The 72,089-nt window shown below is 41.7% G+C and overlaps 1 protein-coding gene across 1 annotated transcript; it reads left to right on the top strand.

The window, feature by feature from the left end:
- Nucleotides 1-13,040: 13,040 nt before the first annotated feature.
- On the top strand, nucleotides 13,041-55,213 carry LOC112246027 (protein shisa-9B). The gene is made up of 4 exons (XM_024414289.2): nucleotides 13,041-13,951; nucleotides 17,779-17,894; nucleotides 37,657-37,815; nucleotides 51,077-55,213. Exons 1-4 carry the CDS (start codon nucleotides 13,431-13,433, stop codon nucleotides 51,493-51,495), a joined length of 1,215 nt encoding a protein of 404 aa, XP_024270057.2. The 5' UTR covers nucleotides 13,041-13,430; the 3' UTR covers nucleotides 51,496-55,213.
- The last annotated feature ends 16,876 nt before the right edge of the window (nucleotides 55,214-72,089 follow it).

The raw sequence follows: 72,089 nt of genomic DNA, 5'->3' as shown, positions 1-72,089 counted from the left end.
CATCTTCTTCTTCATCTGAAGATGATGCATCGTGCTCTGGGTTGTATTCTTCCCCATCTTCTTCTTCATCTGAAGATGATGCATCGTGCTCTGGGTTGTATTCTTCCCCATCTTCTTCTTCATCTGAAGATGATGCATCGTGCTCTGGGTTGTATTATTCCCCATCTTCTTCTTCATCTGAAGATGATGCATCGTGCTCTGGGTTGTATTATTCCCCATCTACTTCTTCATCTGAAGATGATGTATCGTGCTCTGGGTTGTATTATTCCCCATCTTCTTCTTCATCTGAAGATGATGCATCGTGCTCTGGGTTGTATTCTTCCCCATCTTCTTCTTCATCTGAAGGTGATGCATCATGCTCTGGGTTTTATTCTTCCCCATCTTATTCATCTGAAGGTGATGCATCATGCTCTGGGTTGTATTCTTCCCCATCTTCTTCTTCTTCTTCATCTGAAGGTGATGCATCGTGCTCTGGGTTGTATATTCTTCTTCATCTAAAGATGATGCATCATGCTCTGGGTTGTATTCTTCTCCATCTGAAGACGATGCATCGTGCTCTGGGTTGTATTCTTCTCCATCTGAAGATGATGCATCATGCTCTGGGTTGTATTCTTCTCCATCTGAAGACGATGCATCGTGCTCTGGGTTGTATTCTTCTCCATCTGAAGATGATGCATCATGCTCTGGGTTGTATTCTTCTCCATCTGAAGACGATGCATCGTGCTCTGGGTTGTATTCTTCTCCATCTGAAGATGATGCATCATGCTCTGGGTTGTATTCTTCTCCATCTGAAGACGATGCATCGTGCTCTGGGTTGTATTCTTCTCCATCTGAAGATGATGCATCATGCTCTGGGTTGTATTCTTCCCCATCTTCTTCTTCATCTGAAGATGATGCATCGTGCTCTGGGTTGTATTCTTCCCCATCTTCTTCTTCATCTGAAGATGATGCATCGTGCTCTGGGTTGTATTCTTCCCCATCTTCTTCTTCATCTGAAGATGATGCATCGTGCTCTGGGTTGTATTCTTCTCCATCTGAAGATGATGCATCGTGCTCTGGGTTGTATTCTTCTCCATCTTCTTCTTCTTCATCTGAAGATGATGCATCATGCTCTGGGTTGTATTCTTCCCCATCTTCTTCTTCATCTGAAGATGATGCATCGTGCTCTGGGTTGTATTCTTCTTTATCTGAAGGTGATGCATCATGCTCTGGGTTGTATTCTTCTCCATCTGAAGATGATGCATCGTGCTCTGGGTTGTATTCTTCTCCATCTTCTTCTTCTTCATCTGAAGATGATGCATCATGCTCTGGGTTGTATTCTTTTCCATCTTCTTCTTCTTCATCTGACGATGATGCATCGTGCTCTGGGTTGTATTATCCCCATCTTCTTCTTCATCTGAAGATGATGCATCGTGCTCTGGGTTGTATTCTTCCCCATCTTCTTCTTCATCTGAAGATGATGCATCGTGCTCTGGGTTGTATTCTTCCCCATCTTCTTCTTCATCTGAAGATGATGCATCGTGCTCTGGGTTGTATTCTTCTTCATCTGAAGGTGATGCATCATGCTCTGGGTTGTGTTCTTCTCCATCTGAAGATGATGCATCGTGCTCTGGGTTGTATTCTTCTCCATCTTCTTCTTCTTCATCTGAAGATGATGCATCATGCTCTGGGTTGTATTCTTCTCCATCTGAAGATGATGCATCGTGCTCTGGGTTGTATTATTCCCCATCTTCATCTTCATCTGAAGATGATGCATCATGCTCTGGGTTGTATTCTTCTCCATCTGAAGATGATGCATCGTGCTCTGGGTTGTATTCTTCTCCATCTTCTTCTTCATCTGAAGATGATGCATCATGCTCTGGGTTGTATTCTTCTCCACCTGAAGACGATGCATCGTGCTCTGGGTTGTATTCTTCTCCATCTGAAGATGATGCATCGTGCTCTGGGTTGTATTCTTCTCCATCTTCTTCTTCTTCATCTGAAGATGATGCATCATGCTCTGGGTTGTATTCTTCTCCATCTGAAGACGATGCATCGTGCTCTGGGTTGTATACTTCTCCATCTGAAGATGATGCATCGTGCTCTGGGTTGTATTCTTCTTCATCTGAAGATGATGCATCGTGCTCTGGGTTGTATTCTTCTCCATCTGAAGATGATGCATCGTGCTCTGGGTTGTATTATTCCCCATCTTCTTCTTCATCTGAAGATGATGCATCGTGCTCTGGGTTGTATTATCCCCCATCTTCTTCTTCATCTGAAGATGATGCATCGTGCTCTGGGTTGTATTATTCCCCATCTTCTTCTTCATCTGAAGATGATGCATCGTGCTCTGGGTTGTATTATTCCCCATCTTCTTCTTCATCTGAAGATGATGCATCGTGCTCTGGGTTGTATTCTTCCCCATCTTCTTCTTCATCTGAAGATGATGCATCGTGCTCTGGGTTGTATTCTTCCCCATCTTCTTCTTCATCTGAAGATGATGCATCGTGCTCTGGGTTGTATTCTTCCCCATCTTCTTCTTCATCTGAAGATGATGCATCGTGCTCTGGGTTGTATTCTTCTCCATCTGAAGATGATGCATCGTGCTCTGGGTTGTATTCTTCTCCATCTGAAGATGATGCATCGTGCTCTGGGTTGTATTCTTCTCCATCTTCTTCTTCTTCATCTGAAGATGATGCATCATGCTCTGGGTTGTATTCTTTTCCATCTTCTTCTTCTTCATCTGAAGATGATGCATCGTGCTCTGGGTTGTATTATTCCCCATCTTCTTCTTCATCTGAAGATGATGCATCGTGCTCTGGGTTGTATTCTTCCCCATCTTCTTCTTCATCTGAAGATGATGCATCGTGCTCTGGGTTGTATTCTTCCCCATCTTCTTCTTCATCTGAAGATGATGCATCGTGCTCTGGGTTGTATTCTTCTTCATCTGAAGGTGATGCATCATGCTCTGGGTTGTGTTCTTCTCCATCTGAAGATGATGCATCGTGCTCTGGGTTGTATTCTTCTCCATCTTCTTCTTCTTCATCTGAAGATGATGCATCATGCTCTGGGTTGTATTCTTCTCCATCTGAAGATGATGCATCGTGCTCTGGGTTGTATTATTCCCCATCTTCATCTTCATCTGAAGATGATGCATCATGCTCTGGGTTGTATTCTTCTCCATCTGAAGATGATGCATCGTGCTCTGGGTTGTATTCTTCTCCATCTTCTTCTTCATCTGAAGATGATGCATCATGCTCTGGGTTGTATTCTTCTCCACCTGAAGACGATGCATCGTGCTCTGGGTTGTATTCTTCTCCATCTGAAGATGATGCATCGTGCTCTGGGTTGTATTCTTCTCCATCTTCTTCTTCTTCATCTGAAGATGATGCATCATGCTCTGGGTTGTATTCTTCTCCATCTGAAGACGATGCATCGTGCTCTGGGTTGTATACTTCTCCATCTGAAGATGATGCATCGTGCTCTGGGTTGTATTCTTCTTCATCTGAAGATGATGCATCGTGCTCTGGGTTGTATTCTTCTCCATCTGAAGATGATGCATCGTGCTCTGGGTTGTATTATTCCCCATCTTCTTCTTCATCTGAAGATGATGCATCGTGCTCTGGGTTGTATTATCCCCCATCTTCTTCTTCATCTGAAGATGATGCATCGTGCTCTGGGTTGTATTATTCCCCATCTTCTTCTTCATCTGAAGATGATGCATCGTGCTCTGGGTTGTATTATTCCCCATCTTCTTCTTCATCTGAAGATGATGCATCGTGCTCTGGGTTGTATTCTTCCCCATCTTCTTCTTCATCTGAAGATGATGCATCGTGCTCTGGGTTGTATTCTTCCCCATCTTCTTCTTCATCTGAAGATGATGCATCGTGCTCTGGGTTGTATTCTTCCCCATCTTCTTCTTCATCTGAAGATGATGCATCGTGCTCTGGGTTGTATTCTTCTCCATCTGAAGATGATGCATCGTGCTCTGGGTTGTATTCTTCTCCATCTGAAGATGATGCATCGTGCTCTGGGTTGTATTCTTCTCCATCTTCTTCTTCTTCATCTGAAGATGATGCATCATGCTCTGGGTTGTATTCTTTTCCATCTTCTTCTTCTTCATCTGAAGATGATGCATCGTGCTCTGGGTTGTATTATTCCCCATCTTCTTCTTCATCTGAAGATGATGCATCGTGCTCTGGGTTGTATTCTTCCCCATCTTCTTCTTCATCTGAAGATGATGCATCGTGCTCTGGGTTGTATTCTTCCCCATCTTCTTCTTCATCTGAAGATGATGCATCGTGCTCTGGGTTGTATTCTTCTTCATCTGAAGGTGATGCATCATGCTCTGGGTTGTGTTCTTCTCCATCTGAAGATGATGCATCGTGCTCTGGGTTGTATTCTTCTCCATCTTCTTCTTCTTCATCTGAAGATGATGCATCATGCTCTGGGTTGTATTCTTCTCCATCTGAAGATGATGCATCGTGCTCTGGGTTGTATTATTGCCCATCTTCATCTTCATCTGAAGATGATGCATCATGCTCTGGGTTGTATTCTTCTCCATCTGAAGATGATGCATCGTGCTCTGGGTTGTATTCTTCTCCATCTTCTTCTTCATCTGAAGATGATGCATCATGCTCTGGGTTGTATTCTTCTCCACCTGAAGACGATGCATCGTGCTCTGGGTTGTATTCTTCTCCATCTGAAGATGATGCATCGTGCTCTGGGTTGTATTCTTCTCCATCTTCTTCTTCTTCATCTGAAGATGATGCATCATGCTCTGGGTTGTATTCTTCTCCATCTGAAGACGATGCATCGTGCTCTGGGTTGTATACTTCTCCATCTGAAGATGATGCATCGTGCTCTGGGTTGTATTCTTCTTCATCTGAAGATGATGCATCGTGCTCTGGGTTGTATTCTTCTCCATCTGAAGATGATGCATCGTGCTCTGGGTTGTATTATTCCCCATCTTCTTCTTCATCTGAAGATGATGCATCGTGCTCTGGGTTGTATTATCCCCCATCTTCTTCTTCATCTGAAGATGATGCATCGTGCTCTGGGTTGTATTATTCCCCATCTTCTTCTTCATCTGAAGATGATGCATCGTGCTCTGGGTTGTATTCTTCCCCATCTTCTTCTTCATCTGAAGATGATGCATCGTGCTCTGGGTTGTATTCTTCCCCATCTTCTTCTTCATCTGAAGATGATGCATCGTGCTCTGGGTTGTATTCTTCCCCATCTTCTTCTTCATCTGAAGATGATGCATCGTGCTCTGGGTTGTATTCTTCTCCATCTGAAGATGATGCATCGTGCTCTGGGTTGTATTCTTCTCCATCTGAAGATGATGCATCGTGCTCTGGGTTGTATTCTTCTCCATCTTCTTCTTCTTCATCTGAAGATGATGCATCATGCTCTGGGTTGTATTCTTTTCCATCTTCTTCTTCTTCATCTGAAGATGATGCATCGTGCTCTGGGTTGTATTATTCCCCATCTTCTTCTTCATCTGAAGATGATGCATCGTGCTCTGGGTTGTATTCTTCCCCATCTTCTTCTTCATCTGAAGATGATGCATCGTGCTCTGGGTTGTATTCTTCCCCATCTTCTTCTTCATCTGAAGATGATGCATCGTGCTCTGGGTTGTATTCTTCTTCATCTGAAGGTGATGCATCATGCTCTGGGTTGTGTTCTTCTCCATCTGAAGATGATGCATCGTGCTCTGGGTTGTATTCTTCTCCATCTTCTTCTTCTTCATCTGAAGATGATGCATCATGCTCTGGGTTGTATTCTTCTCCATCTGAAGATGATGCATCGTGCTCTGGGTTGTATTATTCCCCATCTTCATCTTCATCTGAAGATGATGCATCATGCTCTGGGTTGTATTCTTCTCCATCTGAAGATGATGCATCGTGCTCTGGGTTGTATTCTTCTCCATCTTCTTCTTCATCTGAAGATGATGCATCATGCTCTGGGTTGTATTCTTCTCCACCTGAAGACGATGCATCGTGCTCTGGGTTGTATTCTTCTCCATCTGAAGATGATGCATCATGCTCTGGGTTGTATTCTTTTCCATCTTCTTCTTCTTCATCTGAAGATGATGCATCGTGCTCTGGGTTGTATTATTCCCCATCTTCTTCTTCATCTGAAGATGATGCATCGTGCTCTGGGTTGTATTCTTCCCCATCTTCTTCTTCATCTGAAGATGATGCATCGTGCTCTGGGTTGTATTCTTCCCCATCTTCTTCTTCATCTGAAGATGATGCATCGTGCTCTGGGTTGTATTCTTCTTCATCTGAAGGTGATGCATCATGCTCTGGGTTGTGTTCTTCTCCATCTGAAGATGATGCATCGTGCTCTGGGTTGTATTCTTCTCCATCTTCTTCTTCTTCATCTGAAGATGATGCATCATGCTCTGGGTTGTATTCTTCTCCATCTGAAGATGATGCATCGTGCTCTGGGTTGTATTATTGCCCATCTTCATCTTCATCTGAAGATGATGCATCATGCTCTGGGTTGTATTCTTCTCCATCTGAAGATGATGCATCGTGCTCTGGGTTGTATTCTTCTCCATCTTCTTCTTCATCTGAAGATGATGCATCATGCTCTGGGTTGTATTCTTCTCCACCTGAAGACGATGCATCGTGCTCTGGGTTGTATTCTTCTCCATCTGAAGATGATGCATCGTGCTCTGGGTTGTATTCTTCTCCATCTTCTTCTTCTTCATCTGAAGATGATGCATCATGCTCTGGGTTGTATTCTTCTCCATCTGAAGACGATGCATCGTGCTCTGGGTTGTATACTTCTCCATCTGAAGATGATGCATCGTGCTCTGGGTTGTATTCTTCTTCATCTGAAGATGATGCATCGTGCTCTGGGTTGTATTCTTCTCCATCTGAAGATGATGCATCGTGCTCTGGGTTGTATTATTCCCCATCTTCTTCTTCATCTGAAGATGATGCATCGTGCTCTGGGTTGTATTATCCCCCATCTTCTTCTTCATCTGAAGATGATGCATCGTGCTCTGGGTTGTATTATTCCCCATCTTCTTCTTCATCTGAAGATGATGCATCGTGCTCTGGGTTGTATTCTTCCCCATCTTCTTCTTCATCTGAAGATGATGCATCGTGCTCTGGGTTGTATTCTTCCCCATCTTCTTCTTCATCTGAAGATGATGCATCGTGCTCTGGGTTGTATTCTTCCCCATCTTCTTCTTCATCTGAAGATGATGCATCGTGCTCTGGGTTGTATTCTTCTCCATCTGAAGATGATGCATCGTGCTCTGGGTTGTATTCTTCTCCATCTGAAGATGATGCATCGTGCTCTGGGTTGTATTCTTCTCCATCTTCTTCTTCTTCATCTGAAGATGATGCATCATGCTCTGGGTTGTATTCTTTTCCATCTTCTTCTTCTTCATCTGAAGATGATGCATCGTGCTCTGGGTTGTATTATTCCCCATCTTCTTCTTCATCTGAAGATGATGCATCGTGCTCTGGGTTGTATTCTTCCCCATCTTCTTCTTCATCTGAAGATGATGCATCGTGCTCTGGGTTGTATTCTTCCCCATCTTCTTCTTCATCTGAAGATGATGCATCGTGCTCTGGGTTGTATTCTTCTTCATCTGAAGGTGATGCATCATGCTCTGGGTTGTGTTCTTCTCCATCTGAAGATGATGCATCGTGCTCTGGGTTGTATTCTTCTCCATCTTCTTCTTCTTCATCTGAAGATGATGCATCATGCTCTGGGTTGTATTCTTCTCCATCTGAAGATGATGCATCGTGCTCTGGGTTGTATTATTCCCCATCTTCATCTTCATCTGAAGATGATGCATCATGCTCTGGGTTGTATTCTTCTCCATCTGAAGATGATGCATCGTGCTCTGGGTTGTATTCTTCTCCATCTTCTTCTTCATCTGAAGATGATGCATCATGCTCTGGGTTGTATTCTTCTCCACCTGAAGACGATGCATCGTGCTCTGGGTTGTATTCTTCTCCATCTGAAGATGATGCATCGTGCTCTGGGTTGTATTCTTCTCCATCTTCTTCTTCTTCATCTGAAGATGATGCATCATGCTCTGGGTTGTATTCTTCTCCATCTGAAGACGATGCATCGTGCTCTGGGTTGTATACTTCTCCATCTGAAGATGATGCATCGTGCTCTGGGTTGTATTCTTCTTCATCTGAAGATGATGCATCGTGCTCTGGGTTGTATTCTTCTCCATCTGAAGATGATGCATCGTGCTCTGGGTTGTATTATTCCCCATCTTCTTCTTCATCTGAAGATGATGCATCGTGCTCTGGGTTGTATTATCCCCCATCTTCTTCTTCATCTGAAGATGATGCATCGTGCTCTGGGTTGTATTATTCCCCATCTTCTTCTTCATCTGAAGATGATGCATCGTGCTCTGGGTTGTATTATTCCCCATCTTCTTCTTCATCTGAAGATGATGCATCGTGCTCTGGGTTGTATTCTTCCCCATCTTCTTCTTCATCTGAAGATGATGCATCGTGCTCTGGGTTGTATTCTTCCCCATCTTCTTCTTCATCTGAAGATGATGCATCGTGCTCTGGGTTGTATTCTTCCCCATCTTCTTCTTCATCTGAAGATGATGCATCGTGCTCTGGGTTGTATTCTTCTCCATCTGAAGATGATGCATCGTGCTCTGGGTTGTATTCTTCTCCATCTTCTTCTTCTTCATCTGAAGATGATGCATCATGCTCTGGGTTGTATTCTTCCCCATCTTCTTCTTCATCTGAAGATGATGCATCGTGCTCTGGGTTGTATTCTTCTTTATCTGAAGGTGATGCATCATGCTCTGGGTTGTATTCTTCTCCATCTGAAGATGATGCATCGTGCTCTGGGTTGTATTCTTCTCCATCTTCTTCTTCTTCATCTGAAGATGATGCATCATGCTCTGGGTTGTATTCTTTTCCATCTTCTTCTTCTTCATCTGAAGATGATGCATTGTGCTCTGGGTTGTATTATCCCCATCTTCTTCTTCATCTGAAGATGATGCATCGTGCTCTGGGTTGTATTCTTCCCCATCTTCTTCTTCATCTGAAGATGATGCATCATGCTCTGGGTTGTATTCTTCCCCATCTTCTTCTTCATCTGAAGATGATGCATCGTGCTCTGGGTTGTATTCTTCTTCATCTGAAGGTGATGCATCATGCTCTGGGTTGTGTTCTTCTCCATCTGAAGATGATGCATCGTGCTCTGGGTTGTATTCTTCTCCATCTTCTTCTTCTTCATCTGAAGATGATGCATCATGCTCTGGGTTGTATTCTTCTCCATCTGAAGATGATGCATCGTGCTCTGGGTTGTATTATTCCCCATCTTCATCTTCATCTGAAGATGATGCATCATGCTCTGGGTTGTATTCTTCTCCATCTGAAGATGATGCATCGTGCTCTGGGTTGTATTCTTCTCCATCTTCTTCTTCATCTGAAGATGATGCATCATGCTCTGGGTTGTATTCTTCTCCACCTGAAGACGATGCATCGTGCTCTGGGTTGTATTCTTCTCCATCTGAAGATGATGCATCGTGCTCTGGGTTGTATTCTTCTCCATCTTCTTCTTCTTCATCTGAAGATGATGCATCATGCTCTGGGTTGTATTCTTCTCCATCTGAAGACGATGCATCGTGCTCTGGGTTGTATACTTCTCCATCTGAAGATGATGCATCGTGCTCTGGGTTGTATTCTTCTTCATCTGAAGATGATGCATCGTGCTCTGGGTTGTATTCTTCTCCATCTGAAGATGATGCATCGTGCTCTGGGTTGTATTATCCCCCATCTTCTTCTTCATCTGAAGATGATGCATCGTGCTCTGGGTTGTATTATTCCCCATCTTCTTCTTCATCTGAAGATGATGCATCGTGCTCTGGGTTGTATTATTCCCCATCTTCTTCTTCATCTGAAGATGATGCATCGTGCTCTGGGTTGTATTATCCCCATCTTCTTCTTCATCTGAAGATGATGCATCGTGCTCTGGGTTGTATTCTTCCCCATCTTCTTCTTCATCTGAAGATGATGCATCGTGCTCTGGGTTGTATTCTTCCCCATCTTCTTCTTCATCTGAAGATGATGCATCGTGCTCTGGGTTGTATTCTTCTTCATCTGAAGGTGATGCATCATGCTCTGGGTTGTGTTCTTCTCCATCTGAAGATGATGCATCGTGCTCTGGGTTGTATTCTTCTCCATCTTCTTCTTCTTCATCTGAAGATGATGCATCATGCTCTGGGTTGTATTCTTCTCCATCTGAAGATGATGCATCGTGCTCTGGGTTGTATTCTTCTCCATCTTCTTCTTCATCTGAAGATGATGCATCATGCTCTGGGTTGTATTCTTCTCCACCTGAAGACGATGCATCGTGCTCTGGGTTGTATTCTTCTCCATCTGAAGATGATGCATCGTGCTCTGGGTTGTATTCTTCTCCATCTTCTTCTTCTTCATCTGAAGATGATGCATCATGCTCTGGGTTGTATTCTTCTCCATCTGAAGACGATGCATCGTGCTCTGGGTTGTATACTTCTCCATCTGAAGATGATGCATCGTGCTCTGGGTTGTATTCTTCTTCATCTGAAGATGATGCATCGTGCTCTGGGTTGTATTCTTCTCCATCTGAAGATGATGCATCGTGCTCTGGGTTGTATTATCCCCATCTTCTTCTTCATCTGAAGATGATGCATCGTGCTCTGGGTTGTATTATTCCCCATCTTCTTCTTCATCTGAAGATGATGCATCGTGCTCTGGGTTGTATTATTCCCCATCTTCTTCTTCATCTGAAGATGATGCATCGTGCTCTGGGTTGTATTCTTCCCCATCTTCTTCTTCATCTGAAGATGATGCATCGTGCTCTGGGTTGTATTCTTCCCCATCTTCTTCTTCATCTGAAGATGATGCATCATGCTCTGGGTTGTATTCTTCCCCATCTTCTTCTTCATCTGAAGATGATGCATCGTCCTCTGGGTTGTATTATTCCCCATCTTCTTCTTCATCTGAAGGTGATGCATCATGCTCTGGGTTGTATTCTTCCCCATCTTCTTCTTCATCTGAAGATGATGCATCGTGCTCTGGGTTGTATTCTTCTCCATCTTCTTCTTCTTCATCTGAAGATGATGCATCATGCTCTGGGTTGTATTCTTCTCCATCTTCTTCTTCATATACCTCCTCCTCCTCTTCTAAATCATTGTTCTCTTGTTCCTCCTGGACATCTGAAAAAATCAGATATATGACCTGTTGGCCACTGAAACGTGCACTCATGGCTTCAGCAGAGAGAACTGGGGGGGCTTACATCTGCAGCACCTTTATCGACCCCCCATTAGTAAACAATGATTTCAAGAAATGCTTATTTTGTCTGAAATTTTGTTTAGTTTGTCTGAAAATATTTTTACTTTGTCCGTGAACTTCAGTCATGTGTGGGGTCGTGGAGGGGAGATGCTGTGTGTGTGTGTGTGTGTGTGTGTGTGTGTGTGTGTGTGTGTGTGGTTTTTGTGGTGTGTAAATGGTTTTAGAACTGCCAGGTCAAAAATGACCCTAAGACAATCTTTGTACCCAGGGTTGTGTACAGCTTTCATGGAAATATGGACAAAGACGATGTTTCACTTTTTCTAATGTTGGGGTCACTCTAGGAAGATTCATCCAATTTTCAGTTGAAAAAAAATTATTTAGGGGGTTTTCTCTGCTGTTATACATAGTGGCGGGCCATTGTTTACCCTTAAGAAGGGTTAATCAAACCAGACCGTACCATTTTCTTTATTTTTTTCATTTAAGGATAGCCAGGGGCACACTCCAACACTCAGACATAATTTATAAATGAAGCTTGTGTTTAGTGAGTCTGCCGAATTAGAGGCAGTTCTCTTAATAAATCTGTGAATTTGACCATTTTCCTGTCCTGCTGAGCGTGCAAAATGTAATAAATACTTTTGGGTGTCAGGGAAAATGTTTGAAGTAAAAAGTGCATTATTTTCTTTAGGAATGAAATTAAGTAAAAGTAAAAGTTGTCAAAAAATATAAATAGTAAAGTAAAGTACAGATACCAGCAAAAACTACTTAAGTATTTCAAGTATTTTTACTTAAGTACTTTACACCACTGGATTTTGGAATTCTGAATGTATTGTATCTCCCCTGATTGTACCACACACAAAATAGTATGATCATGCAATTATTTATTTTGGACTTTTACTGTGAGTGTTGAAACCTCTGAAGCACTTTAATGTTGAGAACATCTCCCTAGTCTAAAACTCCTATTGGATTCCAATCAAATAAAAACTATTGGAACCAGTCCAAATGGACCCCTATAGGATTCTATAGGAATACAATTCTATAGGATAGGTTCTAAAATCTGATAGGAATTACTTTTGGATTGTAATAGGATTTTTCTATTGGAAACCTTTAGAATTTTTTGACTAGGGAGTTGTTCTCAATAATCAAGTCTTACAGAAATAATGATACGTACCACACCCTTTTGTGTGGTACAATCAAGGGATATACATTCAAATTCCAAAATGTACAGGTATACAAATCAAATGCATTAGTCAGACGAATTGTATTGATTATGCATATTTTATCACCTCAAATGACAATACAGTTACAGCACTACAATGACAAAGGTCACAACAATACCAATCACACCTTGTTTGCTTGGGCTATATCCTTTTTTCATAGTTGTGGCCTATTGAACAATACATAATGATACAAATAAGGTGCAATATATCAGCCACAAATAGCAGTCAAATACAACATGCATGAAATCACATTTGACTTGACAGACAACAACAGCAGCATTGCGACTCTATCATTTAAATGCACCCTGCGACTTCTTAGGCATATAAATAAATAAATATTCGGACAGTATTGTATTGTCTGAATACAGTATATATTTTTCTGTAGCCTGCAGTAGGCTACTATGAAAAAAAGGAAATCTGAGCATGAGCATGTTGTTCTGTATATAAACAACAGATTGCATACATCAGATCTCTCTCTTTCTGCCTGTCTCTCTCCCACCTACCACAAGTGTCTCCACCTCCTTTTCCTTCCCCACTCTCCCACTCTCTCGGTAATTGGTTCGGTAATATTCCTACTGCCTGGAGTGAACTACCAATAAGGACTCCGACTGTCAACGGAGGATGTCTGTGGCGCAGCGCAGAGAAATTGTCTAAACCTATTCAAGATACCTGTAGCAACTGTAAAAGTGTTGTTGTCGCATCGGTGTAAAGATCTCATCATTTTTTTGTTGTTGCAATTGGAACAGATATAACATTTACACACATTCCCATACAACATCACCGTGCGCTGATGGACAATTACGCGCAGAAGTTGCGGTGCGTAATCATGATAATCATCGCGGATGGCTGTTTTTCATGTTCTTGGATTATGCGTACACGCTTGTTATGATACCTGGTCATCGCCTTTCCTTCGTCTACAGTGGAGAAGAAAATTAACAAAGGGACGCACATGATGAGAAGCGCGGGGTTGTTGCTTGGCTACTTTTTGGTGAAAGTTCTTGTATGCGACGCGGAGGGGGAGCCAGGGCAGAAGCTGGACGGCTTTATTATGGTACCAACGGGTACCAACGAGTCAAAATTGAACGGAAAAAATAGCGTTTCGGAGAGTCCGCATACAGAGGACAGGTGCCGGGGTTATTACGATGTGATGGGCCAGTGGGATCCGCCGTTTGTGTGCCAGACCGGCAGTTACCTGTACTGCTGCGGGACCTGTGGCTTCAGATTCTGCTGTGAGTTTACAAGCTCGCGGCTGGACCAGACCACCTGCAAAAACTATGACACCCCGCCGTGGATGATGACAGGCAGACCCCCGCCTAAGAAAAAAGACCCCACTCACGACCCCACAAAGGATAAAACAAACTTAATTGTGTATATAATATGTGGAGTTGTTGCCATAATGGCCCTCGTTGGGATTTTCACAAAACTTGGACTTGAAAAGGCGCACCGTCCACACAGAGAAAACATGTCAAGGTGTGTGTACAGTAAACAACATCAGCAGTCACTGTGCGCAATGCAGTAACAACTTTGGATAGCCTAAATGAATGCAGGAATGTAACTTTTATTTGGGTGTCAGAAGTTTCTTTAAAATATTTAGATGCATTAAAGATGCTGTTTTGTTAAAATAGGTGATAACCCACTGGACACAGACGTCAGTTCAACTTCAAGTTTCGATTTACAATTTGGTTGAAATCAACAACAAAAATCTAAAAAACATTTCGGTGAAAAGTTGGGTGAAATAAATACGAAATTTCCTTACCTTGATGACTTTTTTCAAATCCAGTCATTTTTCCCCACATCACATAGATTTGTTGGTTGAAATCGAATCAAATCAAATTGTATTGGTCACATACACATGGAAACAACATTGATTCATGATCCATTCAGTTTTTGCCTAGTGGGAAGTGTTAAAATATAGAATAAATATACATGATCAGTCAGTTCTTCTGACCACAATTTGATTGGCAATCATAGGCAATACCTGTGCAGCCTACTATATTTTATTTGTGAGTGACTGTGAATACCTGTCCAATTGTGCTGATGTCTTGAGATTCCATCAAAATGCCATACTTTTCATTCTGAATGATTGAGAACTCTATACTGAATAATAATGAGCTCACTATGTCCTGGTAAAACCAGATGTGTTGTAGGTAATATTGTGTGATGAGCCATGCTCACTACGTCCTGGTAAAACCAGATGTGTTGTAGGTAATAGTGTGTGATGAGCATTGCTCACTGCGTCCTGGTAAAACCAGATGTGTTGTAGGTAATAGTGTGTGATGAGCCATGCTCACTACGTCCTGGTAAAACCAGATGTGTTGTAGGTAATATTGTGTGATGAGCCATGCTCCCTACGTCCTGGTAAAACCAGATGTGTTGTAGGTAATAGTGTGTGATGAGCATTGCTCACTGCGTCCTGGTAAAACCAGATGTGTTGTAGGTAATAGTGTGTGATGAGCCATGCTCACTACGTCCTGGTAAAACCAGATGTGTTGTAGGTAATAGTGTGTGATGAGCCATGCTCACTACGTCCTGGTAAAACCAGATGTGTTGTAGGTAATATTGTGTGATGAGCCATGCTCACTACGTCCTGGTAAAACCAGATGTGTTGTAGGTAATAGTGTGTGATGAGCATTGCTCACTGCGTCCTGGTAAAACCAGATGTGTTGTAGGTAATAGTGTGTGATGAGCATTGCTCACTGCGTCCTGGTAAAACCAGATGTGTTGTAGGTAGTAGTGTGTGATAAGCCATGCTCACTATGTCCTGGTAAAACCAGATGTGTTGTAGGTAATATTGTGTGATGAGCCATGCTCACTACATCCTGGTAAAACCAGATGTGTTGTAGGTAATAGTGTGTGATGAGCATTGCTCACTGCGTCCTGGTAAAACCAGATGTGTTGTAGGTAGTAGTGTGTGATGAGCCATGCTCACTACGTCCTGGTAAAACCAGATGTGTTGTAGGTAATAGTGTGTGATGAGCCATGCTCACTACGTCCTGGTAAAACCAGATGTGTTGTAGGTAGTAGTGTGTGATGAGCCATGCTCACTACGTCTTGGTAAAACCAGATGTGTTGTAGGTAATAGTGTGTGATGAGCCATGCTCACTACGGCCTGGTAAAACCAGATGTGTTGTAGGTAATAGTGTGTGATGAGCATTGCTCACTGTGTCCTGGTAAAACCAGATGTGTTGTAGGCAGTAGTGTGTGATGAGCCATGCTCACTACGTCCTGGTAAAACCAGATGTGTTGTAGGTAATAGTGTGTGATGAGCCATGCTCCCTACGTCCTGGTAAAACCAGATGTGTTGTAGGTAATAGTGTGTGATGAGCATTGCTCACTGCGTCCTGGTAAAACCAGATGTGTTGTAGGTAATAGTGTGTGATGAGCCATGCTCACTACGTCCTGGTAAAACCAGATGTGTTGTAGGTAATAGTGTGTGATGAGCCATGCTCACTACGTCCTGGTAAAACCAGATGTGTTGTAGGTAATATTGTGTGATGAGCCATGCTCACTACGTCCTGGTAAAACCAGATGTGTTGTAGGTAATAGTGTGTGATGAGCCATGCTCACTACGTCCTGGTAAAACCAGATGTGTTGTAGGTAATATTGTGTGATGAGCCATGCTCACTATGTCCTGGTAAAACCAGATGTGTTGTAGGTAATAGTGTGTGATGAGCCATGCTCACTACGTCCTGGTAAAACCAGATGTGTTGTAGGTAATAGTGTGTGATGAGCATTGCTCACTGCGTCCTGGTAAAACCAGATGTGTTGTAGGTAATAGTGTGTGATGAGCATTGCTCACTGTGTCCTGGTAAAACCAGATGTGTTTTAGGCAGTAGTGTGTGATGAGCCATGCTCACTACGTCCTGGTAAAACCAGATGTGTTGTAGGTAATAGTGTGTGATGAGCCATGCTCACTACGTCCTGGTAAAACCAGATGTGTTGTAGGTAATAGTGTGTGATGAGCCATGCTCACTACGTCCTGGTAAAACCAGATGTGTTGTAGGCAGTAGTGTGTGATGAGCCATGCTCACTACGTCCTGGTAAAACCAGATGTGTTGTAGGTAATAGTGTGTGATGAGCCATGCTCACTACGTCCTGGTAAAACCAGATGTGTTGTAGGTAATAGTGTGTGATGAGCCATGCTCACTACGTCCTGGTAAAACCAGATGTGTTGTAGGTAATAGTGTGTGATGAGCCATGCTCACTACGTCCTGGTAAAACCAGATGTGTTGTAGGCAGTAGTGTGTGATGAGCCATGCTCACTACGTCCTGGTAAAACCAGATGTGTTGTAGGCAGTAGTGTGTGATGAGCCATGCTCACTACGTCCTGGTAAAACCAGATGTGTTGTAGGTAATAGTGTGTGATGAGCCATGCTCTCATCTCCCTTGATGTCATCTACCAACATGGTGCCATTAAAAGCCACTTTTTTACTCCATTACACCTGCAATTGTTTTTAATTATCTCACTGTCCTAGATTTCAGCATTTTAATTAGCTTCATTGTTCTTTTTTGGGGGAAGCGAACTTAAGTAAATTTTTTTCAATGTTGTTTCCATGTCATTTCAACAAAAAGATTCCATGTGATGACCTTTAATTTCACGTTGAACTTACATTAATTGACAACTCAACCAAAAGTAAATCAAAATTAGACGTTGAACTGACGTCTGTGCTCAGTGGGCTGCCTTTGTCTCAATATGCCTTGTGATCCCTATTGTGATTTGTCATATTTCTCAACTATAGTATCAATGCATAAAGGAAGGTGATCCCACTAACTCAATATAATCAAATCAAATCAAATCAAATTGTATTTGTCACATACACATGGTTAGCAGATGTTAATGCGAGTGTAGCGAAATGCTTGTGCTTCTAGTTCCGACAATGCAGTAATAACGAGCAAGTAATCTAACTAACAATTCCAAAAAAAACTACTGTCATACACAGTGTAAGGAGATAAAGAATATGTACATAAGGATATATGAATGAGTGATGGTACAGAGCAGCATAGGCAAGATACAGTAGATAGCATAAATGGTACTGTGCATATCAATGAAAACCCTTTGAGCATATGATAATTGGTCATTGGTAGTTCCTCTACAAGCATGAGAGTAATTGATTTGATTTAATCTACATTATTCAAACATTAAGACCTGTAAGGATTTCCGATAAATATCAGATACATATTGAGGTTTACAGCGTTTGAGCTGCTGTAATTTTTCTAGTTTTCGTAGCTATTTTGATTTCCATGTCATGCTTTATTATTGAGTGAACCAGCTGATTGAGGTGTTTGTGTTTTGTCAGGGCTCTAGCCCAGGTGATGCGCCAGCCTGGTCCAGGAGAACACTCAGAAGACATTGGAGTGCATGGACAGCACTATGACAACATGCAAGCCAACAGGGTACCTGCGAACAGTCTCCGTAAGTCGGCCTCTTCCATCCAGTGTCTCATTTCATAGAGAATAGCCACTATAACAATAGTTTGATACACATTGGAAAGTACAACTAATGGTAAGATGCATAGTGTATTATGTGTAGCTCTGCAATGAATTGGGTATGGTCATGATTGAGATACAGAGATGGTATAAACAGGATGCCATCTGCTGAAGCCTGAGGGTCTGACTGCTGTGATCAGACAAATCATGCACAGTCTTTACCTCAGTACACACACACACACACACACAATGTTTCAAACAGCCACCACCAGTAAACCTTATCACGCAAGAGAACGTTGACATTTTTATTTTCATCAATTCTATGCTGGAGTCCTATTGGAGTGCCCAACAGTCTCCGATTGGTCTTTGTGGTTGTAGTGAGGCAGCTGTGAAATTCAAAAGGCTTTCTTCACCACCACCCTTTGCCTTCCTGGCTCGCCTGATTTAGCTGCTCCAGATAAGAGAGTTGTGAAAGAAGTCCATTTTGGAGAGTCCTGTGAGCTGCTGAAGCAATTACTCACAGCCTCAGTAATCATTTAACACACTGGGATAATTATCATCATCATCCGCCGCTGACTAACAGTAGTATAAGTCTTGCGCTGCTCTCCATCTCTTACAACTGGCTCTTTCTTTCTCATCCCTCTCTTTTTAGTCTCTCCCAAACAGGCAGGCACACATCTATACACAGACCCGCAAGAATTCACTCACTCACCCAATCACTCACTCACTCACTCACTCACTCACTCACTCACTCACTCACTCACTCACTCACTCACTCACTCACTCACTCACTCACTCACTCACTCACTCACACACACACACACACACACACACACACACACACACACACACACACACACACACACATGGATGATGCCGGATGTATTATTTTATTATGGATTGCATGTCTCAGGCTGCCAGTTGCAATCACAAAGGCTAGGCTTTAGTCACTAATGGCAATGGACAGACTTTTCCCCATTTGCTTGTTTGGAAGTGATTGTAATGCATGCCGTCTGTTGTTGGAGAGAAGTAAAATGACATGTTTACTTGTGGTAGTGCATTTTTCATGCTGAAAAGGAGTGTCAATGTATGACATGAAAAACAAGCTGTTTGTTTGTGTGAGACAGAGAAATTGGACTTGGAGAGAATGATAATGGAAATACTAGTTTTATGTTCACGTCATAAGCATATGGCAGCAGTGTGTTTTTTGTTTGTTGTCAAAAACTGAAGTGGATGAGGCAGCTCTGGGTCAAGAGCCTCCACTTAGATTCTTGAGTGTAGCTGAATGTAGTTTCCACTGATAATTGAAGCTTGTAGCTTGTATTCACGTGAAGAGCTGGCATATTTCTCTCCCATCCCTTGGGTAGGAATTACCAAAGGGATTGGAGACCCAGTTCTGCAATCAGGTGGGCTGCATGGACACACATTGGCATTGTCTCTCCTCACAGTATTGGGAAGGATCCATACGTTTTCACACAATAGCACTGTGGATTGGAGAGGGTAGATGAGTGGAGAGGTGGGTTCTGGGTAATCTCTTCCTTTGTCAGTGGCCCTCCCACCTCCTCCTAGCTCAACACTATATCTCTTAGTCCATCACAACAAGTTAAAGCAACAAGGACCTCTTCAATCTCCACTGTGTTGGCACACAAAAGGGATGTGTAATTTAGTGTGACAGAGCTTTTCAGGTGTCCTTAGAAGGCCAGGGATTGGGTGAAAGCAGTGTGTGATTCCACTAGAATTCAACACACTGTTTTTTTATTGGTTTGGCATAATGTGGGCATTATGGAATCAGAAGGAGCAGTTGATCACTATTAAGGTGTGCGCTGTATTGGAACAGAGGTAGTGTTGTTTAGTTATGCTAACTGGGACCCTTATTCAATAAAGTGGGATGACAGCACAGGTTTCTTTGAGCAGCTATTCACACTCGTTCCCACACTGACTGTTCTCTTGTAAAAAGTCTCACAGGCAGAGCAGTGTCTTGCTGTTTCATGAGAAGATGTGATGGGTTATTGTATCAGTGTGAATAGCCTCACCCAGTGAGCTCCCTGTTGAAGATGTGGAGTGGCGCAGGGAGGTGTGTGAGGGGAGACACCCAGGTGTTGTGCTGTTAAAGAGCTGACCCCATCTCCATGCAGGCTGAGCGGTAATAACCCAGAGAGTGGGGTGTGTGACTGTGCTGGGAGCAGGGCCATTTCATAGAGCACTGGGACTAAAAAAAACTTTACATTACTGAGGTTCTCCAGTCTGAAATACCATTAAAGTGCTTAAAGTCGCGAGTGCTGAGTCTGACTGGTGGCAGGCACATACTCTCAGGCAGCAACACAGTGTGTGATTGTTTTGAATGAGGTAACCCACTGTGTGCAGCTTAGTAGACAGACATCAAGTCAGGAAATTGACAGAGCCTTTTATGGTAGCATGGTATCTCAGCAAGACTAGTAAGAAACCTCATTCACTAGACTAGAGAGCATAATCAGGGTTACCATAGTGGGGTAAAAAAAAATAAAAGATACAATCAGAACAAGGGAGATAATTTAATTTAAATAGATTTTCAAATTTGCCTCATACAGCAGCAATACAATCGGAATGGAATAAAACCCTTCGGGCTGAAGCGCCTGAAGAATGTTATTCTGGTAAATGAATCTCATTATCACACATGTAAAGCAAGCACACTGCGCTAGCCGAAGCTCTCACTTAGACAGGCTATTCCACTGGATGTGAATTATGCAGGGTATCTAATCTAGTCTGAGGCTTATGTCCATACAGTGGGGCAAAAAAGTATTTAGTCAGCCACCAATTGTGCAAGTTCTCCCACTTAAAGATGATAGAGGCCTGTAATTTTCATCATAGGTACACTTCAACTATGACAGATAAAATGAGAAAAAAAATCCAGAAAATCACATTGTAGGATTTTTAATGAATTTATTTGCAAATTATGGTGGGAAAAAAGTATATGGTCAATAACAAAAGTTTATCTCAATACTTTGTTATATACCCTTTGTTGGCAATGACAGAGGTCAAACATTTTCTGTAAGTCTTCACAAGGTTTTCACACACTGTTGCTGGTATTTTGGCCCATTCCTCCATGCAGATCTCCTCTAGAGCAGTGATGTTTTGGGGCTGTTGCTGGGCAACACGGACTTTCAACTCCCTCCAAAGATGTTCTATGGGGTTGAGATCTGGAGACTGGCTAGGCCACTCCAGGACCTTGAAATGCTTCTTACGAAGCCACTCCTTTGTTGCCCGGGCGGTGTGTTTGGGATCATTGTCATGCTGAAAGACCCAGCCACGTTTCATCTTCAATGCCCTTGCTGATGGAAGGAGGTTTTCACTCAAAATCTCACGATACATGGCCCCATTCATTCTTTCCTTTACACGGATCAGTCGTCCTGGTCCCTTTGCAGAAGAACAGCCCCAAAGCATGATGTTTCCACCCCATGCTTCACAGTAGGTATGGTGTTCTTTGGATGCAACTCAGCATTCTTTGTCCTCCAAACACGACGAGTTGAGTTTTTACCAAAAAGTTCAATTTTGGTTTCACCTGATCATATGACATTCTCCCAATCTTCTGCTGGATCATCCAAATGCTCTCTAGCAAACTTCAGACGGGCCTGGACATGTACTGGCTTAAGCAGGGGGACACGTCTGGCACTGCAGGATTTGAGTCCCTGGTGGCGTAGTGTGTTACTGATGGTAGGCTTTGTTACTTTGGTCCCAGCTCTCTGCAGGTCATTCACTAGGTCCCCCCGTGTGTCTTTTATACTGATAACAAGTTCAAACAGGTGCCATTAATACAGGTAACGAGTGGAGGACAGAGGAGCCTCTTAAAGAAGAAGTTACAGGTCTGTGAGAGCCAGAAATCTTGCTTGTTTGTAGGTGGCCAAATACTTATTTTCCACCATAATTTGCAAATAAATTCATTAAAAATCCTACAATGTGATTTTCTGGATTTTTTCCCCTCATTTTGTCTGTCATAGTTGAAGTGTACCTATGATGAAAATTACAGGCCTCTCTCATCTTTTTAAGTGGGAGAACTTGCACAATTGGTGGCTGACTAAATACTTATTTGCCCCACGGTATATGTGACACCCCATGGCATGCATTGACTACCAAAGAGAACTGTCTGTGTGTGAACTGTGTCTTGTGAGATAGTAGCGCTCTGAAGAGGTGGCAGCACAAGTAATTAGGTTAATGTGAGGCTGCATGTGTTTGAGTAACATCTCCTCCTGGATTTTCAATCTGATGTTATATTACACAGAACACTTGCTGCATTGAGGATTCAATTGAAAGAGACTCATTAGCATGGTGAAAGGCTTACTTGTGTCAATATCAAGGTATCATTAAAAATAATAGTTTTTTTCCTTGGCCTTTTTATCTGCATATTGTGCTTTTTTGTAATTGTACAATATGATTTTAAGCAACCCACTGGGCAAAAACGGGTTGATTCAACGTTGTTTCCAAGTCATTTCAACCCCAAAATTAAAATGTAATGACATTGAATCAACATGGAAAACTGATTGGATTTGCAAAAAGTCATCAACGTAAGGGAATTTAGTATTTTTTTCACTTAACTTTGAACCTAAATCCAATATCAGGAGGACATTTTTGGTTGATTTCATGTTGAATTCAAGTTATTTCGATAACTAACCTAGACAAAATTAGACGTTGCACTGATGTCTGTGCCCAGTGGGTAAGCTTTCTCCCATTGTTATGGCCGTAGACTTCAAGTTCATTAAAGTAATGAGGCCTTTGTTTCAAAGACAAATTTTGAAACCTTCATTAACCCTCGTCAGACCTTTAATTGATTATGAAAGAGCTGTGTTATAATTAGATCATGGCTATTCATTTTTTTCGAAGGGCTTTGACATTCACAATACAAAGTCCACTCTTTTATACAAGAAGAGACAGTGGTTTCCGGTGCTTCAGATCATTCATGCTATACAGTGCTTTCAGAAAGTATTCATGTCTCTTGACATATTCCACATTTTGTTGTGTTCCAGCCTAAATTCAAAATTGATTAAATAGATTTTTTCTCACCCATACAATACCCCATAATGACAAACTGAAAACATGTTTTTAGACATTGTTGCAAATTGTATTTCAAGTAAAATACAGAAATATCTAATTTACATACAGCTGAAGTCGGAGGTTTACATACACTTAGGTTGGAGTCATTAAAACTAGTTTTTCAACCACTCCACAAATTTCTTGTTAACAAGCTATAGTTTTGGTCGGTTAGGACATCTACATCTAATTGTTCCAACAATTGTTTACAGAAATATTATTTAACTTATAACTAACTGTATCACAATTCAAGTGGGTCAGAAGTTTATATACACTAAGTTGACTGTGCCTTTAAACAACTTGGAAAATTCCAGAAAATGAATTCATAGCTTTAGAAGCTTCTGATAGGCTAATTTACATAATTTGAGTCAATTGGAGGTGTACATGTGGATGTATTTCAAGGCCTACCTTCAAACTCAGTGTCTCTTTGCTTGACATCATGAAAAAGTCAAAAGAAATCAGCCAAGACCTCAGAAACAAAATTGTAGACCTCCACAAGTCTGGTTCATCCTTGGGAGCAATTTCCAAATGCCTGAAGGTACCACATTCATCTGTACAAACAATAGTACGCAAGTATAAACACTATGGGACCATGCAGCCCTCATACCGCTCAGGAAGGAGACGTGTTCTGTCTCCTAGAGATGAACATACTTTGGTTTGAAAAGTGTATATCGATCCCAGAACAACAGCAAAGGACCTTATGAAGATGCTGGAGGAAACAGGTACAAAAGTATCTATATCCACAGTAAAACGAGTCCTATATCGACATAACCTGAAAGGCCGTTCAGCAAGGAAAAAGCCACTGCTCCAAAACCGCCATAAAAAAGCCAGACTACGGTTTGCAACTGCACATGGGTACAAAGATCATGCTTTTTGGAGAAATGTCCTCTGGTCTGATGAAACAAAAATAGAACTGTTTGGCCATAATGACCATCTTTATGTTTCGAGGAAAAAGGGGGAGGCTTGCAGCGCGAAGAACACCATCCCAACCGTGAAGCATGGGGGTGGCAGCATCATGTTGTGGGGGTGCTTTGCTGCAGGAGGGATTGGTGCACTTCACAAAATAGATGGCATCATGAGATAGGAACATTATGTGGATGTATTGAAGCAACATCTCAAGACATCAGTCAGAAAGTTAAAGCTTGGTCACAAATGGGTCTTCCAAATGGACAATGACCCCAAGCATATTTCCAAAGTTGTGGCAAAATGGCTTAAGGACAACAAAGTCAAGATATTGGACATTTGTGGGCAGAACTGAAAAAGTGTGTGCGAGCAAGGAGGCCTACAAATCTGACTCAGTTACACCAGCTCTGTCAGGAGGAATGGGCCAAAATTCACCCAACTTATTGTGGGAAGCTTGAGGAAGGCTACCCAAAACGTTTGACCCAAGTTAAACAATTTAAAGGCAATGCTAACAAATACTAATTGAGTGTATGCAAACTTCTGACCCACTGGGAATGTGATCAAATAAATAAAAGCTTAAATAAATCATTCTCTCTACTATTATTCTGACATTTCACATTCTTAAAATAAAGTGGTGATCCGAACTGACTAGGATTAAATGTCAGGAATTGTGAAAAACTGAGTTTAAATGTATTTGTCTAAGGTGTATGTGTAACGCTTGTCTTCGTCCTCCTCAGACGAGGAGTAAGAAATGTCAGACCAATGCGCAGCATGGTAGGTGTCCATATATTATTTAATACTGAACACTTGAACAAAAACAATAAAACGACAAACACGAACAGTCTTGAACGTTGAAGTAAAACACAGAACAGAAAATAATCACCCACGAAACACAAGTGGGAAAGGCTACCTAAGTATGATTCTCAATCAGAGACAACTAACGACACCTGCCTCTGATTGAGAACCATACCAGGCCAAACACAAAACACAACATAGAAAAGGGAACATAGACAACCCACCCAACTCACGCCCTGACCATACTAAAACAAAAGAACTAAGGTCAGAACGTGACAGTATGTTAACTTCCAACTTCAACTGTAGGTATTCACACCCCTGACACAATATATTTTGGAATTACCTTTGGCAGCGATTGCAGCTGTCAGTCTTTCTGGGTCAGTCTCTAAGAACTTTGCACACCAGGATTGTACAATATTTGCACATTATTATTTTTAATATTCTTCAAGCTCTGTCGAGTTGGTTGTTGATCATGGCTAGACTGCAATTTTCAAGTCTTGCCATAGATTTTCAAGCCGATTAAAGTCAAAACTGTAACTAGGCCTCTAAGGAACATTCAATGTCATATTGGTAAGTAACTCCAGTGTATATTTGGCCTTGTGTTTTAGGTTATTGTCTTGCTGAAAGGTGAATTTGTCTCCCAGTGTCTTTTGGAAAGCAGACTGAACCAGGTTTTCCTCTAGGACTTTGCCTGTGCTTAGTTCAATTCCATTTATTTATTTTTATCTCAAAAACTCCATTGTCTTTACCGATTACAAGCATACCCATAACATAATGCAGCCTTCACCATGCTTGAAAATATGAAGAGTGGTACTCAGTGATGTGTTGGATTTCCCCCAAGCATAACATTTTGTGTTCAGGACATAAAGTACATTTTTGTGACACATTATTTGCAGTTTTACTTTAGCTCCTTAATGCGAACAGGATGCATGTTTTGGAATATTTGTATTCTGTACAGGCTTCCTTTTTGTTATTTTGGTTAGCATTGTGGAGTAACTGAAAAGTTGTTGATCCTTTCTCCGTTTTCTCCTATCCCAGCCATTAAACTCTGTTACTGTTATAAAGTCACACTTGACCTCATAGTGAGATCCCTGAGCGGTTTCTTTCCTCTTCGTCAACTGAGTTTGGAAGGACACCTGTATCTTTGTAGTTCCTGGATGTATTGATACACCATACAAAGTGTGATTAATATATCAAATAAAATATGAATTTAATTCAGGCTGTAACACAATAAAACATGTATAAAGTCAAGGGGTCTGAACACTTTCTGAAGGCACTGTATATGGCTCAGGTGGTTTCCATTCTGATTCCCTTATGTCACATGATGGAACTAATACATATGGTGCCAATATGCATGACATCTCCATGGAAACAAAGGTATGACGACCAAATGGCCTGTCCGTGGACTTTTGCTGTTGTAGGTAAAATAGATAGGAGCAGAAAAGTGATTCTTGTTGAATTACACTAACTTAAGATGCAGAATACATTATATCTGACTTTGAATTAATTTCCCCACTTCCCCACTTCTTCACTTGCAGTTTGCAGTTCCACTGTCAACTCCTATAGGATTGTGCATGCCTGTATCCATGGCAATCTCACACAATTGTGCCGACACTGATTTTCTTCTGCCCCTTACAACTTCAGATTGAACTGATAAAAATTAACTTTTATCTAGGGAAATTCCCCTGAGGAGAACTATACATATAGACATTTGAGGCACCCTTAAATATCATAATAATCATTCTTTGAGGGAAATACTAATAATGAATGAACATTCCTAATAGGCAGCATAGTTCTTCGTTTTCAACACATCAACTGTAGAATAAGCATTTTCTTGGGTTAACGCTTCCACTTTCTCCTCTTACATCTAAACCTGCCAAAGTAGAGTACGGAAATGTGTGGACAAGGTAGTATCTTTCAGAAAACGGCTGCCTGGTTGTCACAGGCATATAGTACCCTGAACATCAAGCCTACTGTACCTCAAGGTATGCCTACGAGATGAGTTTTCTCCTTCAGCTGAAATTATTATTATTCACTTTAATGAATTCAGGCGTTCTTGGTGCTGCCATGTCAGGCGAATAATTAATCATTCTTTAAACAGAGACCCCTTTTTTTCTTCCGTGCCCCCTCCTGGAATAATGATCCGTTCATTACCAGCCAGCCGACATGTTGACAGGTAGGTGGTGGAAATTAGAGGTTCAGGAGCAGCTAGCGATGGGATGGGAGCTTCAGCACTGTGGCCTATGGCTGCCTCACTGATGGGTCACAGTATAGCTATTAGTAAGCTACATTTAAACCTACAGCAAAATGTCATCAGAAAAAGATGAACATGAATCCCTCCCTGTACAGTACATTAAAACAACACACCACGTTCAACAATGTATTTTTAAAGTAAGTTGTAGGTTTATCATATACCAGGCTGCCGATCAGACCCCAATACCCAATGCCCTCATGTATGACCAATGACAAGGATTTATTTTAGGACTCTGCCTAATGGCATTTTTGAGTAGTTCAATAACATGGGGGGTTACTGCAGATACCTTAGATCACTTGTTCTGAACATCCTCACACTACTCAGGATACTCTGCTTCCATGCTGGCTGGTGATTGGGAAATGACACAGAGGGCCCTGTTGGGTGTTCTAACACATCAGAAGTAATGTAATATTAATATTAATGTCCACTGAGAATGGTCACAGCTTCAAAGGGGTCTTTCTTCACTTACCCTTTAAAGAGGGTTCCTTGGTCATCTTTGCTTTGTTGGTAAGTGCTGGCAAACCCCTCTTAAGTGGTAAGTGTTTAAGTTCTCTCCCAGCTAAATGATGAATATCTACATTTATAAACAGATTTAAATGTAGATGAAGCACAGCCCATGTTAGATCATGAGCATTATTATTGCATCATTGGCATCATAGTATCCACAATCTACAATACCATAGGAAACACATCCCTCTGAAAAATATATTGCTGTTTTTGACCATACAATGCGTGTCATAGTGTTTGTGAAAATTACTGTTCTTCCATTACTCTTTTGTAATTGTTACTAGGTCAGCAAAGACAGAGTTAGTTCATGTCAACAGACGACCAGACGTTTCTTGTAACAAATGGATGCTTTGGGAAAGAAATGGTCATTGTCAGAATAGAAACCCAAACAATCACAACCATGCATCTTACAACCTCAAAACCACCTGACTTTATTAGTCCAGGAGACCATGAGTTCAGGAGCAGCACCATGAGTTCAGGAGCAGCACCATGAGTTCAGGAGCAGCACCATGAGTTCAGGAGCAGCACTTTGAGTTCAGGAGCAGCACTTTGAGTTCAGGAGCAGCACCATGAGTTCAGGAGCAGCACTTTGAGTTCAGGAGCAGCACCATGAGTTCAGGAGCAGCACTTTGAGTTCAGGAGCAGCACCATGAGTTCAGGAGCAGCACCATGAGTTCAGGAGTAGCACTTTGAGTTCAGGAGCAGCACTTTGAGTTTAGGAGCAGCACCATGAGTTCAGGAGCAGCACTTTGAGTTCAGGAGCAGCACCATGAGTTCAGGAGCAGCATAGTAATACCCAGTCAACCTTCAGTCATTGTAGTACAGTAGCATTACATCTCTACTGGGTCTGGTAGTTCTCTCTTTGTAGATAATGCCTCAGTTGTACAACAACATACCTCCCATGTTATTTACATTTTCATGCCAGCTTTGCATCTGGTTGCAACAAAATAGGTTGGGCTCTGTTTTCACACACAGAAAAATCTATCACTGTCACTGTCGTTTTGATGTATTTGAGGACATCAAGGTATGGCTTTCATATACGCGCGCATGCGCACGTGTGCGCGCACACACACACACACACACACACACACACACACACACACACACACACACACACACACACACACACACACACACACACACACACACACACACACACACACACACACACACACACACACACACACACACACACACTCAAGGATCTAATTTTGTCAACTGGACATGAGAGGTAAATAATTGCACCGGCAGGAACAGCAGCACTAACTATGTGACTGAGCCCTCTTCAGTTGGTTGGTAAGCGTTCAGGCGATTAATCCCCTTGTTCAGCTGCAGTAGTATGTGAGATTCAGGAAAACAGGGCAGCACAGATGGATTTGTAACATTAGATCAACTAGCTACAACGGACAGATATTACAATAGAACAACAAAGCCTGTTAGCATACAAAGTGTCCTTTCTCCCAATCAACAGAAAAAGCCTTCAGAAACACTTTACAAAATCCTGTACCCTGTATACAGAATATAGTCCGCTATATCCCTGAGATTATAGCCTTGAGAATACATTGTCGGGAGGACTGTAGTTATTTTGACTGCACAACAGCTCCACTAAAATGGTTATTTTCTCCCTGGCGTTTTGCTTCTGTCTCTTTGACTAACCTCTGGGCAGGGGGTAGAGTAGTGTGTCTATAGGGCACAGTCATGCGCCTGTTCTCCTCCTCGTCCCCTAGCCATGTCTGGCACTGCCAAGTGTACCCATGCCAGGGCTGCCTCCCTAGGATGGATACTGCCTCTATTGTAGGGGTTGTGGGTGCCTGGTTGGCACTGAGTGAAATGGTCCAGAGGGAGTTCTCACACGTGTCAGCCGTCACAGATGGCACAATCCTCTCAGACAGACAGGGCTTTGTTCTAGTTCCCTCTCCTCTCCTCTAGTTGCCTCTCCTCTGGGTGGGTGGCTGGCTGGCGTCTAGGCTACACTCAACTTCTGTCCTGTGTGCTGCTGGGGCCATCTTGGCCACACGCACTGTCCTGTCTCTCTCCTCCAGGCCTGCCTGTGTGAGCAAGGGGCACCTGTGGCCACTTGGCCTCTTTTCTCTCTAGGCAGCCAGCCGAAGAGAAGAAAGTTCTCCCTTGCTGCCAACACACACGGCCGGACGGTCTGGCAGGCCCTTTCCCCACAAGACGGTGTCACAGGAAACTGTATTTAAATGGGTTACTACTAAATCAAATCAAATCAAATTTTATTTGTCACATACACATGGTTAGCAGATGTTAATACGAGTGTAGCGAAATGCTTGTGCTTCTAGTTCCGACAATGCAGTAATAACCAACAAGTAATCTAACTAACAATTCCAAAACTACTGTCTTATACACAGTGTAAGGGGATAAAGAATATGTACATAAGGATATATGAATGAGTGATGGTACAGAGCAGCATAGGCAAGATACAGTAGCTGATATCGAGTACAGTATATACATATGAGATGAGTATGTAAACAAAGTGGCATAGTTAAAGTGGCTAGTGAAACATGTATTACATAAGGATGCAGTCGATGATATAGAGTACAGTATATACGTATACATATGAGATGAATAATGTAGGGTAAGTAACATTATATAAGGTAGCATTGTTTATATATTTACATCATTTGTGTGTACATCACTGTGATGTCTATCCCGAAGAACTTAAAACTTGCTACCCTCTCCACTACTGTTCCATCGATGTGGATAGGGGGGTGTTCCCTCTGCTGTTTCCTGAAGTCCACAATCATCTCCTTAGTTTTGTTGACGTTGAGTGTGAGGTTATTTTTTTTACTACCTACAACGATGAATGGAAAACAGTTACAAAACATCAGCTTTATATCCAGTTACATGCCTGTTTTTTAACAGGGCATTTTGTATCTCCTCTTCCTTTTTATATCTGCCTTGCTGAATGGTTTTAGACAAAAGAATGCTGTGATCATTTTGAGACACTTTAGTTAAGCTTCCGCCTAAGGGCCAAACCTCCTTTAAAAATACTGGTGCTGCATACCAAAACTGTAGTTCTATATCTTTGTTGGTACCTGACATGAATGATAACACCTTGTCAAGCTCGCAGGCTGAGAAGAGAAGCTTGATACAGCAAGGTTGAAAAGTGAGATGAGGGTTTACTCCAACTAATGGAATACAAATGAAGTTCTCTCTTGTCTAAACTAATTTATTTAATGTACCATAAGTAGCACAAGGCAATATGCAAGCACTTGGATGAGCAGATAGTGATTAGCTTTTGCATTGCTATGGGCATATTATTTATTGTGTAGAAGTCACATTTGTGTCTGTTCTATAGATGAATGAAACGCACGCTTCCATGCATGGACAACTTTGACCCAACTGGTGGCATGGAGATTACCATTATCACCAATAGTGCACACAAACCCACCATCATACAGGGTTTTAAGTAGTTCACCCAGACCACAGCACATACATCTTAATGCACAAAATAGTGAATATGTTTTATCTATATTTAATGTACCTTTTGCAAATTGTTATTCTGTGCTTGTATTTTTACCTAACTGTTTACTGAATTATCCATTCATAAAGCACATACAATGGTGTCACTGTAATTAATAAGTTTGACAGAATAACTGTGTTGTCCATCCAATATACTCTTAGCATAGGGGAACGTCAATTTCATTCAGTAATGCAAAAAGACAAAGCTTATACATTAGATTTACATAGTGCTGGCATATAAATTCATTAAATGTTCATTTCATGCAGGCTTTTTGTGAGTGCAGCAGAGCCTGTTCTCCCTCAGCAGATAAATAATGGGAGTATGAACTGTTGCTCATGTGGGTGTTGCCAACTGGTTAATGTATGAACTATGGAGACAGGCCATTGTAAGTTGGAGATTCCATTACTTAGTTGGCGTAGTCTAACTTACCTCTGGAGAGAAACCTGTTCACCTAGTTTGCCAATCAAGCCATAAACACCAACATTTACAAGTGAGGTGTCGCCCTCAATAACACTCCCGAGTCTGGAAGCGTAGGCTACATTTCAGAGGTGAGCTGATGAATGCGTATGAATTTAAGGTAATGGAAGCATGTAGAGCACAGAGAAGGAGTGAACAATGCTCTGAGAGAGGAGAAGAGAGGAGGCGTTATTGATTCTTCTGCTGCTTTTAACTCACAGTGAGCTCCACCTGTCAGATTGGATTACACAGACAATGGCTTTCCTCAGTCTGTAGGAATTCAGATACTGTTTTTATGCCATCATCTGCACCCAGATCAGTTATGTTCCATCCCATATGCCTATTTTATGTAAATTACAACTGAGGAAATTCAACCTATAAAATGACCTGTCAAGTCATGATTTACCCTGGTGAGTCAAATGTTTTTCTCATCAATCTTCAAGGCCTGGCTATTAATCTCTCAGCTTGTCCAACCTTTATGAGTATAAAGAAGAAAAGCCAGGGGCTAGACACACATTTACATGGAATATAGACTTCTTCCATCAGGGCAAATAAGAGTGACTGACTGACTTTCTTCTTGCGCACTGTCTAATACCCTGTAAATCCGTCTAGCAGAGGTAGGTTTCTGCGAGAGGCTCAATGTTAAATGTCACACTGACTATTCTAGACAAATTAATTTGTGAAAATAAACATCAAATACTGACAAACTGTGCAAAGTATTGAAATTACATTCATTGCAGTAGGTATATTGGAAGTATGCAAATACTGTATTAGGTTATTTTCTGTACATGCTTATTGAATCTGAAATATTTCAATGCAACAAAGCAATGCCAAAACAGCTGATGAAACTACAAGCGTGCATCAAATATGATGAAGTATTGCTAATAAATTATACTGTATGTGTTATTGCAGGTCTTAGGACTAAACCTTATGCAGACTTTCACTCCCCAATTGTAAATAACCTGTGAATGAGAGTGTCCTTCCCATTGTACCATCCATCCCTTTGGGGCATTCAGCTCCCAAAATACGCTCTTGCATTTTTTATGAGTTCTTGAAAGGTATCTGTGTCTGTAGTGTTGATTCACTTACTCCTGCAACAACCTTTGAGTCTTTAACCTTACAAAAGTTTTCACAAATGTACCACTTTTTACCAGTGGCAGGCAGATGGAAAGTGAATTGAAGTGGGACTCCAGTAATTTAGAAGAAATCGTGTGTAAAGAGGACCAATGCCTGGCAGATGAAATGGGATTTTATCCATTGTACACAGACAATGGATTGACAGATGTATTACTCCTTAAATTAGCAGCTCAATTCCAAAGTAACAGCTTGTACTTCAGATTTCCAGATTTCCAGAGGTGGGGTAATTTCAGAGAACAATGATTCTTAAAAACCACTCATTGTTTTCACCTAGTCACAGAAGCACACCTGACCCACTATTAGCAGGTGTAGGGAAAGAGTTGTAAAGCTTCCCTGTATATATCTTTTAATGAGGCAACACGGATCATTTCATGGTCTTTTACAAAGTAATTAGCACAGCACAGAAACATCTATTTGACCGGTGGGAAATTAGCCTCTAATTAGCCTATTTCACTATTATTATATTTTTATTATCATGGAGAGGCTGCACCATGGCATAGTGGACTCTGAACAGCTAAAAGTTTATACTTGTTAAAAAAGTTAGAATGTTATACTTGTACCATCTTTTATTTTTCAGTGGGAGAGGAGAGTACAGTAGTCCTTTTGAAGTGGTGCTGACAGATGTTTCATGTTTGGTTCACGCCTCCTGTCCCTGACCTTATTCTCCCACTGCCCCCCTCCCACTTTTTAACTCTTGCTACACTATCCTCTTCCATATTAATTGGACTCGCTAAGGAAAATAAACATCTTCCCTATTCTCCATTCAAAAGCATTTTCTCCTTCCTTTAAAGTACATTGTAGTTCTGTGCAATGGTCTCTTCCTCTTTAAACCCTTGTCCTTTTCCACAGAAAACACTGGAACGTTTCAACAATCATCATTCATTCATGCTGGGGTCCCTCCAGACCTCTGTTGAAAGCTCTACTCCCCTGTTGTTCCTGAACCGTCTCCTGTTGGGACCACTGTGCAGCAGGAGGAATATTTTTTTCTGGGAGGCAGTGTAGTATTTCAAAAGAATTTCCAAAGTTTCTGATTATCATAGTCAGTAGCCCTCAGGGAACCTTTAGGTCCAAATCTGGTGGGCAAGTTGCTAGAGTAGTATCTATGAACTTTTCCCATTCTTCATATTTATTCCCCTGTGGATAAGCATGAAATTAAACACAAAGGATCAACTTCATAATTTATTTTTAGTAAACAAAAGTTTTTTTGCTGTTGATGCTGTATTTTTCTGGGGATAAATTGAGTTCAAGCCATCCATTTCTACATTTTGGTTTTGAACATCTGAAAGATCATGCAACTTTTCTTGTCATGAAACATATTTTTCTTTCCTCTCCAACCAAAATTGATTAGTGCACCTGCTGTTGGCTAAAGCACTCTTGGCCCGGCTGTCAGACTAGTCCGATTAGACATCTTTGCTTACATCGCTGCTGCCTTCAGCCTTTCGGACCTGTAGATACAGCGATGATTGTGTTCATCATCTGGAGAAGAGAAACCTTCCAGTGGCTGCTGCTGAGTCATGAGCCAGGAAGCATGCGTAACTAAAGCTGGCATATTCATTAAGTAACTGTCTGGGAAAAATAGACTAGAAGAATCCAATCAAATTGTCTGCCAGCCAGGAAGACGAGGAGAACAAAAGCTCTGGTGACATTTCAGCGATAGCTGACATCTCTTCCCTGACGAATGGTCATTGCTACCAAGACCCTGTTTCAAATCAGAACATCTATTTCAGTCCACTTGGCATCAGTCTTTTCACCGTCAGACAGAACCATTTTAGCCTAGATTTGATTTTCTTTTTATCCATTTCTTTCATGGCTCATTGGCCACTGTCCAAAGCAGATGATAGTGTTCAGCTAAATGTGTAAATGCAAATGTATTTAGTATATTAGCTGTGTAGCTAATTAGAATGGAATATTTTGTACTAGTTGCAGCACTGAAAAACAGGGTTCCACATCCACTGACCTCCTTATCAACTAACTAACATGAAACCGAGCAAAATAGGCTCTTTGCTTTTCACACTGTGGTGTGTGTGCCTGATTAGACGTTGCATGGCAACAATAAAATTAGGTATTATAATGCAACAGATCTTACAGATAAGACATTTTATTTGACTTAGCCTGTATTTTATAATTTCAAACATTACAAACATTGATGTTGTCTACTCAGTGATCGTCATGTCTGTATTCTCCCCTCGTACCATCAGTGCAGCAGAGAGATGCCGGTGTACAGTAGCATACAGTTAAAACAAGATGTGAGTCCTATTATGCAAACTGCTTGGTAAGATTTGGGGCATAAGTAATGGGGGATTGTATGTCCTTTTCACCTTTTTTCCTCCCAATCTACTGAAGTGTAAACTTGCCAGAGAAATCTGCTCTCAGAAAATGTTGACTTGCAAAAGGAGTCGTTAAGTTGTTAATTGGCCTCAGTGTGCCTCCGCAAATATGTCATCGATCACGGCCAGTTATTATGTGTAACTTACAAGTTGACAGCCTGTTTTGATCATCATGACTAGTGTAAGGGATTTCCTCCTCTTCTTCCGAAGAGGAGAGGCGAAAAGGATCAGAGGACCAATATGCGGCGTGGTAAGTGTCCATGGTTCTTTTAATGCGAAAATGGACACATGAACAACTGAATACAAAAACAAGAAACGTGAAAACTCAAAACAGCCCTATCTGGTGCCAACACAGAGACAGGAACAATCACCCACAAACACACAGTGAAACCCAGGCTACCTAAGTATGATTCTCAATCAGAGACAACTAATGGCACCTGCCTCTGATTGAGAACCATACTAGGCCGAAACATAGAAATACCCAAATCATAGAAAAACAAACATAGACTGCCCACCCCAACTCACGCCCTGACCATACTAAATAATGACAAAACAAAGGAAATAAAGGTCAGAACGTGACACTAGGGAAAGGAGGGTGGTCACACTGCAAATATGATTGCATTCTGGAATCCTTGTTAAGTATGATATATTGTGATACTATTATACCGCTTTTATCATAGGCACTACTGTATGTTGTTATTGAGGAACCTAGAGCATTGATACTAATTGAGTACTGCGCCTGCGCATTAATGCACGGTGCTTGAACTTGAGTTTGAACGATAAAGTCATGTCAACGTTATCGCTCTTTCAAGTATCATTTATTACTGTTTGTGTTGTAGTAAGAACACAACAATTATATATTAAAAAAGCATTCACACTGAAGTAAATGGTGCCAGGTCTTCTACTACTGAACGTTCACATCTGTGAGATGAGTAATGAACTGGAGGTTGTCATCTCTATTTTCTAAAGCAGACGTTTTTAGTTCTTCATTTATCTCGGTCTCAAAGGTACAGTCAAGGTAACTCTTTTTCATTTACTCTCTTTAATGAATACTTGTTCACTATAAATAATAATAGAACAACCTATGTTTTTTGATTAATCATAATAATAACAAACAGTTACTTAATATTGCTTCTATATTACTCAGTTACTTATTGATGGTGCTGTGAAAATCAAAACGATTGTAGACGAATGAATATCTAATGTAGGATAGGACCCATAAGAAGTCAGATCATTATTTTCCCATTTTCTAACAGAAGATATTTACAATTTGTAGTAGCCTTTGAATGAATCCATACCTTCAAGCAGTGCTGGACCATTCTATTTTACTTGTTGAATGTGTGGTCATACATAGGAAGCTATTGTTACTAACAGCATTTCGTGCCATAGGTTCAATCTGCTGCTCAACAGATTGCTTGTACTTTGAAAACTCATTAGTGTTCTCAACATGCCCAAGCAGCAGTTTATGGTCACTTACAATGTCTACTATAATGACTCTACTCCCTCAAGGTCCTGGTATTGTTCCTCACAGTGGGCTGTGGACATCAGTAATGGAAGAGACTTATGTTTACATGTGCAACATGAATACGGATACAACAACAACATGGGCTGAATGGATGTACAGTATTACCTTGACCAATCAGTAACTGCTACAGCCAAACTGGGGGAATGCATTTTATAGAACTCTATTACACACAATATCAATATTGAGCTATTAGTTAACTTTGCGTTATTGATATTCTACTGTAGATAGCTACTGTAGTATTGCTGGAGTTATTAAGGTGGCATTCACCGTCCCCCAAACTGACACCTGGCCGTGGGTGCAGTCTGCTGTCTTCTGACCTCCTTTGGGTCCTGCGGGGCCAGTTGAAAATGATGCCCACAACATCTGGTTGTTCTGCCATGCCAGCAGGCAGGGGGCCAGTCAATTTGCCATGGTTCCATGCACTCCTCAATTAAGCAGATGTCTGGATGCTGGATTAGTACCATTTTATAAAGAGCAGTCATCACACTCTCTCTCTCCAGCTGAGTCCCCAGGGAGGGCCAACCAGCACGGGGTGCAATGTTACCAAGGATCTGAAGCAATTACCTCTGTCCATTCTTATCCATCTGTCAAATTGATTTCGATCAGGCCTATTGAGAGACATATCAGCTGGGGGCTGAGCTACGCTGCTGTTGGTTTTGGCTGAGGCTTGTTTGGAGGAAACCAAAGAGATTCGATTGGGAGGGGATTAGCACAGTGAGCTGGCTAGAGGGGCCATCTAGCTTGGAGCGATGGACGGTTAATGATTTGTATCCCAGGGCTAACATGAAGAGACTATAACAATTGTGTTGGCAGGTCAATGAGATAGTGTAAGCTGCCTACATGGGGTCTAGCAGGTCTCGACTTCCACAGCTTTCCTGGGAGACACCAGATCTTACATCTCACCACTGACAGGAAGGAAGAATCACTGATTTTAAAAATACTGCTGATATGTCACGTCCTGACCTTAGTTCCTTTTTTTATGTCTCTGTTTTAGTTTGGTCAGGGCGTGAGTTGGGGTGGGCATTCTATATTATGTATTCTAGGTTTTGTATTAAGTCTGAAGCACTGTGTGACCCTGATTTAGCCCACTGCAGTAAAATGTAAAAAAATATTGCCTCACTTAAGTGGGAAAACAATACAACAGTGCACAATCGAATTTACTCACTTCTAAATACATTGTAGCATTTATATGGGCCCATAATCTCAATCACTCAGATGGAACATCAATATTTAATGACATTTTTTACTTTTTCTGCCAAACTGACACCTGCCATCTTTCTCTTTCTCTCCCTACAGAGGCTAACCAGATGAACAGTGTGGGTCCAGGATCATCACTAATGCCAGGCTTAGGGTCTCCTCCCCACCCCTACCCTTCCCTGGGACAGATCACTAGCCCCTATGAGCAACAGCAACCTGGGAAAGAGCTCAATAAGTACGCCTCCCTCAAGGCTGTCGGTAAGAGACACAGTTATTGCTCATTCTAAGATATGCGGATATGGGAATACAGGAATAAGCGGCGAGCTGCTTCTCTGATTAACTTCACAATCAAAATAGCTAATCAGATTTCATCAGCTAATCAAAAGGGGTAATATATAATTTCATTATAATTTCAAATCTAACTAAATGCATATATTTCCCAGTACAACATAAGTACCAGTCAAAAGTTTGGAGACACCTACTGATTTCAGGATTTTTCTTTATTTTTACTATTTTCTTATTGTAAAATATTGAAGACATCAAAACTAGGAAGTTACACATATGGAGTCATGTAGTAACCAAAAAGGTTTTCAACAAATCAAAATATATTTTATATTTGAGATTCTTCAAAGTAGCCACCCTTTGTCTTGATGACAGTTTTTCACACTCTTGGCATTCTCTCAACCAGCTTCATGAGGTAGTCACCTGGAATGCATTTCAATTAACATGTGTGACTTTGTTTAAAGTTAATTTGTGGAATTTCTTTCCTTCTTAATGCGTTTGAGCCAATCAGTTGTGTTGTAACAAGGTAGGGATGGTATACAGATGATAGCCCTATTGGTAAAATATCATATTATGGCAAGAACAGCTCAAGTAAACAAAGAGAAATGACAGTCCATCATTACTTTAAGACATGAAGGTAAGTCAATCCGGAAAATGTCAACAACTTTGAAAGTTCCTTCAAGTGCAGTCGCAAAAACCATCAAGTGGCATGATGAAACTGGCTCTCACGTGGAGCGCCACAGGAAAGGAAGACTCAGAGTTACCTCTGTTGCAGAGCATAAGTTCATTAGACTTAACTGCACCTCAGATTGCAGCCCAAATAAATGCTTCACAGAGTTCAAGTAACAGACACATCTTAACATCAACTGTTCAGAGGAGACTGTGGGCCTTCATGCTCAAATTGCTGCAAAGGAACCACTACTAAAGGACACCAATAAGAAGAAAATACTTTCTTGGGCCAAGAAACACAAGCAATGGACATTAGACCAGTGGAAATCTGTCTTTTGGTCTGATGAGTCCAAATTTGAGATTTTTGGTTCCAACCGTCATGTCTTTGTAAGAGTAGGGTAGGTGATGATCTCCGCCTGTGTGGTTCCCACCGTGAAGCATGGAGGAGGAGGTGTGATGGTGTGGGGTGCTTTGCTGGTGACATTGTCTGTGATTTATAAAATAAATTCAAGGCACACTTAGCCAGCATGGCTACCACAGAATTTGGCAGCGATACGCCATCCCATCTGGTTTGCACTTAGTGGGACTATCATTTGTTTTTCAACAGGACAATGACCCAAAACATACCTCCAGCTGTGTAAGGGCTATTTGACCAAGGAGCGTGATGGAGTGTTGCATCAGATGACCTGGCCTCCACAATCACCCGACCTCAACCCAATTTAGACGGTTTGGGATGACTTGGACCGCAGAGTGAAGGAAAAGCAGACAACAAGACTCCGCATATGTGGAAACTTCTTCAAGACTGTTGGAAAAGCATTTATTATGAAGCTGGTTGAGAGAATGCCAAGAGTTTGTAAAGCTGTCATCAAGGCAAAGGGTGGATACTTTGAAGAATCTAAACATATACATATATTTGGATTTGTTTAACAATTTTCAAATCAAATCCAATTTTATTTGTCACATGTGCCGAATACAACAGGTATTGGATTTATCGGTCACCTTACAGTGAATTTTTTATTTTATTTTATTTATCTCACATTTATGTAACCAGGTCTGGCCAAGATAAAGCAAAGCAGTTTGACACATACAACAACACAGCGTTACAAATGGAGTAAAACAAACATACAGTCAATAATACAGTAGAAAAATAAGTCTATATACAATGTGAGCAAATGAAGTGAGATAAGGGAGGTAAAGGCAAAAAAAGGCCATGGTGGTGAAGTAAATACAATATAGCAAGTAAAACACTGGAATGGTAGATTTGCAGTGGAAGAATGTGCAGAGTAGAGATAAAAATAATGGGGTGTAAAGGAGCAAAATAAATACAGTAGGGGGAGAGGTAGTTGTTTGGGCTAAATTATAGATGGGCTATGTACAGGTGCAGTAATCTGTGAGCTGCTCTGACAGCTGGTGCTTAAAGCTAGTGAGGGAGATAAGTGTCTCCAGTTTCAGAGATTTTTGTAGTTCGTTCCAGTCATTGGCAGCAGAGAACTGGAAGGAGAGGCGACCATTGGAAGAATTGGTTTTGGGGATGACCAGAGAAATATACCTGCTGGAGCGCGTGCTACAGGTGGGTGCTGCTATGGTGACCAGTGAGCTGTGATAAGGGGGGACTTTACCTAGCAGGGTCTTGTAGATTACCTGGAGCCAGTGGGTTTGGCGACGAGTATGAAGCGAGGGCCAACCAACGAGAGCGTACAGGTTGCAGTGGTGGATAGTATATGGGGCTTTGGTGACAAAACAGATAGCACTGTGATAGACTGCTTCCAATTTATTTAGTAGGGTATTGGAGGCTATTTTGCAAATGACATCGCCGATGTTGAGGATCGGTAGGATGGTCAGTTTTACAAGGGTATGTTTGGCAGCATGAGTGAAGGATGCTTTGTTGCGAAATAGGAAGCCAATTCTAGATTTAACTTTGAATTGGAGATGTTTGATGTGAGTCTGGAAGGAGAGTTTACAGTCTAACCAGACACCTAGGTATTTGTAGTTGTCCACATATTCTAATTCAGAACCGTCCAGAGTAGTGATGTTGGACGGGCGGGAAGGTGCAGGCAGCGATCGGTTGAAGAGCGTGCATTTAGTTTTACTTGTATTTAAGAGCAATTGGAGGCCACGGAAGGAGAGTTGTATGGCATTGAAGCTCATCTGGAGGGTTGTTAACACAGTGTCCAAAAAAAGGCCAGAGGTATACAGAATGGTGTCGTCTGCGTAGAGGTGGATCAGAGACTCACTAGCAGCAAGAGCGACATCATTGATGTATACAGAGAAGAGAGTCGGTCCAAGAATTGATCCCTGTGGCACCCCCATAGAGACTGCCAGAGGCCCGGACAACAGGCCCTCCGATTTGACACACTGAACTCTATCAGAGAAGTAGTTGGTGAACCAGGCGAGGCAATAATTTGAGAAACCAAGGCTATGGAGTCTGCCGATGAGGATGTGGTGATTGACAGAGTCGAAAGCCAAGGCCAGGTCAATGAATATGGCTGCACAGTATTGTTTCTTATCAATGGTGGTTAAGATATTGTTTATCACCTTGAGAGTTGCTGAGGTGCACCCATGACCAGCTCTGAAACCAGATTGCATAGCGGAGAAGGTATGGTGGGATTCAAAATGGTCGGTAATCTGTTTGTTGACTTGGCTTTCGAAGACCATAGAAAGGCAGGGTAGGATAGATATAGGTCAAGAGTGTCCCCCCTTTGAAGAGGGGGATTACTCTAACTTCCGCGACGCATATAAGGCCCTGCCCCGCCCCCCTTTCGGAAAAGCTGACCACGACTCCATTTTGTTGATCCCTGCCTACAGACAGAAACTAAAACAAGAGGCTCCCACGCTGAGGTCTGTCCAACGCTGGTCCGACCAAGCTGACTCCACACTCCAAGACTGCTTCCATCACGTGGACTGGGACATGTTTCGTATTGCGTCAGATAACAATATTGACGAATACGCTGATTTGGTGTGCGAGTTCATTAGAACGTGCGTTGAAGATGTCGTTCCCATAGCAACGATTAAAATAATCCCTGACCAGAAACCGTGGATTGATGGCAGCATTCGTGTGAAACTGAAAGCGCGAACCACTGCTTTTAATCAGGGCAAGGTGTCTGGTAACATGACCGAATACAAACAGTGCAGCTATTCCCTCCGCAAGGCTATCAAACAAGCTAAGCGTCAGTACAGAGACAAAGTAGAATCTCAATTCAACGGCTCAGACACAAGAGGCATGTGGCAGGGTCTACAGTCAATCACGGACTACAGGAAGAAATCCAGCCCAGTCACGGACCAGGATGTCTTGCTCCCAGGCAGACTAAATAACTTTTTTGCCCGCTTTGAGGACAATACAGTGCCACTGACACGGCCTGCAATGAAAACATGCGGTCTCTCCTTCACTGCAGCCGAGGTGAGTAAGACATTTAAACGTGTTAACCCTCACAAGGCTGCAGGCCCAGACGGCATCCCCAGCCGCGCTCTCAGAGCATGCGCAGACCAGCTGGCCGGTGTGTTTACGGACATATTCAATCAATCCCTATACCAGTCTGCTGTTCCCACATGCTTCAAGAGGGAACATGCTTCCTGTTCCCAAGAAAGCTAAGGTAACTGAGCTAAACGACTACCGCCCCGTAGCACTCACATCCGTCATCATGAGGTGCTTTGAGAGACTAGTCAAGGAGCATATCACCTCCACCCTACCTGACACCCTAGACCCACTCCAATTTGCTTACCGCCCAAATAGGTCCACAGACGATGCAATCTCAACCACACTGCACACTGCCCTAACCCATCTGGACAAGAGGAATACCTATGTGAGAATGCTGTTCATCGACTACAGCTCGGCATTCAACACCATAGTACCCTCCAAGCTCGTCATCAAGCTCGAGACCCTGGGTCTCGACCCCGCCCTGTGCAACTGGGTACTGGACTTCCTGACGGGCCGCCCCCAGGTGGTGAGGGTAAGCAACAACATCTCCTCCCCGCTGATCCTCAACACTGGGGCCCCACAAGGGTGCGTTCTGAGCCCTCTCCTGTACTCCCTGTTCACCCACGACTGCGTGGCCACGCACGCCTCCAACTCAATCATCAAGTTTGCGGACGACACAACAGTGGTAGGCTTGATTACCAACAACGACGAGACGGCCTACAGGGAGGAGGTGATGGCCCTCGGAGTGTGGTGTCAGGAAAATAACCTCACACTCAACGTCAACAAAACTAAGGAGATGATTGTGGACTTCAGGAAACAGCAGAGTGAACACCCCCCTATCCACATCGATGGAACAGTACTGGAGAGGGTAGCAAGTTTTAAGTTCCTCGGCGAACACATCACAGACAAACTGAATTGGTCCACTCACACAGACAGCATCGTGAAGAAGGCGCAGCAGCGCCTCTTCAACCTCAGGAGGCTGAAGAAATTCGGCTTGTCACCAAAAGCACTCACAAACTTCTACAGATGCACAATCGAGAGCATCCTGGCGGGCTGTATCACCGCCTGGTACGGCAACTGCTCCGCCCTCAACCGTAAGGCTCTCCAGAGGGTAGTGAGGTCTGCACAACGCATCACCGGGGGCAAACTACCTGCCCTCCAGGACTCCTACACCACCCGATGTTACAGGAAGGCCATAAAGATCATCAAGGACATCAACCACCCGAGCCACTGCCTGTTCACCCCGCTATCATCCAGAAGGCGAGGTCAGTACAGGTGCATCAAAGCTGGGACCGAGAGACTGAAAAACAGCTTCTATCTCAAGGCCATCAGACTGTTAAACAGCCACCACTAACATTGAGTGGCTGCTGCCAACACACTGAAAATGACACTGACTCAACTCCAGCCACTTTAATAATGGGAATTGATGGGAAATGATGTAAATATATCACTAGCCACTTTAAACTATGCTACCTTATATAATGTTACTTACCCTACATTATTCATCTCATATGCATACGTATATACTGTACTCTATATCATCGACTGCATCCTTATGTAATACATGTATCACTAGCCACTTTAACTATGCCACTTTGTTTACATACTTATCTCATATGTATATACTGTACTCGATATCATCTACTGTATCTTGCCTATGCTGCTCTGTACCATCACTCATTCATATATCCTTATGTACATATTCTTTATCCCCTTACACTGTGTATAAGACAGTAGTTTTGGAATTGTTAGTTAGATTACTTGTTGGTTATTACTGCATTGTCGGAACTAGAAGCACAAGCATTTCGCTACACTCGCATTAACATCTGCTAACCATGTGTATGTGACAAATAAAATTTGATTTGATTTGATTTGATTTGGATGACCGCAGCTGCTTTCCAATCTTTGGGAATCTCAGATGACACGAAAGAGAGGTTGAACAGGCTAGTAATAGGGGTTGCAACGATTTCGGCAGATAGTTTTAGAAAGAAAGGGTCCAGATTGTCTAGCCCGGCTGATTTGTAGGGGTCCAGATTTTGCAGCTCTTTCAGAACATCAGCTGACTGGATTTGGGAGAAGGAGAAATGGGGAAGGCTTGGGCGAGTTGCTGTGGGGGGTGCAGTGCTGTTGACTGGGGTAGGGGTAGCCAGGTGGAAAGCATGGCCAGCCGTAGACAAATGCTTATTGAAATTCTCAATTATAGTGGATTTATCGGTGGTGACTGTGTTTCCTATCCTCAGTGCAGTGGGCAGCTGGGAGGAGGTGTTCTTATTCTCCATGGACTTTACAGTGTCCCAGAACTTTTTTTGAGTTTGTGTCGCAGGAAGCAAATTTATGCTTGAAAAAGCTAGCCTTGGCTTTTCTAACTGCCTGTGTATATTGGTGTCTAGCTTCCCTGAAAAGTTGCATATCACGGGGGCTGTTCGATGCTAATGCAGAACGCCATAGGATGTTTTTGTGTTGGTTAAGGGCAGTCAGGTCTGGAGAGAACCAAGGGCTATATCTGTTCCTGGTTCTAAATTTCTTGAATGGGGCATGCTTAAGATGGCGAGGAAGGCATTTCTTTTTAAATAACTAGGCATCCTCTACTGACGGGATGAGATCAATATCCTTCCAGGATACCCCGGCCAGGTCGATTAGAAAGGCCTGCTCACTGAAGTGTTTCAGGGAGCGTTTGATAGTGATGAGTGGAGGTCGTTTGACCTCTTACCCATTACGGATGCAGGCAATGAGGCAGAGATCGCTGAGATCTTGGTTGAAAACAGCAGATGTGTATTTAGAAGGCAAGTTGGTTAGGATGATATCTATGAGGGTGCCTGTGTTTAAGGCTTTGGGGAGGTACCTGGTAGGTTCATTGATAATTTGTGTGAGATTGAGGGCATCAAGCTTAGATTGTAGGATGGCTGGGGTGTTAAGCATGTTCCAGTTTAGGTCGCCTAGCAGCACGAGCTCTGAAGACAGATGGGGGGCAATCAGTTCACATATGGTGTCCAGAGCACAGCTGGGGCCAGAGGGTGGTCTATAGCAGGCGGCAACGGTGAGAGACTTGTTTTTAGAGAGGTGGATTTTTAAAAGTAGAAGTTCAAATTGTTTGGATACAGATCTGGATAGTAGGACAGAACTCTGCATGCTATTTTTGCAGTAGATTGCAACACCGCCCCCTTTGGCCGTTCTATCTTGTCTGAAATTGTTGTAGTTAGGGATGGAGATTTCAGAATTTTTGGTGGTCTTCCTAAGCCAGGATTCAGACACGGCTAGAACATCCGGGTTGGCAGAGTGTGCTAAAGCAGTGAATAAAACAAACTTAGGGAGGAGGCTTCTAATGGTAACATGCAAGAAACCAAGGCTATTACGGTTACAGACGTCATCAAAAGAGAGCGCCTGGGGAATAGGAGTGGAGCTAGGCACTGCAGGGCCTGGATTCACCTCTACATCACCAGAGAAACAGAGGAGGAGTAGGATAAGTGTACGGCTAAAAGCTATGAGAATTGGTCGTTTAGAACGTCCGTAACAGAGAGTATAAGGAGCAGGTTTCTGGGGGCGATAAAATAGCTTCAAGGTATAATGTACAATCCTCCCGGGTGGTGCAGTGGTGAAGGGCGCTGTACTGCAGTGCCAGCTGTGCCACCAGAGACTCTGGGTTCGCGCCCAGGCTCTGTCGTAACCGGCCGTGACCGGGAGGTCCGTGGGGCGACGCACAATTGGCCTAGCGTCGTCCGGGTTAGGGAGGGTTTGGCCGGTAGGGATATCCTTGTCTCATCGCGCACCAGCGACTCCTGTGGTGGGCCGGGCGCAGTGCGCGCTAACCAAGGTTGCCAGGTGCACAGTGTTTCCTCCGACACATTGGTGCGGCTGGCTTCCGGGTTGGACGGCGCTGTGTTAAGAAGCAGTGCGGCTTGGTTGGGTTGTGTATCGGAGGACGCATGACTTTCAACCTTCATCTCTCCCGAGCCCGTACGGGAGTTGTAGCGATGAGACAAGATAGTAGCTACTAAACAATTGGATACCACGAAATTGGGGAGAAAAAAAGGGCTAAAATTAAAAATAAATAAATAAATAAAAAACAGACTAAGGTATGGTAGGATCTGAATACAGTGGAGGTAAACCTAGGTATTGAGTGATGATGAGAGAGATATTGTCTCTAGAACCATCATTGAAACCAGGTGATGTCATCTCATGTGTGGGTGGAGGAACTGAAAGGTTGGATAAGGTATAATGAGCAGGGCTATAGGGTCTACAGTGAAATAAGCCAATAAACACTAACCAGAACAGCAATGGACAAGGCATATTGACATTAAGGAGAGGCATGCTTAGTCGAGTGATCATAAGGGTCCAGTGAGTAGTGAGGTTGGTTGGGGTAAAGGCGATTCAGACAGCTAGCTGGTCCATCGGTAGCAAGCTAGCATAGGATGGAGGTCTGTTTTTAGCCACCTCATGCGTTTCCGTCAGTAGATTTGTGGGGTTCTGTGTGGTAGAGGGGATCAATCCAATTGGCAAAATAGATATAGTTATAGTGACCCAAGAAAAATTGTCCGATAGATTTATTCAGATAGCAGCCGATAAGACAGCTAACGATTAGCGGGCCGCAGATGGGCGTTCAGGTAACGTCACGACGAAGGGGCCAGTTTGCTTAAAAACAAACAAAATAGCACGGTTGGTTAAGAGCCAATAAAAAGGCAGCCATCCTCCCCTGTGCCATTCTTATTTTTTTTGGTTACTACATGATTCCATATGTGTTATTTCATAGTTTTGATGAATTCACTAATATTCTACAATGTAGAAAATAGTAAAAATAAAGAAAACCCTTGAATGAATAGGTGTGTCCAAACTGTTACTGCACATGCCATGCAATATCAATATCAATTATTCATACGTACGTATAGCATGTGAGAAAGGGAAACCATTCCACTGAAATGGATGGGAATGGTACAGTATTTATTTGGCCATCTGTTAAATTAAAGGCATCTCTTCTCATAAAAGAGTACGTGAGGATTGGAATATCAGCCGAGATCACAAATGAGCATACGCCTCTGAAGTGTCGAACTTCCATGTAATCACACTCAAATGACATGATTAAATGTGGGCTAATTAACACAATGGAGATCTCGAATGACGAGCAAAAACACCAAGCAGCTAGTGTAGATATGTTCTGCTGCCTGCTGTAATTATCAGTTAGCCTGGTCTCCGTCTCCATCCTAGCATGCTGTATGGTTACTTACTGAGAGACACTATGTTTATGTGACACTTTGCGTTTAAAGAAAAAACCCAAAGAAAGAGAGGCTCTCAACAAAAATATTTACACTGTGTAAACGGTTCATTTCAGATTAGACAGGATAACAGATGTAGAATTTTTCCTTTCAGAAAGGGAGGAAAATAGCCTAGCTTTTAGGAAAATTACTGTAATTGATTTGTCTTTCAAATTTCATGTCTCAAGGCTATCCATTGTTTTGCCTTTGTTGCTCTTAGGCGCCAATGATAACCGTAAATAAAATAAAAAACGTTCTATTTCACCTATAGTTTTGCTGCTGCACATCATATATGAAGAACCCTGTGAAATGTTGGACAGTCACTGTTACAGTACCTAAATCAGCTATTAAAGATCTACATTGAGAGTCAGCTCTTATTGACTACAGAACCAATATTAGGATCAAGAAACCATGTCTCTTCAATTATCCTTCAACAATATATTGTAAAATTAATTTTCTATAACATTTTGAGAGGGCAAGTATAATAAATGAAACATCCCAGCTTGACCCATTATTTACTGCAATGTGTCTTATGCCTCACCTCTAAATTCCCTGAGTGCTAAATCCAAGGTTTGGGAAATGATAAACCAAACTCTAGCAATCAATTATTCTCTCCCGCTGTCCACCCAGTGATTTTTTAAGGTCACAGAACTGGATTTCTCACAGAAGTTTACAATCTGAACTGGCTAATTTATAAAGGAGCGGGAGCCCCATCGTGGAGTGGTCTGAATATATTTTGTATCTGCCTTCCGCTCTTCTGCCTGTAAACACTAGGCTAATTATTTGTCATGCCATTCTCCAAAAAGCTGTAATTATAATTGAGATGAACATGACAATTCTGCAAGCAGCCTTCTCTTTGATGCATTCATTTAGGATACAAGTCCACATGAAGATCTCTGCATTTTCAGTATTGTGTGTATGCCATAGACAGTGAATTAGATTGGGATTCTAATTTATATATGGCTGTCATGTGCCAGGGGATATTGCTGATTTCCTCATCATGTAGTTATGTCAGAGACTTTCCCTGTTATCTTCGCCTCTCCATTTGAAGCAAAATGTCATGGTGCTGAACTAATGCCTCTGAAATTTAGAAAAAGGGAATGATTAATTAGGCTCACAGGAAAGCAATGTCTAAGCATGTTGACTTTATCTCTAAGGTTGTTTTTTTTACACTGATTGATGCTCAAACAGTCAGTCGTTTTCTCCATAGACCAATAGGAGAAACAGGAAAGTGAGCTAGCAGAGCTGATAAACGCTCTGATTAATAAACCAAAGAGACAGGCATCAGAAACCAGCTCTGCTTCTGATGGGGAATTAAAAGAAGTGAAGGAGACATATTTGATAGCGTTTATCACCCTAATTAAACAGGGTTCTCTTTATGGATTCTGGACAGATTCAACTAAAGGAACTTCAAAGCACTTCGCCATAAATGGGTCTGGATGAGATTGCAGCCGTCAGAGTTGCAGAGGCACAATCCCACAGAGGATGATGTGGCGGCGGGCATGTGGAACATTCACCAGATTCTCTCTGTGACATCATAGACAATCAGATGAAACCTCTCTGACTGCTGCTAATCTAGTGAAGAGGCGTCAAGCTGCAGATTGATCATTACGGGATATGAAGACTGGGGGGATACGCACTCTACCATTGAAAAGTTTGGGGTCACTCAGAAATGTCCTTGTTTTTGAAAGAAAAGCACATTTTTTGTCCATTAAAATAACATCAAATCGATCAGAAATACAGTCTAGACATTGTTAATGTTGTAAATGACTATTGTAGCTGGAAGCGGGCAGATTTTTTATGGAATATTTACATAGGCGTACAGAGGCCCATTATCAGCAACCATCCCTCCTGTGTTCCAATGGCACGTTGTGTTAGCTAATCCACGTATATTATTTTAAAAGGCTAATTGATCATTAAATAGTACCCGCAAAACACCAATCTCAGCGTCAACAGTGAAGGAGCGACTCCGGGATGCTGGCCTTATAGACAGAGTTGCAAAGAAAAAGCCATATCTCAGACTGGCCTATAAAAATAAAAGATTAAGATGGGCAAAAGAACATAGACACTGGACAGAGGAACTCAGCATCCAGGAGTCTTCTCTTCACTGTTGACGTTGAGACTGGTGTTTTGCGGGTACTATTTAATGAAGCTACCAGTTGAGAACTTGTGAGGCGTCTGTTTCTCAAACTAGACACTCTACTGTACTTGTCCTCTTGCTCAGTGGTGCCCCGGGGTATCCCACTCCTCTTTTAATTCTGGTTAGAGCCTGTTTGCTCTGCTCTGTGAAGGGAGTAGTACACAGCGTTGTACGAGATCTTCAGTTTCTTGGCAATTTCTCGCATGGAATAGCCTTAATTTCTCAGAACAAGAATAGACAGACGAGTTCCAGAAGAAAGTTCTTTGTTTCTGGCCAATTTGAGCCTGTGATCGAACCCACAAATGCTGATGCTCCAGATACTCAACTAGTCTAAAAACTGCAGTTTTATTGGTTCTTTAATCAGGACAACAGTTTTCAGCTGTGCTAACATAATTGCAAAAGGGTTTTCTAATGATCAATTAGCCTTTTAAAATGATAAACTTGGATTAGCTAACACACTTGGATTAGCTACTCCCATGCGATATTCCATAAAAAATCTGCCCGCTTCCAGCTACAATAGTCATTTAAAACATTAATAATGTCTACACTGTATTTCTGATCAATTTTATGTTATTTTAATGGACAAAAATGTGCTTTTCTTTCAAAAACAAGGACATTTCTAAGTGACCCCAAACTTTTGAACGGTAGTGTATCTAGAGGGATGGGAGGGAGAACAGAGGAATGAGTGCCGGTGGGGAAACTTATCAAACTGTTTGAGTTGAGTCTATGTGAACCAATGTGGTCCCCTCCCTCCTCTCTGATTCTCTGATATGTATTAAGCTGTGGGCCATTGATGTGTATGCTATGAAAGCACATTGTTCAGAGGGAGCTCTCTACTGCTCCTCCCTTGTTTGAGACGAGTCTCACTCTAATGTGGCGGTGTCTGATCCAGAACATTGAGGCTGAGGCCGTCTGCCTCTACCTCCGCCGCGTCCGGGGTATCATAACAGATTAAAGGTCAACGGCGGGACATTTAATTAGAAAGTCTGAAATGTCACACAGGGAAATGACTAATGCTGTAGAGTATGGTGTTGCTCCACAATTAGTGAGGGGATAATGTTTTCAGAACAGGTCTGCACCAGATTGGACATGTCAAATGACACCATGTAACAATGTCAGTGGCTGTGGCTGTTATGGGCAAATTATGTCCAATAGTTAAATGATATATTATACACATAGCATAAAATATACTATAGCAATCAAGTAAACATTCCAGAATGCTCAGGGACATATTCATTTGCATATTACAATACAACTGTGCACACAACCAGCTTTGAAAAGAGCAAACTCTCCAACCAATCTGGAGGGGGTTGTTTACTATTAGCTAAAGCCTGCATGTTTCCAGATGATAATGGCAATGTTGGGAAAATCATTTACATTTATATTCGAATGGGTTGATGATATACAGTCCATATCAACAACATTAAACACGGCTCAGGCAAAATGTATTATTTACCTCGGTATCCTTTAAAAAACCTTTAGCTACCATTTTCTCAACTGTTCTTCACCCCACATGCCAATATGTAATCTACCCCAGTTTAGGGTTAATATGGCATTAATATTGCATTTACATAAATATAGATTTGGAAACAGTCCAAAATCCTCAAATACTTCAATATCTCAACTAATCTAAATAAATCTCACCAAAGCAAAGACCAGAACATTTGCTATTGCCTGTGCATGACATTAACAAAATGGCTGTCATTCCAATATTTTTTAATTTATGATTTTCTTTGCTCTTGTGTATGTGTGTATGTCTGTTTCCAGCGGAGAAGGTTAATGACAACTTCTACACCAACCGGCGGCACATGGTAGAGATGGCAGCCAAGGGCAGTCTCCCTATGCACCCGATGCATCGCATAGAGCAGGAGCCCAGCAACCCCTACAGCCCTCCCTTACAGCCTTCCCTAAAGCAGAACGGACACAAGTCCAAAAGCACCAAGGGCCACAGCAGCCACAGCAGCAGCTCCCATACCCTGGCCTATGGCTCCAATACAATCACCAACCCGGGGATGCAGAAGAACTGGGACGGCTCAGAGACGGTGGGCCGCCGGCAGAGCCACGGCACTAAGAAACACTGCACCATAGAGCAGGTGAACGAGATGCACAGCACCTCGCGCAGCCAGCACTACATGCCTCCGCAGCCCTACTTTGTCAGCAACAGCAAGACAGAAGTGACTGTCTGATATGAGAACCCACCCCACCACCATAACCACTATAAGCCCAGCTGTAAGAAAGAGAGATCGAGAGAGAGAGCGAGAGAGAGAGAGAGAGAGAGAGACAGAGAGAGAGGCTGAAGTAGGACAGCGGTCCTAGATTGAGTGCACCTCTCTATGGGTGCTGTGTGTCTACTAATGCGTGTGGCTGACTGTGCATTTGACAGGCATGAGTGGGACTCCTGCCAGTCGGAGGAGAGTGACCCGAACAACATACTCCAAACCTCCAAGTTTTCGGTCATCACTGTATTGATGATTATATTGCAACTAATACAAACAAATCATATACTGCTAGTCAGACTAACATCAGTGAGCAGAGCATAGTAATGATTGACCTCTGATGGACAGATTAGCCAGGATGAGTCTGGAGCCATGCAGCGGTGGAAGAGACTGGAACTGGACAAAAGCCCAGTGGCAATAGACTTTTCCTATTGTCAGTATTAACTGAGATCTCAAAGGGCCTGAAAATGTGTATCATCTCATGTAGTTTCCACTGAATCCGCCTTGGATAAGCCAGTGGGTTTGAACTAGACGCAGTGGAGTAGATGAGTGGAGCAGCCGATAGTAAAGGGATACATTGTTCTCCTCAACATTGATTGACATTTCCTCAGATGTTATGTAGTGTATATACTGTGCGGGGACTTGTTGGTAATGCTCATGCTCGGGAACCTCAGGCTCATGATTATATCTATAGGGAAACAGTAACCATTTCAGATATGGACTGTATATTCTCCTTCAGAAACTACAGAGCATGAGGTGGATGAGACTGCACCAAACCAGTTCTGTAGCCACAACGTTACACACACCCTACTCTGCTCTCTCTGGTGTTAGGGCTGTGCCTTTCTCTGAGGAAACTATGAAATACTGTTCAAATCAAAGAGCTTGTCTTATAAACCACTGCATAAGTTGTGGAATTTATTTAAATATCTTCATCTTGCAAACAGGTCCACAGCTGTCAGTTGAAAACGGTGAGTTGCATCTATCACTTAAACATTCTTTATTTCTGTTTCCATTCAACAATGCATTGTGTGTGTGTGTTTACCTTGGTACCTTAGAACAATGATAGAGAAAACACAGAAGGAATTGTGTCCTTTCCATACATGTAACGTCACTGCCAATAAATGAGTAAATATATTGCCTATAATTCCAAAATTGATTAGTATGGGATTAATATTGTGCAGTGGTACCTGTTTCTCACCCACCTCCATCAATACTACCAAATCTTTACATGGCCTAGAGCCAGGCCCCAAACTCAGACTGTTGTGGCAGTAGAAAACTACTGAGGGCTCCTTTACGGCTACCCAGAGAGTTGATAAAGGGTTGTGGATGTTCCTGAAACAGCCATGAAAGGTAAAGCCTGGGTAAATAGAGTGGATGGATTTCATTTAGTATGAGATCAACCCCTGGATTAAGACAGACGAGGTCCTCTGAAATCACCATGAGTTGATGTCATTGCATGCACAAATCAAACTTTAACTATCTGTAAAATAGAAATTGCAATACATTATGTACTAATTATTGATTAAAAAAGTATTATTTGTTTCTTATTTTTATTATTTTTATTTAAAAAAGAAAATCTAAATTTTCATCAACTTTATAAGATATACACATAAAAATAAAATGTGTTCATTTTGAATATCGGGAGTAGCCTACTAAAACATCTGAGAGTACGCATGTACAAACACACAGGTCAAGATGTGCCTGTCTTTTCCATTGGGCTAGTTGTGCGTCATCAGATGAAAAATAGTACATTTTTCTCCCAACACTCCATTCTTGGGAGCCCACACGAGCAACACAGTGCATTAGCATGCCACACTTACCAAAAAAAGCTTTTTAAATAAAGGGCTTCTGATGCAATTTGCCATGTGTTGCGTTTGTCACTGCCCACTGATTCAAGGGCAGCCCACACTTTGTCCGTATGTCTTAATCATGTCTCTCAACTTTCCATGGCTTTCCACTGTCCATTTGTCTGTCTACTTGTGACAAAGTGGCTCTAATGGCTGGAGGAGTGACAGCCAGCAGCTTGACGCTCATTCTCTTACTCACCACATGAGATCTGGTCAGAATAGACGTGAGTCACATTCCCTGCTCTTAGAACTTTGGAAAGCATTAGAAGTGGACAAAATGTTTTTAATTTGTGGTTGGTACAGTATGAAAAAACACAAGTCAACATTTTTGGATTAGACTAAGGGAACAATCGTCAATACTGATTTGCTAAGGTCTACTATACAATAAGTGCTTGTATTTTTAACCACATTTGAACCAGATATGTATTGTATAGTCAGGCACACAACTATATGTTTTGAGTGTGTTATCACATTGTCAGTGAAACTTAATGCACCAATACTATAGATTGCTGCTATATGCTAACAACCAAGGCACCATCTCCCATTTCTCATAATGAATATGTTCAAACCTTTATTTTGCTATTGCTTGACGTAACTCACAGTCACACAAACTGCAACACATTGTATTGTTGTTTCATCACACAAGCCACTTGTATGTAGAATTGTCTAGACTAGACTCGTCATATGTGCCGTTTTTGGCATATATGCAACGCATATCAGTTCAACATTTGCACCTATAAGACAGAAGACTTCAGAATACCAATGTGTGTGAAGTGATGCAAAAAAAAGGTACACATGTATGTATTTGGGTATGACATTTGTCTATACAAAACAATGTCCGACAATAAAAATGGCAAGGAAAAGTACTGCACATTTGCATTGACTGCAAAAGGGCTGATTCTTTTAGGTCATAAATATAGAGACATATTTAGTATGGCTGTCCAGTACATAGTTAAGGTGATGTTTTGGTAGGGCCATAGAATAAGTCTGTGCCTTGTGTCCAAATTAAATGTGCACCTGATTTAATTGTCCAAATACTGACTGGTCTATGAACAGATTGATGCATAATATTATACTGTATAGCATGATATGAAATCACTGTTCCACTTCAGAGGTCCCTCTCAATAACAATATCATATCCAACAAGAGTTCATTTTTTAAAACTTAATCACCAGATAATGTATCTGGTTTCTCAGTGTTAAAACATGTGCAGAAGTCCACAGCTCCATTGATTGTAGATAGAGTGCACCTATTATACTGTATGCATCCACAGTGCATTGAATAAGATATTTTGTCATCATTTTAGTCATGGAGGGAACCTACAGTAACACTTGTATGTGTAGTAGTGAAGTATAACTCCCTCACTCAAATAGCTTCCACTGATATAATAGCATAAAACATGTACATGACGTGTAGATTAACATTCCAGCTGACTGGTCATCATGCTCTGTAATGGCATACTGTAAAGTAATAACACAATGGCCATTGATTCTAAATCATGCCCTATGAAATTATGTAACTATTTACATTCAAACTTTGCTAATTTCTCAATCTAAATAAAAACATTATTTACCTAATCTGCATTGAACTAAATTGTGCCCCTGGCTGAGGCTGAATTGCATTCAATGCAGCTAGTGGTCTTGGTTCCACCCTTTAGGAGTGGGAAGACGATGGTGCTCTTTGTCAGTGGATCATGTTATTCGTGAAGCACAACTTATTTTGTATTCTAACAAAATGAAATATTACTTGTCATATATGTATGTGCAAGTTGGGAAGAGGAAACTTCATTGTATTGTACACATCTAAAATCATATTTACAATAAATCTGTTTCTTCTCAAGATTTTTTGTGGTGAGGTACAGTATATCCATGGTTGCATTATTTGAATGTTGCATTTCTCTTGATCTTACTATGATTAGGCTTTAGCTTAGAGGGCAAACACTTAGAACCCAATCGGTCATTCATCCAGTTAACGTTTCTAGAGAACATACAGGAGGCTGCATAGATCATTGTAAACTTGCAGAAATTCCTTTGAACAGCATCCACTTGCAGCCATTCAGTGTAGACTGATTGTGTTCCCATGCATTCAACTTAGCTAATAAAACCCCAGTCGTCCTACGCCACGCCTTGCTCCCTGTAGTGAGAGTTAACCTGGCTGTCTAGCGTGATCATTTAGCAGCCCTGTTAGCTCATCTATCAGCAGGAGAAGAGCCCTGCTTTTCTCTTCATGTTGAGATGGCTCTTCATTAAAGCCCAATCTGTCCCTGGATGTTTTTATTAACACACAAAACTCTGCTGACCTTTCTATGGAGATTGTTCTCCTTCGACACCATCCATCAGCAGCGAGGTGATGGTGTCAGCGCCACATTAAATGTTTGCTCAAACAGAAGGTATTTACAGGTACTTTAGAGGTACTATTAGGACACTCAGCTTCATTCTTTTCCATCTTCAAATTGGCCATTGAGTGGGGTAAGTTTAGAATTGTTTTTTTTTCCTACCGATTTTAACCCAGTTTATCTAGCTAATCAGATTAAATTGGACTTTTTAAAATAAAGTTATTTGGAGTAAAGTTTAGATTTTTAAAAATGTTCTAAGACAGTGAGCAACATTTTGAGACGTTTAACTGATGATTTTCGAAACAATTGCAGACTTAACTCCCCTGACTGAGTCATTACCATTGGCTAAAACTGTAGGAGCCTCTTAAATTCTCCACCATCCAGCCAGTCGTATAGGAGATTAGCCAATATTGACGTGCTGACTGCAGTCTTATTAGAGATGGAGATGGCAGCTGTTGAAGTGCCTATGTCACTCTCATGTGAAGTGGTCAGTACGAGCTAATCTCCTGCTTCAGCTTGGATAAATATAGAACTGGAATCGTTCCTGTGGCTCCCAGCAGACAATGAGCCTGTGGATGTCACAATGTAGTTGTTTAAATGGCTGGATCCGAGTGTGACTGACTAGAGCAAGTGCACTTCAGTCTTGAGTAGTCGGCACCTGGACGGCAATTAGTCAAAGAAAATCTTTCCATGTCTTATCTTTAACAGGATGCCATTGTGAAGGAAAGGACTCCCAGTAACTATTAGCAGTTGGTGGCAGTAGCTAGGTAAACAAACCCATAGCGTGGATTCTTTTGCAGTCCCTCCTTGTGCGGAGACTGCTTTCAAAGTAAGGAAACTTCATAATTTGGCTGAAACATCCCTTTAACACCCATATGTTGGAAGAGGCTTGCTGAGACTAGCAAGTGGTTGCACAGTCATTCTAATGCTATGAGTGGTTGTGTTCTGAGACCATCTGGAATACCTTGTTTTGCTATCTGTGCTTATGAAACAAGGACATCTGCTCAAGAACCATTATCTGGTCTCAGCAAGACCACAGATGCTGCCAACAGAGACCCGACTCAGACTAATCCAGACGGCTCATCTGATTAATCATGTCGCAATGAAACTTCACTGTTCACAGAACTACTTTGGCATCCGTGACTCATGTCCACACATCTATGCTCAATTTTAGAATTTGGCACATTTGTCATCCCTTTTACTTTAAATGTCTGCTGCTGACAAACGTCCCACTAAGGTCAAGTGTAATTCGCTGAGAGGGGTTAAGGGTCATAAAGGGTAATGAGGCTGTGTCATTGATTCTTATTAGGTGAAACCGATTTATCATGGAACTACATTCAAAGAACCGACCTCGCTCAAAAGCTAAGCAAATGAAACAGAGCTGGATGTCTCTCTTTCCTCAAATATGATTTTCCATATGTAAAGGATGTTTTTGTTCTAAAGCCATGCTATTTTCGTTTCATTTTGCAGAACACTTGAGTATTAACCTAGAAACCCAGTAAGACATTGTATATCAACAGTGTGACAGCCTATCATTTTTTTAAACAAACCCTCTTCAATGACAATGACAATGACAATGACGCGACACCAGACAACCTTCCAACTGCCCCTGTCTCACCTGCTGTGGGCTTGGCCTAATTACTACAGTTAATGTTCTAGTAATTAAGGCCACACTGAAGCAGGTGTTACTGTATTATAATGTACTGCTTCAGTTGTGATGCTGACACCCAGGCTTCCCATTGTATTTCATATCTTCTAGCCTCGGAGTGAAGATACTGGGAAAAAACTGGTTGAATCAACGTTATGTCCACGTCATTTCAAACAAAAAAGTCAATGTGATAACGCTGAATCAACATGGAAAACTAATTGGATTTGAAAAAAGTCATGAACATAAGGGAATTTAGTATTTTTTTTCACTCAACGTTTAACCTATATCCAATGATATGGTGATTTTATGGTTGTTGATTTCACGTTGAATTCAACAACTCAACCAAATGTAAATCAAAACTAGAAGTTGAACTGACGTCTGTGTATAGTGGGTAGGTTATAGGTTCACTGACCAAAACTGAGGTTCCAACTTTGGATTAAACTTCATAGTTTAAAATATCTTCTGCGATATAACATTCCAACAACAACCTTAGCACAGACATCTTATTATTGATCTTGGTAAAGTATTCAACTTTTTCTGCTAGAACTATCTGCTCCAAAGAATAAAAATATGTCGTTCTGGAAAAAGAAAGGAAGTGCATCTCTGTGGTTGTTTGTTCATTGATCTTAGGCTCTGCAGGTGCAGGATAACCTTCATGACATCTCACGTCAGAAGTGGAAGAAAGACTGACGTGTTTCATTTGACTGCAGAGAGAGAGAGAGAAAGGACATAGATGAAAGGCATGTGTTTCCAAGAAAAATTATTCTTGAAATAATATAGTGACCCAGCACAAACGTGTGTGTGTGTGTGTGTATATGTGTGTGTGTGTGTGTGTGTGTGTGTGTGTGTGTGTGTGTGTGTGTGTATGCTTGAATGTACTGTATGTAGGCCAAAGCAGCATTCCAGATCTGAACGTCCAGTCTAATAAAAGGACAACCTTTCAGTGAGAGGAAGTGGGCCACTCACTATTTTGGACAGAAAAATGTTCAAACAAAAGCACCTAAGTGCTGATGGATTCAACAGAAAGTTCATTTAAATAGGCCAATGTAATTCATAACAGCTAACGGTCTAAGGTTTGCACTCCCAGTAGGCTGTCAAAGAAAAGCAATTTACTCCACTTTCCAACATTTAACATAATTTCCATTGTATGGCAAAAATTAGTCCGCAGAGGGAAAGTCCAAGTGGATGCTACACTGCAACTCATTCTCCATCATGAGTTGTTTTAAGATTACAGACTTCAAAGTCAAATCCCTGTTTGCTCTTAGAAAGATGGCGCCGGAGAGAATGGCTGCCGTTTTATTTGCACTAAACCAACCGTGTTCGTTTTTTGGCATTGTTTGTAACTTATTTTGTACATAATGTTGCTGCTACCGTCTCTTATGACCGAAAAGAGCTTCTGGACATCAGAACAGCGATTACTCACCTCAAATTGGACGAATAATATTTCTTTAATGAGTTGGACGGGAAGGACATACTCCAAACACACGAACAGGCCCTCATCCCCGTCATTCGCTGGAGAAAGAAATTGAGATTTTGCGGAAGGAGATCGGGGTGCCTTGCGAGGATCAGGCGACGAGTGGCTTATCTCTCTGTGCCATCCGTACTTTTAGCTAACGCTCAATCGCTGGAAAATAAATGGCACGAACTGAAAGCACGTATATCTTATCAACGGGACATTAAAAACTGTAATATCTTGTGTTTCACCGAGTCGTGGCTGAACGACGACGTTAATAACATACAGCTGGCGGGTTATACACTATTTCGGCAGGATAGAACAGCAGCCTCTGGTAAGACACGGGGCGGGGGCCTATGTATATTTGTAAACAACAGCTGGTGCACGATATCTAAGGAAGTCTCAAGGTTTTGCTCGCCTGAGAGTATGTAATGATAAGCTGTAGACCACACTATCTACCAAGAGAGTTTTCATCTGTATTTTTCGTAGCTGTCTATATACCACCACAGACCGTCGCTTGCACTAAAACCGCACTCAAGGAGCTGTATACCGCCATAAGAAAACAGGAAAACGTTTATCCCTAGTGGCCGGGGACTTTAATGCAGGGAAACTTAAATCAGTTTTACCTCATTTCTGTCAGCATGTTAAATGTGCAACCAAAGGGAAAAAAACTCTAGACCACCCGTACTCCACACACAGAGATGCGAACGCAGCTCTCCCTCGCTCTCCATTTGGCAAATCTGACCATAATTCTATCGTCCTGATTCCTGCTTACAAGAAAAATTAAAGCAGGAAGTATCAGTGTCTATATGTCTATAAATAAGTGGTCAGATGAAGCAGATGCTAAACTACAGGACTATTTTGCTTGCACAGATTGGAATATGTTCCGTGATTCTTCCGATGGCATTGAGGAGTACACCACATCAGTCACTGACTTCAATAAGTGCATCGATGACGTTGTCCCCACAGTGACTGTACATACATACCCCAACCAGAAGCCATGGATTACAGGCAACATTCGCACTGAGCTAAAGGGTAGAGCTGCCGCTTTCAAGGAGCGGGACTCTAGCCCGGAAGCTTATAAGAAATCCCACTATGCCCTCCAACGAACCATCAAACAGGCAAAGTGTCAGTACAGGACTAAGATCGTACTACACCGGTTCCGACGCTTGTCGGATGTGGCAGGACTTGCAAACTATTACAGACTACAATGGGAAGCACACCTGAGAGCTGTCCAGTGACACGAGCCTACCAGACGAGCTAAATAACTTCTATGCTCGCTTCGAGGCAAGTAACACTGAAACATACATGAGCACATCAGCTGTTCAGCTGTGTGATCACGCTCTCCACAGCCGATGTGAGTAAGACCTTTAAACAGATCAACATTCACAAGCCCGCAGGGCCAGATGGACTACCAGGACATGTACTCCGAACATGCGCTGACCAACTGGCAAGTGTCTAGACTGACAATTTCAATCTCTCCCTGTCTGAGTCTATAATACCAACATGTTTCAAGCAGACCACCATAGTCCCTGTGCCCAAGAACAGTAAGGTAACCTGCCTAAATGACTACCAACCCGTAGCACTCATTTCTGTAGCCATAAAAATGCTTTGAGAGGCTGGTCATGGCTCACATCAACACCATTATCCCAGAAACCCTAGACCCACTCCAATTTGCATATCGCCCCAACAGATCCACAGATGATGCAATATCTATTGCACTCCACACTGCCCTTTCACACCTGGACAAAAGGAACACCTACAGTGGGGAGAACAAGTATTTGATAACCTGCAAAATCGGCAGTGTTTCCTACTTACAAAGCATGTAGAGGTCTCTCATTTTTATCATAGGTACACTTCAACTGTGAGAGACGGAATCTAAAACAAAAATCCAGAAAATCACATTGTATGATTTTTAAGTAATTAATTAGCATTTTATTGTATGACATAAGTATTTGATACATCAGAAAAACAGAACTTAATATTTGGTACAGAAACCTTTGTTTGCAATTATAGAGATCATATGTTTCCTGTAGTTCTTGACCAGGTTTTCACACACTGCAGCAGGGATTTTGGCCCACTCCTCCATACAGACCTTCTCCAGATCCTTCAGGTTTCGGGGCTGTCGCTGGGCAATACGGACTTTCAGCTCCCTCCAAAGATTTTCTATTGGGTTCAGGTCTGGAGACTGGCTAGGCCACTCCTTAGTTGCCCTGGCTGTGTGTTTCGGGTCATTGTCATGCTGGAAAACCCATCTCGCGATACATGGCCCCATTCATCCTCCCATCAATACGATGCAGTCGTCCTGTTCCCTTTGCAGAAAAGCATCCCCAAAGAATGATGTTTCCACCTCCATGCTTCACGGTTGGGATGGTGTTGTTGGGGTTGTACTCATCCTTCTTCTTCCTCCAAACACGGCGAGTAGAGTTTAAACCGAAAATGCAGGATTTTAATCCATGACGGCGTAGTGTGTTACTAATGGTTTTCTTTGAGACTGTGATCCCAGCTCTTTTCAGGTCATTGACCAGGTCCTGCCGTGTAGTTCTGGGCTAGTGTAGTTCACCTTCCTCATGATCATTGATGCCCCACGAGGTGAGATCTTGCATGGAGCCCCAGACCGAGGGTGATTGACCGTCATCTTGAACTTCTTCCATTTTCTAATAATTGAGCCAACAGTTGTTGCCTTCTCACCAAGCTGCTTGCCTATTGTCCTGTAGCCCATCCCAGCCTTGTGCAGGTCTACAATTTTATCCCTGATGTCCTTACACAGCCCTCTGGTCTTGGCCATTGTGGAGAGGTTGGAGTCTGTTTGATTGAGTGTGTGGACAGGTGTCTTTTATACAGGTAACGAGTTCAAACAGGTGCAGTTAATACAGGTAATGAGTGGAGAACAGGAGGGCTTCTTAAAGAAAAACTAACAGGTCTGTGAGAGCCGGAATTCTTACTGGTTGGTAGGTGATCAAACACTTATGTCATGCAACAAAATGCTAATTAATTACTTAAAAATCAGACAATGTGATTTCCTGGATTTTTGTTTTAGATTCCATCTCTCACAGTTGAAGTGTACCTATGATAAAAATGACAGACCTCTACATGCTTTGTAAGTAGGAAAACCTGCAAAATCGGCAGTGTATCAAATACTTGTTCTCCCCACTGTATGTGAGAATGCTATTCATTGACTACAGCTCAGCGTTCAACACCATAGTGCCCTCAAAGCTCATCACTAAGCTAAAGACCCTGGGACTAAACACCTCCCGTTGCAACTGGATCCTGGACTTCCTGACGGGCCGCCCCCAGGTGGTAAAGGTAGGTAACAACACATCCACCACGCTGATCCTCAACATGGGGGCCCCTCAGTGGTGCGTGCTCAGTCCCCTCCTGTACTCCCTGTTCACTCATGACTGCACAGCAAGGCACAACTCCAAGACCATCATTAAGTTTGCCGATGACACAACAGTGGTTGGCCTGATCACAGACAACGATGAGACAGCCTATAGGGACGAGGTCAAAGACCTGACCGTTTGGTGCAAGGACAAAACCTCTCCCTCAACGTGATCAAGACAAAGGAGATAATTGTGGACTACAGGAAAAGGAGGACCGAGCACACCCCCATTCTCATCGACGGGGCTGTAGTGGAGCAGGTTGAGAGTTTCAAGTTCCTTGGTGTCCACATCACCAACAAATTAACATTGTCCTCAGATCCTCAAATGTTTTTACAGCTGCACCATCGAGAGCATCCTGACGGGTTGCATCACTGCCTGGTATGGCAACTGCTCGGCCTCCGACCGCAAGGTACTGTGCCGTAGTGCGTACGGCTCTGTACATCACAGGGGCCAAGCTTCCTGCATCCAGGACTTCCATACCAGGCGGTGTCAGAGGAAGGCCCTAAAAATTGTCAAAGACTCCAGCCACCCTAGTCATAGACTGTTCTCTCTGCTACTGCACGGCAAGTGGTACCGGAGTGCCAAGTCTAGGTCCAAGAGGCTTCTAAATAGCTTCTACCCCCAAGCCATAAGACTCCTGAACATCTAATCAAATGGCTACCCAGACTATATGCATTGCCCCCCCCTCTTCTAAAATGCTGCTACTCTCTATTAATATCTATGCATAGTCACTTTAATAACTCTACCTACATGTACATATTACCTTAATTACCTCGACACCGGTTCCCCACATATTGACTCTGTACCCGCACCCTCTTTATATAGCCCCTCTATTGTTATTATTATCTCTTACTTTTTTTAGATATTTTCTTAAAACTGCATTGTTGGTTAAGGACTTGAAAGTAAGCATTTCACTGTAAGGTTGTATTCGGCGCATGTGACAAATACAATCTGATTTGATTTGACGTGCTATAATGTAGATGACTGAGATATGATATTGTTGAATAGCAGCAGAATAAAGATGCAGATGAATGTGTGACACCTCCTTGGGGGATGTACTGTGTGGTTTACATGAAGTAGAGGTCTTCTCGGGTCCAAAAAGTTGGATCTGGACTCGAACAGAGCCAAGGATAATCAGACCCAGATCCGACCCGTACCCAATGGAAAAATTTCAATTTCAGACCCGAACCTGTGAAGAACTCTACTGGGGAGCCATTTTGAAATTATATAATTTCTATTGTCTCACTCACACACAGGGCCTTTGGAGATTTCATTTGATTGGAACATCCTAATTCCTGAAATGAGAAGCAATTTCTTCTGCGGATCAGGATGATGTACAGAAAAAGACTGCGTGGAAGTGGATTTCCTGAAATTGACTAAAATTTGCAGTTTCCTGCCTTCCGAAAGTCACTTTCTCATCCATCTATTTTTTAACCAATATTTTATGCAGTTGCACAATTAGAGCTAAATCCAAACTAATGAAGTAAAATGGAAGATGTACTGTATCTGAGAGGAACAAACAGGTATTTTGAGGGAGAGTGCAGGTCAGGTTATATGGAGAGTTGCTTTCAGATCGAGAGCATGATCCCACTGGCAAGCTAGTTCTGTCCAATCATGTACACTGAGAAATAATGGTGCTTTGGACTTGGTGAACATCGGAGTGTGAGCCTTCTGTCTGTCAGAATGGCAGCGGTTGTAGTTATATCTACTATGTTAACATTGGACAATGTGCTCACAAGCTGATGCTCTGACAGCAGGTGCTTGAATTTAAACCTGAGTGACTTCAAAATGATTATTGAATGTGTAGGTGCACTTGATTGAGATAAGCCATTAAAGTTCTGGGATGGGTGGAATTTGCACCTCAGGATCAATGGAATTGAAGCTCATCAGGGCTTTGATTTGCTGACCTTCCGTTAAACAAGTAAACATCCTGGTGGATGCCAGTCTTCTTTGATCATCCTACTTTCATGAAATGTCAGTACGCATGCATTATTGACAAGATTTTTTCCCTCTCATTTTGTAAGATGTCTCAGCCACACATTAGATGAGTAACTATACTCTTGTACATTTAGTTGGGAATGTTCTGAAAGTTATAGTTAGTAACAGAAATTCTGTCCAAAAGAATTTACTGTATACACTGGATTCAACTGATATTCTGGTTCTGATCTGATTGCTCTTAAGTTAGTCAAAACTTTACAACACAACTAGGAAACATACAGAATAGAACAACACAAAACATTTAAGAAGCCAGGCCTGTTATTCATAGCAGATTTTGAAAAGGCCTTTGATGCAGTAAGATTGGATTTCTTATATAAATACATTTTGGTGAGTCTCTTATTCAATGGTGAAAAGTAATGTATAGCAACCCCAGGTGTAAAATAGTAAATAGCGGCTACTTCTCAGAGTTTTGAACTGTCAATAGGAGTTAAACAAGGGTATCTGCTGTCACCATATCTATTCATAATGGCCATCGAAATGCTAGCTATTAACATTTGATCAAATAACAACATTAGAGGATTAGAAATCCAAGGACCAAAAACAAAGGCGTCCATGTATGCCAATGACTCAAGTTTTATATTAAGTCTACAAGCTAGATCCATGCAATGTCTCTCAACTGAAACATAAAATATGATAACTTTTACAGTACCCTGCAGTTTACCTATAAAATGGGCCGACGGTGAAGTAGACATACTTGGTATTCATATCACAAAATATATAAATGAGCTCTCCACAATGAATTCCAATAGAAAACTAGTAAAAATTTGACAAGATCCAGCACCCATGGAGAGGTAAATACCTGTCTATTTATGGAAAAATTACACCGGTTTAACTCCCTAGTCATATTTCAGTTTACTCACTTACTTATGGCGTTGCCTACTCCTGATGTTTCACTTTTCAAATCATATGAGCAAAAAATATTTTGCTTTATCTGGGATGCTAAACCAGACAAGATAAAGCATGCCTATCTATTTAGTGACATGAACTGGTTGGACTGAGATTATTAAATATCAAAGCACTAAACCGCTCTCTAAAAGCTTCACGAATACAAAAGCTTTACTTGAACCCAAAATGGTTCTCAAATAGATTACTAAGAAAAGCTCATCCTTTGTTAAAAATTGCATTTTTGCCTTTGTGCAGATTGCCATGTCTCATTTTCAATTAATTGAAAATGAAACCTTGTTCAAAGTATCTCTCTTTTCAAACAAGCATTGCAGAGCTGGTTACAATTGCAATTTCATCCCCCAGAAAATATATTACAAATATTATGGTTGAACTCAAATGTGCTGGTTGATAAAAGACTGGAATTTATGTAAAAGAAAAGGGTATTTTGTTTTAAAATTATATTGTAAATTGGAATGGTAAGTCCTTTATGGAGCTATTGGAATTGTATGGGAAGGTCTATCCAATCCAATATTACAACCAATTGATTACAGCATTACCCCAAAAATGGAAGAGGCAGGTGGCAGCGGGAGGAGGTAGGATACTGGTCTGTCTGCCTAATATAAAGGACCAAAACTGACAGAGGAACAAAAATAGCATAAATAGGAACGTATACCAGTTTTATTTAAGGACCAGGAGGTTGACAGCTGTGCAGCTGTGCAAAATAGCTGGTAAGGGATTTTTGATGTACTGATTCCATGGCACAGGGTGTTTGAGCTGATATATAAAATGACACAAGATTCAAGACTTCGTGCCTTTCAGCTAAAATTATTGGACAGAATTCTTGCCACCAAAACAATATTGAATATCAGTGGTATACAATCATCGCAGCTCTCCAGATTTGATTGTTATTGCCCTCAGGTAGCCTGTTTCTGGTCTCAGGTTCAGGAATGGCTGAAATAGCATAACATTAATCTAAAATGTACCCTAGAAATAACATTGTTGGGAGATTTGAAGAGACCTGGTCAGTCAATTACTAATATACTAATACTCTTAGTAAAATTATTTATCTTCCACTCACAGGGTGTGGATTCTATTCGATTAGATAGATGCAAATTGTATGTTAAACACCACAGCATTAGTTGAAAGATATATGGCGCATAAAAAAAACTGGTCGCTGGTCCGGGTTCCCAATTTCACTTGGGTGGAGAGTGAGCGGGGATCCAGGTTGCTCCTGCGGGTTGCTCGGGATGGGAGTGTCTGCTAGATGACTGAATGTAATGTAAATGTTGAGCAGGTAGACTGTATGTTTTAATATTAAATTAAAAATCTGTATCTATTTTTTTTAAATGCTTGGAGCAACAGTTTCCTCATCCTCAGTTAGGACCCCTTGGGAGTTCACCACCACCACCATAGAGTGCCTGTATGTACAGTGACATCAAGAGAACAGCATGACATCAAGAGAACAGTATACATCACGTCAATGTAAAGCTAGTGTTTCTGTGAGAAGGAACACAGTGTAGTGTTGTGGACCTGCCTGGTCGACCTAGTCCTGCTGTCTGCCTGGAGGAGCGGGCCGGTGGCCAGCACACAGATGGCAGGGTGGGAGGACAAGCTGCTACTTCTGGGTTAAATGAATTAAAAATGTGCTCTCAGCCCTTTAGCCATGTTTTGCTAGGCTCACATTTATTTTGGAAACTTGTTGACTGGACATTCTGGATTCAGGATTCACCCCCATTACTAGGAAAAATAGTTTCATCATCGACTGAAGAACCTTTGGGGAATATAAGCTCCATGTTCTCATTAAAGATTGGTGGTGGAGAGAGTGGTATGATTGAATAGGACATTATAATAACAGTCATTACTAGGGTCATTATTTGATCACATTCATATAAGGTATTCCTGTAATGGACTTGAGATGAAACCCTCCTGTTAATGCTCTCATTGAGGCATCCCAAGTTGAGGTTGCCTGAACTGTTAGGTCTACCCACAAGTCTTATGTATTGTATTTTAATATTTGCTTCCCCCTCTAGTACTCTTCATCATCCTCTTCCCCCAGAGAGCCATTGAGTTGGAGTGTAATAAATAGCTGCAGCCAGCAAGGAGGACCTGAGTTTCTGCTGTCCCTCTCCAAGGAGCTCCCATTATGGCGCTATCATCAGTGTGAACACTGTTCATTTTTCAGGCCAACTGACTACCCAGCCATGCAGAAACACATTTCACAAATGTACAGCACTTTACAGAAAAAAAACTAAAAATATGTTTTAGTGTCACATACGCTGGATATGTGCAGTGAAATGTGTTGTAACAGTTTGGCAAAAAAGTATTTAGTCAGCCACCAATTGTGCAAGTTCTCCCACTTAAAAAGATGAGAGAGGCCTGCAATTTTCATCATAGGTACACTTCAACTATGACAGACGAAATGAGAAAGAAAATCCAGAAAATCACATTGAAGGATTTTTAATGAATTTATTTGCAAATTATGGTGGAAAATAAGTATGTGTGTGTGTGACATGTCATTATGTGTATTTTCTTTTAATGGCAAGAATTGCTTGAGGTGTTCACACACAGCAGGTAGCCTAGCAGTTAAGAGAGTTGGGCCAGTAACCGAAAGGTTGCTGGTTCGAATCCCCAAGCGGATTAGGTGAACAATTTGTCCATTTGCCCTTGAGCAAGACACTTTACTCTAATTGCTCCAGTACGTCGCTCTGGATAAGAGTGTCTACTAAATGACTGATGTGAAACATACTGTAAGTCACTTTTCCATCATATGTTATTTTATATACAGTATATATATACAGTTGAAGTCGGAAGTTTACACACTTAGGTTGAAGTCATTAAAACAAATTTTTCAACCACTCCACAAATTTCTTGTTAACAAACTATAGTTTTGGCAAGTCGGTTAGGATATCTACTTTGTGCATGACACAAGTAATTTTCCAACAATTGTTTATATACAGATTATTTCACATATAAATCACTGTATCACAATTCCAGTGGGTCAGAAGTTTACATACACTAAGTTGACTGTGCCTTTAAACAGCTTGGGAAATTCCAGAAAATTATGTCATGGCTTTAGAAGTTTCTGATAGGCTAATTGACATAATTTGAGTCAATTGGAGGTGTACCTGTGGATGTATTTCAAGGCCTACCTTCAAACTCAGTGCCTCTTTGCTTGACATCATGGAAAAATCAAAAGAAATCAGCCAATATCTCAATAAAAAATTGTAGACCTCCACAAGTCTGGTTCATCCTTGGGAGCAATTTACAAATGCCTGAAGGTACCACGTTCATCTGTACAAACAATAGTACGCAAGTACAAACACTATGGGACCATGAAGCAGTCATACCGCTCAGGAAGGAGACGCGTTCTGTCTCCTAGAGATGAACGTACTTTGGCGTGAAAAGTGCAAATCAATCCCAGAACAGCTAAGGACCTTGTGAAGATGCAGGAGGGACTGGTGCACTTCACATAATAGATGGCATCATGAGGTAGGAAAATTATGTGGATATATTGAAGCAACATCTCAAGGCATCAGTCAGGAAGTTAAAGCTTGGTCGCAAATGAGTCTTCCAAATGGACAATGACCCCAAACATACTTCCAAAGTTGTGGCAAAATAGCCTAAGGACAACAAAGTGAAGGTATTGGAGTGGCCATCAGAAAGCCCACACCTTAATCCTATAGAATATTTGTGAGCAGAACTGAAAAAGAGTGTGAAAGCAAAAGAGGCCTACAAACCTGACTCAGTTACAGCAGCTCTGTCAGGAGGAATGGGCCAAAATTCACCCAACTTATTGTGGGAAGCTTGTGGAAGGCTACCCAAAACGTTTGACAAAAGTTAAACAATTTAGGCAATGCTACCAAATACTAATAGAGTGTATGTAAACTTCTGGCCCACTGGGAATGTGATCAAATAAATAAAAGCTGAAATAAATCACTATCTGTACTATTATTCTGACATTTCACATTCTTAAAATAAAGTGGTGATCCTAACTGACCTAAGACAGGGAATTTAAACTAGGATTAAATGTCAAGAATTGTGAAAAACTGATTTTAAATGTATTTGGCTAAGGCGTATGTTAACTTCCGACTTCAACTGTGTGTATATATATATATAAGTCGGATATTCGGTCGCGGCCGGCTGAAACACAGCCTGGTATCGAACCCAGATCTGTAGTGACCCTGCTAACACTGCAAAATAAATATGCTTTGTCTTTGCCCACTGAAAGACAGTGTAATACAGTCAAATTATTAAAAAAGACTGTGGGTTGTTATGTGCCAAAACAAGTACAAACATGGGGGGATGGGGGTTCTCCAATGCATAACAGTGCAAAATCCAAAATTACTGCTACCTAATAGGGTGACAACATGTGAAGAAATGTTAAGACGTGGCAGGGCTGGGGGTCAGAATATTCTTTCAAAGTCCTTTGTATTAATTGACCCCCCCCAAGGGAGGCAGTAACCTTTCCCTCCACTCCCCATTCATTACAGGCTAGCTCATTCCATCTGGGCAGGGGGGTCTCTCTGGACCTTCAATCAGACCACTCAGCATTTCACCAGTCCTCTCAGACACCGGACAGCAGGTCAGCGAAAACTGCACATCAGGAATAGTACAACACGAAGCCCTTGTCTTTACTGAATCAACTGCAGGTGAATGTAAGGGTAGTCACCACGGAGATTTGTTCCACGGTCATATCATCACAGAACAATAGATAGCACAATACAACTTCAAAAAATACAAAACAGAGAGAATATGTTCAGTTTTATTAGAGGAATGCATGTCCAGACATGCAAACAGTATTGAAAAGGGCTGGTCACTTCAGCATCTCATTCGTCAGATGTAATATAAATCTTCCACTCTACCCAAAGACATGCAACGAGTGCTGCAACATTATTTAGGAAAATCACAGGTTTTACTAACATCCAGAAAGAAGAAGTAGTTCAAGTTCCCCCCAAAAAGTGGTAAAACGACATAATTCGAGATCCATATAATTTTTGTTGCTCAGTTAAAGATAGGCCAATAGCAATGATGAGAGAGTCATTCTATTTGCAGTCTATCTTCCATTGAACATATACATATTTTAATGTGATTTTGGGGGAACGGGATAAAGCCATCACTGACAGTAGGAGACCGTATCAGCATGTTGAATACAAAGAACATAATTGGCTTTCTGCCTGAAATAAGCACTTTCTGTCCAGGTACAGAACAAATTGAGGCTCAGAAAATACTGTTGCACAATTACTGTTGCAGAAAAAGGAAGAGAAACAGCTATTCCACTGGTCAAGGCTCCTAAATTAACTTTCACAAAAGCCTTTTTGTAATGCTCTTTGCTGTAGCCTAACATGCTGTACAAGTAACCAAAATGTCCTTCGCTATTTGATCAGTAGTCTCTGCAGTAGTTAGATGTTCTTGGGGAATATCATTCAATAATTAGCGCAGCATTTTCAATTAACTGAGAGATAATGAAGCTCACTGTATGAATAACACATGTATGGGTACATGGGTACAAATCTTTCCTTTCAAGTGAATGGGAAATTCAGCTACACAGCTTGTAACATTATAGCTATGTTTTTTGCTTTGTTCAGTACCAGTCAAAGGTTTGGACACACTTACTCATTCCAGGATTCTTCTTTATTTGTACTATTTTCTACATTGTAGAATAATAGTGAATACATCAAAATTATGAAAAAACACATATAGAATCATGCAGTAACCAAAAAAAGTGTAAAAAGTAACCAAAAAAAATCAAAATCTGTTTTATATTTGAGATTCTTCAAAGTAGCCACCCTTCGCCATGATGACAGCTTTGCATACTCTTGGCTATTCTCTCAACCAGCTTCAACTGGAATGCTTTTCCAATAGTCTTGAAGGAGTCCCAACATATGCTGAGCAATTGTTGGCTATTTTTTCTTCACTTTGCGGTCCAACTAATCCCAGCTAATTCCTGTGGTAGCCATGCTGGTTAAGTGTGCCTTCAATTCTAAATAAATCAGACAGTGTCACCAGCAAAGCAGCCCCACACAATCACACCTCCTCCTCCATGCTTCACGGTGGGAACCACCACACATGAGGAGATCATCCATTCAGCTGCTCTGCATCTCACAAAGACATTGCGGTTGGAAACAAAAATCTCAAATTTGGACTCATCAGAACAAAGGACAGATTTCCACCAGTCTAATGTCCATTGCTTGAGTTTCTTGGCCCACGCAAGTCTCTTCTTCTTACTGGTGTCCTTTAGTAATGGTTTCTTTGCAGCAATTTGATCATGAAGGACTGATTTAGGCAGTCTTCTCTGAACAGTTGATGTTGAGATGTGTCTGTTACTTGAACTCTGTGAAGCATTTATGTGGGCTGCAATCTGAGGTGCAGTTAACTCTGATGAACTTATCTTCTGTAGCAGATGTAACTCTGAGTCTTCCTTTCCTGTGGCTGTCCTCATGAGAGCCAGTTTCATCATAGCACTTGATGGTTTTTGTAACTGCACTTTAAGAAAATGTCAAAGAAGAGTGATGGGAGTGCTGCATCAGATGACCTGGCCTCCACAATCACCCAACCTCAACCCAATTGAGATGGTTTGGGATTAGTTGGACCGCAAAGTGAAGGAAAAGCAGTAAACAATTGCTCAGCATATGTGGGGACTCCTTCAATACTGTTGTTAAAGCATTCCAGGTGAAGCTGGTTGAGAGAATGCTAAGTGTGCAAATCTGTCATCATGGCAAAGGGTGGCTACTTTGAAAAATCTCCAATATAAAATATATTGTGATTTGTTTAACACTTTTTTGGTAAATACATGATTCCATATGTGTTATTTCTTAATTTTGATGTCTTCACTATTATTCTACAATGTAGAAATAGTAAAAATAAAGAAGAACCCTTGAATGAGTAGATGTGTCCAAACTTTTGACTGGTACTGACTGTATGTTGTTCTTCAGAACACTGATTAGGTCAAATCAACCTTCCTGCTCTCTGGGCCCTGCAACAGCAACAGAATTGAAAAACTGAGATGTACAAGACA

The sequence above is a fragment of the Oncorhynchus tshawytscha genome, linkage group LG09 (genome assembly GCF_018296145.1).
Source record: "Oncorhynchus tshawytscha isolate Ot180627B linkage group LG09, Otsh_v2.0, whole genome shotgun sequence".
Lineage (NCBI taxonomy): Eukaryota > Metazoa > Chordata > Actinopteri > Salmoniformes > Salmonidae > Oncorhynchus > Oncorhynchus tshawytscha.
This window is presented reverse-complemented; position numbering and strand designations above follow the sequence as displayed.

Bases quoted from the DNA above. Each gene is read 5' to 3' on its own strand.
- LOC112246027 (XM_024414289.2), top strand. From the start codon at position 13,431: ATGATGAGAAGCGCGGGGTTGTTGCTTGGCTACTTTTTGGTGAAAGTT. The intron at 17,895-37,656 runs GTAAGTCGGCCT...CTCTCCCTACAG, and splicing joins GGTACCTGCGAACAGTCTCC to AGGCTAACCAGATGAACAGT. The intron at 37,816-51,076 runs GTAAGAGACACA...GTCTGTTTCCAG, and splicing joins CGCCTCCCTCAAGGCTGTCG to CGGAGAAGGTTAATGACAAC.